This window comes from Cyclopterus lumpus, chromosome 12, assembly GCF_009769545.1.
Source record: "Cyclopterus lumpus isolate fCycLum1 chromosome 12, fCycLum1.pri, whole genome shotgun sequence".
Classification (NCBI taxonomy): domain Eukaryota; kingdom Metazoa; phylum Chordata; class Actinopteri; order Perciformes; family Cyclopteridae; genus Cyclopterus; species Cyclopterus lumpus.
This window is the reverse complement of record NC_046977.1, coordinates 7,388,649-7,460,458: the sequence shown is the minus strand read 5'-3', so window position 1 is coordinate 7,460,458 and position 71,810 is coordinate 7,388,649. Positions and strand designations below refer to the sequence as shown.

The window sequence follows — 71,810 nt, the reverse complement described above, 5'->3', positions numbered from 1 at the left end:
CTCCAACCAATGCTTTGAAACATCCCATCAGACGTGTGTTGCTCGTGAGAGGCTGAGCAGCAGCTTAAAGGGATCCGAGTAACAAATGCGGCCTCTTAAAACACAGGCGACATGTAATGCATGTCTCACAGGGCACCATAAATACTGTAATAAAATGAGGATAATGTCAATGTTTCCAAACTCCACAAAGGGAGAGAAGTGAAGAGGGGTCCAAGCACTCATGTCAGAGACGAGGTATTTTGTTATGTGACAGATGCATTCCTATTGTGTGAGCAGCAATGAATCAAATTCAGCTCCATTCATTTCTTTTGGTGCGTGATGTTGCCGTGTGTTTTAAATGACACATAAAAACCTCTTTCGTCTGCCAAAAATATGAATCTAGGGTTATTATTTTACATTACCTAATTTACCTGAGAGATGAATTCATAGTGCTGTTTATCTTTACAAAGCAAAGCACGTTATTTAATTATAGACCGTGTAGGTCACCTCTTTCGTATTGTAGTACAACAGAACAGAACCCCATGCTTTCCGATGATGATGTAATTACCTCTTAAATACCTTTTGACTCACTTTCACACGGTCATATGTCATTAAAGTTGCCTCAGCTATAGCTCAGCTCTTGCGTTTCTTGTGTATGAAATTATCCCCCACCCCCCCCCCTACACACACACACACACACACACACTCCCCCACCTGTCCTCCGCCCCGCCCCTTCCTCTGCCCTGCTCACACAAACATGCACTAAATCTGCAGGGCACCATCCCCGCTCTGCTGACTCAGGCAGGATCAAGGCGTGGGGAGTCTTCTCTTGGCATCAGGGCAGGAGTGAGGATCTGGAATGACTGGGCATCGTGCCATGTGACGTCGGTGTCGCACTTGTTTTGTAATCACATGCGTGTAAACGCATAGCAGCGAGCTTCGACACACATTCTTTTTGACACCAATGGCGTTTCCTCAACTGCGTATAAGGGAAGGGTGTGTAAAAGTGTAAAAGCAGCGTGCGTATATACCGTTTGATGATTCAGGTGAGCTTTAAAAAAAGGTTTGCAGACAACAAGTTCAAACTTGACCTCCACGAGCAACCTCGAGGGGAAAGGGTTCGGTCCATTTTGTGAACGCGCAAAGCTCCCCGCTGCATGCAGGAGTTGCAAAACCAATGCCATTGCATCATCGCGGAACAGATGTTTGTGACGATTTGCATCCAAACTCTCTCACTCTCCCTCTTGCCTCACTCTTCTTCTCTGTGTACCGTACACACTCTGCCCTCTTTTAAACTCTTTCTTCGATGTCGGCGCACCTTCTGGGACATTTACACGGCTTTCCCATTAGGTTCACTGAACGCACAGGGATGATGCATTTACTTGGACGGAGCAAGATTGGATGACACATAAACAAAGCAGCATATTACCGCAACCAGATGGGAGGGGGGGGGGGGGGGGGGGGGGGGGGGGGACGAGGATAAGAAATAATGACAAAATCATGCTGTTCTTTTGGCAGCAGACAGCGGGAAACACTTCACAGGGAATCCAGTGAAACTGAATAAGCATATTTGCTCTTCTCTCTGGAGCGTCTTCATTGCGGTGGGCCTGAAGATGAGGCTTATAAAAAGGTTTGAGTTGAAACTTGTGTATGACAAGCCATCTCTCAGTTTTAGGCTCGTCACGTCCCACTCGGCCTCTCCGTCTCATCCTCGTACAAGATACGGTTCATGAGCAGTGTGAGAAATGAGAGCAGCTTTTCGCACAGCAAATGCACGACCCAACGTTTTGTATTGAGAGGCTTCTCACAGATTTTGAGTAATTACAGGCCAGAGGGGGTACAAGCTGAACCAAAGAGCCTCACGCACACATCAGAGAACAGAATGTTTCTGCTCTTCAAAGCCTCGTGAATGTGCTGTGTGCATCCTCAAACCACAAGCTGCTAATATACTGTAATGAGAGCTCAAGTAAAATGTGAGCCAAATAATGAGACACAATAGTCAGAGTACTTCTGACTTCAAGTGTGCAGGCTTCAACTTGTTTATGTTTGATATTACTGAATACTTCTAGCTTAGGAAGAGTGAAGACAAGAAAGGGTTTACTTAAACATATGACACACAAGTTCCTCTTTTGGTTCCATCTTTCTTTTTTAATACACTAATTAGCTTTCTTTTTGAGAGAAGAGCCCTCATTTCAGTTTGTTACAGCTGATACAGCCATGAGGTGATTAGCCTAGCTTAGCATAGCCCCTCCTAATTAAACACACCTTTTTGCTTTTCCACTTGTTTCAGTGTTTGAGATGTAACACTTCTGCCCATATTCTGCTAACTTTACCTACCCTCATTTTTTTCACCCTCACTCTCTTCCCCAATCTCTCTCTCACACACACTCACACACTCGCACACACACTCATAATGTCAATGCACACACAGGTCAAGTAGACGGTTGGAAATCTAAGCTATTGATGGTTACCTTGGGAAATGCCAGCGTTTGAGGCATTTCTTCCCACACCTGTTGCTTTGTGTCACTTTATCCCAGAACATCCTCTCTGGACACCTTATCCCGGCACTTCCCAGAGACAAGTGTTGGATGACTGGCAGGTTGATTGCCAAGCACTCCAAAATAGCAGGCAACTCATCATAAAAACAAAATATTAAGATGTATTCTTTTATGTTAGAACACTTAATAGCGTCACTATTTGCTTTCAAAATAGATTTCATGACTCGCAACAGGTTAAGTTGTTGCAGATTGCTATGCATTGGGATATTTGTCATGTAGATTTTTATTTGACTACAATTTCAATTGAACAATCTCTTTTACTCAGCTTTCCCCCACTACACACAGGTAACCAGAGCAACTAGTGGATCCAGTGACATCGGACACCCCCAAGGAGTTCTTTTCTCCGAGCCACGGGAAACACAGGACGCCATCTAGGCCTCTCACAGTCAGCACGCTATCCAGCAACACAGGCACAAAGCTCGGGTTACCATCTTACGCTCTTCTCTTTGTTCATCTCTCCATTGAGCAGAGGGGAAGATAACTGAGGCAGTTTAATGCCCTGAGGGTGGATTTACGGCTTTTTGGCACCAAAGTGGCTCGTTGGGACCGTCTCTGAAGGAAGGACTTTTAAAACCTTTTGTCGACTTTAAACATTTCGAAAACACTTTATAAAGTTAGTTAGCAGTTCATTGCTGCCTCATATCTGCTGTACTCCCACGAGGGAAACATTAAGTATATTACAAACCAGTTTGCATGCACGTACATGTTCAGTGGGTGGAGGATGTACATGGATTTCTTTTCTCGGGCCTGGGAAACAAACTTGAATCTGAATGATCCACTTTCTCAGAACATAAATGTCTGCGATAATTAAACACTTGGAGAACTTAACCAAAGAGGGGACTGATGGCAGGAGTGCATTTCATCTGTCAAAACCGGAACTGTGTTTGGCCAAATAAATAGAGGGTATCAGCTTCACCGCAAGCCCAGTAATTAAAAGAGGCTTTTTTTAGTTCCACGCCGCTTTGAATCGGCATCGGCTAGATAAGATAAGGTTACTGTACGTCTTGATTTCTATTGCATGAAGAAAAATATAGAACTCATTTGGGAAATTCTGAGAAATCAAGTTTTTCATGCATGGCCTTTCAATGTTGTGTTTCCAGTCAAAATATGTGCCTAATCAATGGTTTCCCTTTGAGAAAAAACCCAAACAATCATCACACAGCATGGATCATTAGGTAAAAACGGCACACGCCTCGAAATGCCAACCGTGATTACTTTAACAGCTATAATGGTACATACAGAACAGTGCTTTTTATTACAGTTGAAAGAAGCTCTCAATAACAGACCATAATAACTGTAGGCACCAAAAGACTGTCTGGGAGACAGTGGCTTCAGGCTGAGTTCATACAAAACAGTGATTGGCTTCCGATTAAAATATTGGCAAAATAAAAAAGGCGCCAGTATGTCCCTAAAATACAATTGGCGATCCAGTAATTACAGCACTTCATTGTTAACACCACCGCTAGTAAAAATAGCGAAGCTGGGAAAAGAAATAATGCAGTCATTTTTACGCAGAGGAGCGAAGGAGGGCAGAGCGGCGGTGGAATGAAGGTCAGGCAGCACCTGTTTAACATCAGCTACTAACAGCAGGAATATGAATCAAACCATCTGGGCACTGCTTTGCCCGTCAGATTAGTGCTCGACATGCAGCTGCAAGGCTGTGTGTTTGTGTGTGTGTGTGTGTGTGTGTGTGTGTGTGTGTGTGTGTGTGTGTGTGTGTGTGTGTGTGTCTTTCAAGTCTCGATGGGTTTTAACCTCTCATCCAAGTAAATATATTTAGATCATATTAAGTCCATAATCCGAAATGTCAAGTTCAGCATTTCGTGGAGCGGCACAGTGACAGAAAACAGTAATTCATAGAATTTACTAACCTTACTAACTTGGATATGAATTGAATATGATGTGAATTCATTTTGGAAATATATGTGGATATTGTTGGTACACCCATTTCTTATTGTTTTTTGGTCTACGTTAGAGCTTCTAACTGTCTTTCATGTCGGTCATTTGTCATAATATACATAGTTTGTAAACAGTACGCTCATATACTGTACTTATGGTAGAACGATAAGGTTTCCCGACAGGTACTAACTGGTACAACTGGTTAGTGGTAATGCGTGACTGGAAGAATTAGAGTCCGATACTTTTCAGACTGTCCATTCTCCCTGAACAGGTTGTCCTGGTTCTCCAAGTCTGGTCGAGCTATACCTCGAATACCATCAGCTTGCTAAGGGCAAGTAACCGATCTATGTAGGTATATGTGAATATCAATGCAAACTGAAATTCATTCATTTGTTATATTGGTAGTACTCGTACATTCTTGTAACCTCCCCTTCTTAAGGGGTCAGCAGACTGAGCGTGTGTTATCTTAAGGTCAATGCACGGATCTGCTTGGACGAGAGGTTAAACCCACAGAGCCCTGTGTGAAATGAAACAGATAATAATATGTCTGTGTATGTATCTCAATATATGATGAGATATGTGGAGTTCACTGCAGCCTTAAAAGAAAAAGAAAAAGATGTAATGGATTGCTGTGCATCCAGAGACAGGAACATGAAGACGGCGGGTGGAGGGGGCTTCAGAGGAAAGAAACAAATATACTAACACACAAGAGATGTAAAAGTACACACAAGCAGCCTCCAGTGGCGCGCGTGTGTCAGGCGGCCAGCTCGACTTCACCGCCGTCACGAACAATACTTCAAGTTTGTTGTTCTGTCACCAGATCTACTGTATGCTATTTTAGCTAATCCCTTCTCAGATTAGCACCCCGGGCATCCCGTATGTAACACCTGTTGTTTACCTCCATGTCATCGGGACACAAACAGCCTTGAATCTCGATGCGGCACATGGTGGGTAACATCTTCAGTCCCCCCCCCTCCCCTCCTGTCCATTTCCAACCAACAGCTGTGGAGTGGAGAGCAAGCTGATGACGTCCTCAGGGGGTAATTGTGCTGCGAGGTCTACATAACGTGACACCAACCACTACCTCTATTATAAGCAGCACCACCAGCACCACATCTGCTCTATATATAGCTTAGGGGCTGCTTTCAGTTTCAGTTATCTCTCTCTCTCTCTCTCTCTCTCTCTCTCTCTCTTTCTTTGTGTCTGTGAGACTCTTTTCTCCACAGATTCCACCCTCCTGCAGCCTTTTCACCCGTCAATTTGTCAATTCGACAGCGGTGTCATAATGCAGAACCTACATTCAATTGAACGAGCTCAAGGTTTCGTGCACCATGGGAGCGAAAATTACATTAATACAATCTGAGAGAAATTTGAAAAGATGGATGGTATGAAGGTCTCTGCATTTCCCTTTTTTCCATTGAAATTCATGAGCAGGTACATTTTCTTGCAGATTAGCAGAAAAGGCCTTTCTGCTTTATTGTACACCGTGTTAATGGTAAATATATCATAAGAAGTATTTCATCTTGGAAACTTACACTGAGCAACAGCAACCTCAATTCATTAAATAGTATTAAAAACATTAATTTTGGTTTGAGCTTGCCGCATCAAGAAGGGACGCAAGTGTGTGCGAGGCCACAGTGCCATCACTCCAGCAGACATGGGTGGAGTAAAATTGCGAATTTTGAGAATGTCGGTGTGTCGGGACAAGACACCTGCACAAATTAGAAAGGATCCAAACGTTTCCTGGTCACGAGTCCGCATTAACGGACTTATGACAACCCAGAGTTCAGATCAGGAAGCAGAAGCAGAGTTGTAGTCTTACACCCTTCTCTGCACTTGCATTCGAGCAGTTACCCACCCATAACTCTATAGAGACTGTTTCTGTCCCACGGCCACATATAGTCAGGTTTTCCCTGGTCCTAGGCTTATAGGCTGCTGGGGGACGTTTTAGGATACACTGAGCTCCTCTCTCCTCTTCTCTCTCTCCTTATGGACGAATTTACGTCCATTGGACCTGGCTGTGTCCTGACCCGTTGCCCCCTGCTTACTGCATCCAGCCCCTGGCCCTGACCTGGCCTCCTTCCCAATGGCCCTACCTCCTTCTTTGTGCCTCCTGTCTGAAAGGCCTGGCCTCATTGGTCCGGCCTCTTTCGCGATGCCTCACGCCTGGTCGGCCGGTCTCCTGCCTCCGTGACCCTGCCTCCTGCCATGGCCCTGCTGATGCCCCCCCACCTCTCCTCTCTTCCTCCTTCTGGTTCATGGATTGTGGAAATCTGGATCGTGGTCCATGCCTACTAATTATTGATACATTTCTGCTATTCATTAAATGTGTTTATGTAACTCTGTAATTTTGTTCATCTGTACACATGCCATCTATTGCTTCTGTCCTACCGGCGAGAGGGATCCTCTGTTGTTCTCCTGAAGGTGTCTTTCCTTTTTTCCTGGGACAAGGATGTCGTATGTGTACAGATTGTAAAGCCCTCTGAGGCAAATTTGTAATTAGTGATTTTGGGCTATACAAAATAAACTGAATTGAATGATGGCGCTAGATGAAAAATTAGGATCGCATTTTTTACAATTTGTTCTGAGGGGGGGAGGACATGAATGTGTCATCCATCCTGTACTTTGAGATAGTTTGAGAGCCTGAATATATCGTGGACATTTCCATCCACAGAGCCACGAGCGTGGCTGAAGACATTTAAAAGTAGAATAGTATCACACAGGCTGTTTCTCTGGCATTGACCGTTGACGTTTTTCTCGACCTGACTTCAATGAAGGTATGTGCATGAAACACAGTAGGGACAACATACAGAGCGTAGGCCCCCATGTTTTAAGAGTTTTAGACTTTAGTGCGACACTGTCCTGTTGTATCTGCTGGCAACCATCTTGGCTGCTTAGTTTCCTGTCAGTGTTTCCTTTCACCGTTCCTTTTCTATTTCAGTGTGATGCTGGAGACATGCAGACAGTCTCTGGTTCCTTGCGGTTCCTCCATCAGCTCTGAATCGGAGTGGGTGGCTGACAAGCTGGTCGACTGGCATTCCCCCCCCCACACACAAGGAATGACAAAAACTTAGAAAAACAAAAGGCCCACCAAAACCCCAATTGAGTTGACCAATAAAATCTTAATTAGCTACTGGCAATAATGATAATAAAAATATAGTCTAGACATGCTGTGTTGAATAAAGAGTGGGGGTTTTATGAGAGCGTAATGCACAATTTAAAAAAACTCCATAATGTTGTCTGCAATGCCAGTGACAGCGTATATTATCTTGTTTTATGAATAATTAAAAAAAGCTTGTTTGCTGATATAAGGGGAAAGTATTCTGGCGGGTGTGAGTGAAGTCTGGGTCAGACTCGCATGCTGGAAACAGCTCAGTGTTTCATTAGCTTGCCTACTGTTGCTTTATTGTTATTGAAGTGGCTGTTAATTTAAATGAACTATAATGAAGAGCGAGTAGAGCTTGGGATCATGGGATACTCTTCAACAGTAGTCTTAGAGATTGCCTGTGTGAAAGAGGGAGTGCTTGCTTGCAGTATTTGTTTTAAAGGCACCATTTCGTTTTTTGGTTTATGAAGATGGATGATAGATAGTATGATACATACACATACAAAGTGGACTTACAAAGGGTACCTAGACAATTAATGGAGGTAGAGTAGCCCACACATGTACTCAAGTAAAAGTATTGCAAAGTGGAAGTAAAAGTCATGAAAATTACTAGAGAACAAACGTATTTACTGAAAAAATTACTATAGCGAGATACGTCAGACAATGATTTAAAAAGAAAACCTGCACACTATATTGAAAAGCAATAAGTACTATCCTAGGATATTATTGGGGACTAATATATTGTCTATTTAGTATTAGTGTTGATCACACTTGTTTCATGATTCATAACTAGCCGAGTGTATAGATCTATGGTGTGTGTGCATTGTGATGCAGCAGCTTTAAAATTCAGACTTATTGTAGTTCCTTCCCAAATCTTACATTTGATTATTTAAACCAGATGGTCTTCAGGTAAAGGAGGTGAACATATGTATGTATGTGTCGTGAAATGAAAAAAGACCATCGTCTCTTGATTAGATAACCTGCCACATATGCATAATAAAAGTATTCACCAGTAAAGAATGTTGGTCTCCACTCTCTACATCCGGCTTCATTGAGTAGTTAAATGCACACCGCTGTAACATATTCATATTATGACAGATAGCAGGTGTAATAGTTTTGGAACATGATATGCTGTGTGTATATTTAAACCTATTAGCATTAACACACAGACACACTCGCTTTCTGCACGGTTCTCTCGGGTACTGACTTCAGACCAGCGTTCCCAACCCCAGGCCGCTGCGCAGTTACCTTGTCTGTAAATATTAGCTGCTGCTAGCGCTATTTGAAAGCCATAACTTTACAGTGAGGGGTCGTTCACATGTTGTGAATAACAAACTTCCCGCTGTGGCTCCAGGTCGCTTTCAACAGAGAGTAACGTGGAGGTGTGGTCGCGATGGGACGACGGAGCGCCAGCAGACCTGGGACCAGCCAGTCTCATATACCCAGACCTTCACAGCCCAGTGTCAGTCCTGGAGGGGACGGGCCGACCACTTGCCTCTTCACGGGTCATATGAATGCATAAAACAATTAAGAAATAAAAGTAGCGAGATGAATGTATTCAAATGTAACAAAGTAAAAGTAATGATTTTATTCAGTACAATTTATTTTTTAAAGGTTACTTGAGCATACATTGTTCCGCAGGCTACACAGACATTGTTAAAACAAGTCATTCACTCTGTCAGTTACTGCATGTAATAAATGTGGCAAAATATCTAGCACTCAATTTCTTTCATGGCATACAATATAGTGCACTGTGGAGTACCCATTGATGGAAATGTGCGCTGAGTTTTTTGAGCGTGGTTCAAATGTAAAAAGAAAAAAATAAGAGTATCTATTTTTGTAGACCTCTGGTGAGGAGCTTTTCCTGCAATGTGCGGGTTCCCTTCTACTCTTTTTGATCTTTTTCTGGAATGAAATGTAATGATTGTGGCCAACTTTTAAATCTGGAAACACACTTGCTGTGTCTCGTTGAAGAGCTCCTTTGCACGGTTCTCACTGGCACATTGCGGCTGCTGTTTTATTCATTTGAACTATACTAGGTAGTTCTGGTGAGATACAGTACTGCGAACCACCGACTGAGCACCGTCATTAATGCAGAGGTGCCAGATGTCTTTCATTGTGCCGACAACAGACTCCCCTAGATTATTAAAGGAATAGTTTGACGCCACATCATGCCAGAATTCATCCGTTAGGATTTGGTGAGGTGAAACCTGTGCACTCGCAGCCCTCCACTGCATTAGAGTATTAGTGGATCACAGTGTGAGCAGTGTTGGATGACATATTCCTGGAAAACCCATGTACCTTTCGTGTCCACTAATGTTACAGTTGGATTTGACTGTTGTTGCATTAGTGATGTGTATTGATTGAATCTGCAACGGTTGATTGCAATCTCACTTTATACCTACTCTAATCTATTTTCATCCTCTGCTGGAGTGCATTGTCTGTACTTGATAACAACATTACCGCTTGGTAATAGAACTATTCTTCAACCTGCAGCACATTTATTTATCGACCTTTTTCACTGAATACTTTTTTTTAAATTTGTGCACTTTTAGTTTCGTTGCCGTTTGTAGGGGTTTCTTCTTCTTAATTGTGTTTTTCCTGATCATCAGACATTATGAAATACCAGTACAGTATATGGGGAAACGCTGATAAACTGAGCCTCTGTTTAAAGAAATACGCCCAGTAAAGCCGGGACTTAAGGCATGTTTAGCTATAATGGCAAATGGAATTAGAGCAGAGTACGTCTTTTATGTGGTAATGGGCCTATTTGTTGGAGTTGGGGCTCTGTGCCTTCATGTTACTTAAATGACTTTATTGGACTATATTTCTTTGTATAAAAAGGGAGGGTGATGCATTTTGTCGTGAAGATATAGAGTTCTTAGTTTCTCTGTTAACCTACTACACCACCATTTAAAAGGGAATTGTATATAATTGTGAATATAAACTGATGGTTTTGAGTAACATGTCTCAACAACTACTGTCATGTGCCCCTGAGCTTGGATTGTAATGACTTTGGAGAGCTCTTTACTCTCCATATAGTGCCATCATCAGGTCAAAGTGTGTCCAATCGTCTCCTATACAATACCAATAAAACCAATAACATCCCCCATCAGCCTAAGCTGCCCTTGTTTTGCTTGTTTAGTGCTTTTTACCATGCTAAACCCACTAAACTTAAATGGTGAACATGTACACCTGCTAAGCATCAGCACACTAGATTTGAAGCACATTAGCATGCTGACGTTAGCATTTAGCTCGAAGCACCGCTGTGCTGAATTACAGCCTCATTGAGCCATATAGTATGACGGTTTTGTTTATTATTAAAAAATCTGGGGAACGTTTTGTAATTTACCAACAGGTGTTTCCTGTCTGAGTTATTCACAATGTTTAAGGCAAGTGAGGTCAGTTCTATTCTCAGTGACATGGGAACATGTATGTCTCAACTCTCTGCCGACTCATGGTGCATCTAGAATCCGATTTTCCCCAACTTCATTATCCAATGTAATGAGTTCAGGGCCCCTGCGGTTAGCCTCACTTCACCTTGTTGAAAAGGTAATTTGGCAATGTAATGAGTTTTATTTAAAAGATGTCCTTAAGTGTGATACGCTTAGTCTGTGAAGACATTTCTCTCTTTAAAGAAGTTCTACCTAAAGCATGTGTCATAATGACGCACAAGGCAGCAGTTGACACATGCACACAACGTCCAAAATAAGAGTTTATAATTTCGGCTGAACAAAGAGTCTATTATGGCCGACTCAGGGGAAGAGAGAAGACGCTGACTGTTGATATTTCAGTTTGTTTAAACTTTTTACTCACAGTGAAACAACGTTAATTTTGGTTTGCGGGATGTTGGCGGTCGGGGATTGTAGAGCAGTGTGAAGAACAGATGGTGTGAGTAAAAAAAAAAAAACACACAGTTGTGACATTACAGCTTTTATTTTCCTCTCACAAAAACTCTGGGTTTTTCACACAAGTGACAGATCACTGCTCCGGTGGGACGGCAGATATTTGTTTATATTCGGTACAATATGGTATAGTATCGTAGAAGAAAACAAGCCAAAGACACCACACTTGTTTAAAATAGTGAGCGCTAGAGAAAAGGAGAGAGCCCCATTCCCAGCCATAGCGCACACATGGGAATCTGTTCCCACTAGTGTTTTAAAATAGTCACAGAGGGCTTTTCAATTACACAGGCCACGCTGTAAGGGGCACCAATCATAAAACCAGAGTGTTTACCTCCTCTCTAAATCTTACTTTGCTTTGATTAAGGGGGCAGAAGGCGGCCGGGGAATAAAGATAGAAAGGCCAGGGGGGGAGATACTGTACAGAAGCTGTAGGAAACACAATGAGAGTCGTAATCGTCAGCCATCTGTGACCTGCGGCCAGAGCATCCAGCATAGTGTTGGTAAAGGCCTGTAACACTAGAAGAATAGCCAGAGGGAGAACATGAATGGGTCGGTACAGAGGCAAAGTTAGGTCAAGCGGAGCTGAACTTCAACTCGGTCGACTCTAAAAGGGGCGGGCCTTCATCTGACATGTGAAAGTCCATCATCTCGTCACGGGGAGCACAACTAAGCCTGTGAGAGCAGTTGTGTGACGTCTTCTGTTCAGCCTGAGAAAATCAATCTCAAGTGACATCACCTGGGCGACTCAGACATTCATTTTTCACGTTACACGAACCACAGTTGGGTAAAAAAAAAGAAATATGTTACTCCGCTGGTTGAATCATAAAATAAATCCCAGAAAAACCCGGTGAATTTAAGTGAATTCACGATCTTCAGATTAAACTGATTCACTTTTGGATTCTGGTTCAATTTTAATTTAATTCAGCAACTACGCTGCCATGTTCAATTCACAAATCCAGCAACGATGTGTAATGGGCGAGGTGATAATTCCATATGATAATTTATCGTCTTTCAATAATCATGTATTGAGAAATCGAGAATTACTTTGTCAAAATGGGTAAAAACATGGAGATACTAACTCAAATTCCACAGAAAATCTGATTATTTTCCACTCAAGTTCTAAAATGAGTAATATATATATATATATATATATATATATATATATATATATATATATATATATATGAGTACTTTTCATTCGTTGTGTATTTAATTCAAATGAAAGTATACAAAAATTGTGATTTCCTATAGACTATTTCTGGAATAACTTGTAACTATTAGTGGTTATAGGGAGAGTTTTGCGCTATCACAATTTCTTCCGACAGCAAGTCAACTGTTGTTTGCCAAGAAATTGTTACATTGAGGAATACCCCGTGAATTCCTTCCATTTAGTTTCCAGCCTTCTTGCTAAGCTAAGATAACAGCCTCATAGCGCCATCGCCACGTGACATGTGAGTGAAGTTGAGCTTCTCATGCGGTGAGTGCCATCATATTTAATGTTTCACCAAGACAATGAAAAATGAAAAAGGTTTGTCAGTTGCACAACAGGATTCCCTCACCAGCATCATGGAAAATGACATTTAAATAAACCACCTCCCGCACGCACACAGACAAATGTGAAATTGTGTGCACGCTACTTAAAGTGTGTGCCTTTATAGAAACAACGTCTGCATACAAGGGCGTGGACGCGGGCATAGAAAAAGGATCTGCGCTCATATAGACAGGTTTCATTGTCGCATTGGGGCTTTGAGGAACCAGCTAAACCGGTCTGGACACAATTCCCTCTCAATAAATCGCAACTTAAAATGACATCTTTTACAGCACGGCGGGCGAGATCATGATGGGCTCCTTTTCCCTCAACTAAACAAACACTAAAAACTATGTTCATGGCATTAATATCCAGGGAGCATATTGTTTACTGCTGCCATCAAGGAGCTGGTCCTCCTTAGTGCGTAAACGCTGCAGAGTTTTTATCTGCACACATCATCAGTGCATAACATTTATTTTTATGCCTTTACTTCCTCTCTTCTGTCTGTTATTTTCTCATTTCCCCAACCAGAAAATGATCTTAATAGTCGCGTTTTTGACAGTTGAAGAAAAGCAATATAACGAATACATTGGGTGATATGAGTCATTGGGTTTAAAACAAAAACAAAAAGTATGAAAGAAAATGCTCAACATTTCCAGCCACAGTTGTCAAATACACACACCTCCATTGAAAAATAAATATAATTAAAAAATACATGTTTTTGAATTCAGGACTTCGGCATAAATCATTGATGCTCATTTAAGGGTACATTTGATTTTGTTGTTGATCTTTAATTCAGCAGGTCAACTTCAGCATAAACACCCCCGTCTGATCTTTTTCTGCTGGCTGGATGCTCAGGGGATTATGTTTTTTAACGAGCTTCTCCTCATAGGAGGTCGATCATCCCTAATCAATATTTCAACGCATATATTAACATTATCCAAATTGATTAAGAGCCTCTACATCCTTAAATGTTGTTTGTCAAAGGAAAGGTCACTTGATGTTTTTGGCTGTCCAACAGAGTTTCTTCCTGAGAAGTCTATAGGAAGACACGATGTAATATTGATCGATGGTTTAGCTTGGCTTATCACTAATGATTCATAAGTAAATGTTGACACATCTCGTCAGGGAGACAATACAGAAAACATCAGTGTGTGTGTGTGTGGGTGTGTGTGTGTGTGTGTGTATGTGTGTGTGTGTCCAATCCGAAATGAATCAAGAAAGAGTTAAACCATCATAACTGCTGCATGCAAATCAAAGATCACATCAACGAAAAACCATACATTTTATATTCAGAACTCGATGACTCATAGTTCACCCTGTCTCACCCCTGCAGCTGTGTTAATCCACGGCTCCGGTGGTGTTGGTGCAGTGTCCTGCAGGGTTTTAGGAAGTGCAGCAAGTCCTGAACCTCACAGAGTTGTTACTTTAGTTATTGGTGTTCGGGAGCCTCTTATTCAATGCACTTTTCTATGTGGAGTCATTTCACTTATCTTCCAAATCTCTGTATGTGGCTTGTTTTATTGATAATGTGAGATTCATGCCTTGTAACATGCCGGCCATCATGATTTTTCCGATGTACCAGGAATTCATTTTTGAATGCGTCGGATAATAAAAATATGCTTCTTGCGAGTTGGAGCCAAAAAATGAAGACTAAATATGCTCGCCCTTTCTTTTCCAAGTCCAGGCTGATGCAAGTTCACTGACCGAGTCCGACCGACTCCAGTTGATACAACATTTGATTCAATTTGAGAACAGAGCATTAAATTATTAATCCTGGGAGGGGTAGCATTTTTAATGAATACATAGTGGTGTGTGATCCCTGTCTAATGCTTCATAGGAGGAGGTAAGATGATGTTACAGGGTGAAACACAAGCATTAAAGAGTATTTATTATTCTATAAGAAAAATGTCGAACTGAGGAGCCGTTTAAGGTTTATCAACGCACTCCTCGGTCATTAGGCCTCTATGTCGACGAGGGATCTGTGTGGCAAAAAGGGAGAGACGGATTGTTTTGGGGTTGAATTAAAATTTGATGCATATGCAGTTTCGTGGCTAATCTGAGGCCTAACAATGCTACTATGGCCCCCTTTACAACATCATATCAGATTAAAAAAAAAGGGTTCTCGGTTCAATCGTGTCTGGAAATCCCCATCCTAAAATTTCTCAGATGTAGAAGATCAAGCCAAATGAATAAGCATATGTTAGAGAATTCCCTCCAGCTGAACAGGATTGCTGTCAATGCGAGAAAAAGCCTTCCAGTTTGTGGTGCACGGAGCCAACATGGCCAACTGAGAACACCGGCACTTATGATCGGCGCTGACTGAAGTGTCACCGGAGGAGTGACACGATCTGCACCATCTGTTGGCTGCCATGTGTGAATAAAGACGTTTCACATATTTTGATAACCAGCCATTAATCTTTTCACTTTTCTCATCCCCTTCTGCAACATAAAGCTCTTTAAATATCAGGTCAAATGTGTCATTTTACTAAAAGCATGCTGTCCATGGAGATTAGATATTGACGTTGCTGTACACGTTTGTATAGACAGGTAGGAAAAGAAAATAGAGAAACGTGCAAAAACAACGTGTGAATTTTGTTATATCATAAAGAAGAGTCATACAAAGACTGCAGGACACCCCACTATTTGATATAATTCTAGATGACCCCATTATGATATGTATTGTAGGGCAAATGGCGGCGATCACAGTGCTCAGTCCGACACTCAAACCCTCCCCCTGTCTTTCACGAACATAAACAAGCCGATGGTCTTCAGCTCATTAATAAATGTACGTCTTTGGAGTTCCTGCTTAAAAGTGTAAGTCTACCAGCTCTGAGTCAAAGCCAAGGATGCCCTATTTCTCTTCTCTCTCTCTCTCTCTCTCAGATATGCAGCCATTCATGCCCTGGGGAGCGTACTCTCCACCCAAACAGTATCTCCATGGTGACACACATACTGTATGTACACCAACCTTTAAGGTGTGTGTCTCCTGTACCCAAGAGGCCCTTGAACCGTGACAACGGTTGAACGACAACGTCAGCATACAAGGGGTTTCCCTATTCACGGCCTCCGGTTGCCCAGGCAACATTCCTCAGTCGACAAACATTGGCCCGGAGTGGAGCCGGCATACCAGAGGATCTCCCAGGAAGTCCAAAAGGCTTTCCTGGCGTGTTGTTATTGTTGTTGCTATAGTGGCCGCCAGCCAGCGAGTGTGTACAGGTGAGGGCAGGTACACCTATTCTACTGACGTCTCCCTGTTACCTTCCACTAATACTCTGGATAGAAATAGAACACATTCTTTATGTATACGGCCATAGAGACACACCTGAAAGGCGTCACGGCCGATTGTCACAAAAGATTATGTGATGTTTGTTTTGTAGATATAAATAATGTTCCAACACAGTATCCAAGTTGAATGTTTGTGAATAAACTTAATTGTGTCTCATCACGGTCATGCACAGAGATTAACTCATACTGTAAAAGAATCATCCGCAGCACAGAAATACTGTAGAAAGCTCAGGCAAGTTTTTTATTCGGACGTGGCCAGAGTGTGTGCGTGTGTGTGTGCGTGTGTGTGTGTGTGTGTGTGTGTGTGTAGAAGCGCACATGGTTTGTCATGGTCACAAGGGAGGTGAGAGGCTTGTAGTCGTTCAGTGCAAACACAAACCGGGGCCATCTGCATGCCTGGATTCCCTCCAACAGCAACACTAGCGCACACACACACACACACGCACACACACACACACACACACACACACGCACACGCACACACACTTTACATGATATCATGAATTGGGTGTCAGCAGTTGTCGCACTTCATCTTTCGACGTAAATGTATACATCTGGGGCCGAGGCAGATGTTCTGCACATTGTGATAACCTACAGGACTTTCTGGCAACTATTAATTTTTCAAAAGTCAGAGATTAACATTGTAAATGAGATAATCACGGTTTAAATTAAATAACAGCTTTTTAATGGTTTTCCATCGCACTGATTGTGAGATCGATGTGTCTCGCCTCGGGTCCCGGTCTCACTGTTGCCGGGTAGTGTTGAGAAAACAAGTGAAGCATGTTGTGATGAAACAGTGACTGATGCTGTGTAGCAGCATGCCAAAGTGAGACGCAAGAGATGTGTATTGGAAACCACCGATCCGAGGCCGAGGACCATGTAGGCCTTCCTCGAGCTCTAATAATATCAAATCTAAATAATCTAACAACATAATGAACATCTGATGAATGCAATGCCGTGTTACAATTGGTGAGCGAGCCGAACAATTGGCCGCCAAACAAAAGCTCCAGGTGGCCAACACACACACACACACACACACACACACACACGCACACACACATTCAGATATACCTAAAGTGGATGGAAACTTCACATGCTTTGGATTTCAGAAATGTCCAAATATTTTCAAGGACTCGTCTACCCACAGTGACTTGAACTTGATATCTCCTTTTACCGTCCTCTTTTTTTCTGTGTCTTCTCTCCTTCTTAATGCAAATGTTTTTGAGGAAGACATCCTTAACTAATTACGTCTTCGAGGTTGTGTTCTTGATCCGAGTTGCCGGGCTCCACCAACCAAGAGGAATGAGATCCCATGTTGTAAACACTGTACATTCAACCATCCATCAAGCGGGTCCCACTTCCCTTTGAAACCCCCCGACTTCCTTTTGAACCCGTCATTGTGGACTCAAAACAGTTGACAGCCACCATGCGTCCTCTTAGAGGGAATATATGGATTATTAATCACAGAGCATCCAAATTGTACTGAAGTCTTTTGAACTGGAGCACAGACTGGCAGATAAAGCTAATTAACGCTAAATAAACGGTTTATTTGATTTATTTCCTGTCAATCTAAGTCACTTTGTTTCCTTTATGTGAAACTGAACAGAATGTTTTTCTCGTGCTGAAAGATTTATTCATGAATTTAAAAAACTATAATTTAAGTGATAGCGATAACCTTCAAAGACAAATTAAGGTATGCACATGCATATTGTGGGTATTTCTTTCCTTATTTCTTTATTATCTTCACCAAAGTGTCTCATGATGGTGCCGAGATGATGAAAGGGGATCACATAAGTAATAACAATGCATCCTTAAGAGGACAAGTGCCTACCATCTGGATCCAAGTGATGGCCGACCTGGTGTCACAAAGTTCATGTTCCGGAGGCACAGAACACATCAGATTGCAATAAAAAGCCATCGCTTCAATCTGACCCTCAGCCACGGCTGTTTTTCCAGGTGCGTTTCAGATGAGTCACCCAGAGGTTTTGCAGGTTCTTTTCGTTTTGTGTGTGTTTGGATTTCAACAGACGCACTAAATTGCTACCAGCATGTGACACACGCCTGATCCGATGCCTCAAACAGTCTTATCAGATGCACCATGAGAGTTCTCACTGAGGGAGGACTAAACACACTTAACGTGAAGCTTATCGCACTCTCACTTCCCATCCAGCGGTTACCATGGATACCAAGATGTTTTCCTCTCACCCACCATCCTCTCAGTGGGCGTGAAAACTGCTGATGCTTTCACTTAATAATGTAGTGTTGCATGTGATCATTTTTTGAGAGTTTGGGTGAAGCCCTCAGTGCCAAACAGGCGTATTGCAGATAGTCACTGAACTGGATTTTAATTTCCCAAATGTGCAGTCGAGTAATCGAGACAAAAAGAAGCCAGGTATGTTTCATCTTTTTAGTTTTTGTTGAGTAACCCTTGTGTTAGTTAAATGTTTTATACATGTTACTAATGCTTGCCTGGTTAGGAATCCAAGTTGTGAACAAAGCAGGGTGTTCCACCGTCTTTACTCACGACTCTTTTGGAGATTTCAGTGCTCATCGTGGAGCTTTCTTCACCGCTGCCGTCCCCTCTTTCGCTCTACCGAACTCGTATCATCACATAATGTGTTCTTACTTTAATTTGTTCTTACTTTGTTAACGTCAATCAATTAACATTATTCTGCTGTCTTCATTTATCAGGATTTGCTCTGTAAAACAATGTCACTTTAATTGAATTAAATACAATAATCAATAATGTCAAACAATAATCTCAAACAGGCCAGATCGGTGACAGTCTGCTGGTTTCGTATATGTTGGCGCCATCTAGTGAGCATATCTGTGTTTATAATGCCATGTTACAAGGAAAGCAATGCATCATGAAATAAATGTCAGACTCGTGTAAAACACAGAGATATTTCCATTTGACCTCAATAGGAAAACTGGGTCAAAGCCATAAAAAGCACAGGCATCCTACAGCTACAATATTTAGAGATGACATAATGTGTGAGGCTGAGAACGTCCAGGTGGTAAACGCCAGGGCTTCTCCTGGGATATGTAACAATGCAGCTGGTAAAGCGATACCATCTGGATTAAAACATAACTGCATGAGATTTTTCGCTAGTGAAACCAGTGACTTCATGTAATATATCAAGTCACGGGAATTGTATACATACAGCTTAAAATTACAACGTGGCCTTTACCATCTGTGGGCAGTCTGTCATCGACCATCGATTCAGATGAGGAACAACTTTACAGTGTAAATTAGTTGTATGGATCAGTTACCAATAAAGTATTCGCTGCATCCCATCAGTACTTAAAGGCATGGTAGTAATAAAACTGAAGTGTGTGCAATGGTGTTAATAACCACGTTCTCAACATGTTAAAGAATTTAACTTAAATGTACCAGAGGGCTACAAATACAAATCAAGAATCATCCCTATCATGGTGACCGAGGGACTTACATATCTACGATGTACAGATGATCCCCTTTTCACATATTGCTGCACCCAACTTTCAGATCTATGACATATACCAACGTAACTAAGGAGTGACTAACTAACAAACAGTCGTCTCTCCTCCGCGGTCTGCAACGTGTCTGATGATTCAAAATATGGACAGTGGTCCAGACAGATGCCGTGGCAGCGAGAGTCTGTGAGCCATTATTGGAAATGAACGGGCCACCGGGAGACAAAAGAAAGCAAAACAATGTGTTGTTGAGATCAAAAATTTAGTAGAAAAGCAAACCAAAACAGTATTGTGGGAAGAGAGACAATGTGTGTGTGTGTGTTTAGCTCCATGTTTGAAAGCCACAAAAGAAGAAAAGATATTTCCCAGCAGCTGTTGATTTGTGTTTCTTCGTGGCAGCCTAAATCTCCTGGAGGATTTCAATCACCCAGATGTTGGTGTAGATTCATCTGCTGCTCGTCGAGCCAGAGAACACAGAGTGATACAAGGAATGACAAGCATGTTGATCACATTCATAGATTTCTGAACATCTTCAGAGCACAGGTCTGAAGGGCTTCCTCTTACCTCTCCAAGACCAAATACAAATAATAAATATGACAATGTGACGCGATTTCAAATGCAGTCTTTCTGTATGTGAGAGATCGATGGTTTTTAATATCTCTGGTTTTCCCCCTCGCCCGGTTCAGTGGGTTCGGGCAGCTATAGCATGCATCCTGCAGTAGGTGGCACTACGGCACTTGTAATAAACTCATATAATGAAACACTTCTCAACACCTACATTTACCATCAATAATAATAATAAGACAACACATTTGAATGGCAGTTTGTTGCAGCACACCTGCAATTGCGTCATTGCCGTCGATTGATTAGTAGACAGTAGACACAAAAAGCATAATCATTGATTTGAATGTATTAAAAGGTGTATTGTTTGTTTTGTTTTATTTTATGTATCATTTTCAGACAGTCCCTCAACCCTTAGCAACTGTAGCTCTCAGTCAGTCCATATTTAACGAGGCCAAACATGAAATGATAATAAATGTTTCACTGCAAAGTTCTGTGTGTTTCATATCATCAACACCATTCTGGTATGGATCTCCATGCACACCACACACACACACACACACACACACACGGAAAAGATACACCAATTACTGTGTGAACCACGGGGACAGCTGGGCAGAGCTGCACAGTCATATGTGGGTTTTGATATGTCTTTATCCATACGCGCCTCTTTATGCCTCACTGGTTGCTTGTGCAGCAGCAGCACACTGCAGAGCCCCGCTAGCTCTGTGGTCAGTTGGTCACGTCCACAAACCGTGTTATGGACTTGGCAAAGCTTTCTTCAAAAGCAAACTTCTGTAAAAGTTAAACATTCTGAATGTTCTAGAAATAAATTATTTGAGAAGCAATTTCTATGGACTCATGTTATGTTATCCGTCACAATGGTGATTCATTGAGGGTGGTACCTGGTCATTCAGGGAGAAATTACATGAGAGAGAAAAAAAAAGAACGAGCCACTTTCTGCTGTTCACGATCCTTTTTTTTTCTTTTGATTAAAACTGATGTAATTCATTTTTCAAGTGGGCTTGTTGTTACTAACAAGCAGCAGGTTGTTATGGATTGCTCATTATTGATGGACAACGCTGATAAAAGAAACTGCCTTTACACAACTCTCTCTAAGCTGTGCAGTGGATATGAAAGGCTTTAAGCTACTACTTTGACCACTGTTGAACGATTACAGTAACCAACCAATCATTTTTCATCATCAAAATGATTTATGGTGGTATGGCATGTTGGAGAAAATGAGCCGACCGTAACGATCTGCAGTCCAGATGACAGTGAGATAGATTATGTTGCTTCTATCGGGACCCCTGGCCTATCCGACCTAAAAATGGAAAAAGATATACCAATATCTGTGAGAAATGCCACTCATTATTGCATAACATGTTCGAGGGAAGTATAAATATTTAAATAATAGTGCTTTATTAAATAAAATGATATAAAGTGGTAAAAGGAGTCACGCTTTTCAGCTGACGAAAACTCTTGCTGCCAACTGCTGAAAACCACCATTTATGGAAGATATCTGAGATTTAATATGCACTGTCCATGGCAGCAAATATGCATAAGGTGAGCCCAAAGTTAAGATCTAACTGTCTGGCTGAATAATTTAGACCAGCGATTCTCAACCAGGGGTTATTGGTTCGCCAGGGTGCAGCCGCTCTATACATTTGATAAAATACACTTTTAATTTTTTTAAATGGCCACATACAGAGTCAGCTAGAATACCTTGATGCAACTAAGATTGTGTGAAAAGCAAGTAAGCTAAATATAATGGATAAACAGTGGAAATAGAAGTAATGACTAAATTACTAAAATAGATAGCCAAGATAAATTTAGCTAAATATGTTGGCCGAGAACTCGATGGACTGGCGGCCTGTCCAGGGTGTCCCCTGCCTTCGCCCTATGTCAGCTGGGATAGGCTCCAGCGCCCCTCGACCCTAATGAGGATAAGCGGTATTGAAAATGGATGGATGGATGTTGGCCGAGAAGTAAATGGTTGAAACTGTTAGCTTAAAGTACACCAAAATAATAAATGCTTTAAATTCCCAGCTAAACGTGATGCAAATAGCCGGTTGAAAATAAAAAAACTAATAATTGAGTGTTGAAACATCCACTTTCCTCCAGATGATATTCAGTTTATGATCAATTCAAACACACACATTTGTAACGTGACATTTTGTTGTTGTTGGTGAAGGTTGTTGTCTGGAGGTCAAAGAAAGGTTTGGAATCCCCAAACAATCTGTCAGCTTCAGTACACAAATGAGTGTGAGTGTGTGTGTGTGTGTGTGTGTGTGTGTGTATCATGTGTGAGCTATGGTCATTTTAAATATCTATTCCAGTAATACATCTGATTTTAAAGCCGTGTGACCTTACTCTAGCCATTTCCCAATGCTATTTGTCCGTCTGTGTGTCTCTTTCCGTCTCCTCCCTGTTCTTTTGTTTGTACAGTACGGTTAAATTAAATACAGGCAGACAACAGAAAAAACATTTCAACCAAATAATATTGAAATAATTAATATTTTGAGATTGAATTTCCTGCTGCCTCACAGGGTTTATTCAATGTCAACAAGCTTACAGAATGTCATCAATATCCAAAAGAGTGAGCCCCCTCCTCCAGTACCACCAGTACCAACAATTAAAAACAAGGCCAGCATAAAATGTCCTGCGTGTGGGATTTGAACACTCATCCAGCCCACTGGGAGGATTGCAGGATTTCTACATGCATTAATCTGAAGAAAGGTTGCTGCTACATCGCCACCATAATCCATCAGCTCCTGTAAATGAGGCTGTGGGCTGAACCCGGGGCCCAGCAGCACACACAGTAATGAGCCGGCTTGTCCCCCGCAGCGAGTGATGAATGACACGGGGCCATAACGACCCGGCTCTCCAGACTGTGATTGACAGCCCAGTGAGGACTCGGCCCTGTAATATCGGGAGCATTTTGAACACATAACGGGCGTTACGTTTCCGTACAAATCAGACACAGTGCTTGGACAGCAGTGAGAAATAGTTCAAATCAATAGTCGATTGTCTGATCGCTTTTGCTATCTGATAATGATTCAGCTGACTGTTTGGCTCAGGTTTCATTATTTAGGCGTATCATTTATCAAGTATAGGCAATCTTCTGTGTTTTCTTAAATGCTAAAACATCAGGAGCACTGCAACATTGCGAGCTAGAAACGGCAAATCAATAAATGTTTCGCTGGCTTTAAATAGCCGCGCTTCTAGAGAGCATGTGCAGTACATCGATGCCCTCGCGTGGCGCTGACCTTCATCTGACAGAATAAAACTCATCAACTCCGCTGTGTTCACATATTATTATTATAGGTTATAAAGTACAAAGAGAGACACTTGTAATTCCTGCTGTCTTCTGAGAAACGTGTGTTTGATTGGAGTGTTGCAGCTAAACTCAGCATGGAACTCTCATGGGCCTCAATTTGTGTCACACTGTATTGTTTCTACATCTGGTATTTACAAAAAAGCTAAAGACTATTGTCAATATGTGTGCACGCTATGCCTCCCACATATAGACCATAACCGTCTCCATATTCCATGAGTTTGATATCTCCAGCGGCCTTTTAGGTGGAAACATTTAGGTGCAAAAGCAGAAAATTAGACAATTCAACAAGATTTGCTGTTTGACATTTGCCACAGTTTATCACAGGTGATAATCCGACTGGGCACATACCTGTTCTGCTCAATTTGTTGCCGCTCCATTGCCCTATTTCGCCACGTTGTGCTACTTTCATGGTTCAACATTTCTCCACAAGCTAAAGGTTAGGTACACATTACACTCCACATTAAATCTAATTGTTTTGGTTTAGAATAATATATTTCAGCTAGTTTAATGTCAACCTTTTTTCCAGAAAACGCAGACGTATTGTTTTCTGTAGAAAATAATCCACGTGGTGCATCGTGACAGCGGTCACTATTTTCTCTAAAAGTCAGACCGACAACTACGAGCACACGACAACAACCGAATTTGGCAAACAGCCAATCACGTGGCAGCGTGTCAACAGGTGGCAGGTAGGCCTAATCAAAAAAAAAAGATGTGACATATTTCCTTGCCAACAGCTTTGAGCATGCGCAGCGTTGTTTTACCACGATCGGGCACTGTGTGTGTGTGTGTGTGTGTGTGTGTGTGTGTTTTAAATCTAGCCTCCTATCCAATGACCTTACGTCGTATGATCAGATAACAACAATGATCATGTTTTGTGTCATGCAATAGCCGTCTCCAGGGCAATTGGGTAATAACTTCTAAAAGAGAGACGGGGTTTTGCCGATTTGGATCCCAAAAATAAACTCAGTCTAAGTTTAGCCTACCTGTTTGTCAGTTTAGAAATTTCGCAGCTCGGCCTACTCCCCACATTTCCATGATATTTGCTGTGGATATTCATAGTGGATGGTGATTCACATAGAAAACATAGCAACAGACTGTAGAAGGGACTGGGGCTCTGAGATAATGGGCTTCTGGAGCTACAGACTGGTAGGGGAAGTGTTGCTGCCATCTGCTTTCTCAAGAAGGAGATGCCAGCTCCAGCACTGAGTTCAATGGCAACATTCAGGAAGAAATGGATTTCTTAGCGCTTTCCTGTTTCAGCCTTTTTCCTACACACCTCATAGGTTACACAGAATTGGTGTTTGCCACTTAGCGTGCAGAAAAATGGCGGCACAGACATATTTTGCTGTCAAAATGCTGGGTTGCGGTGCCCCGGTCGACCACCACTACCGTCTGGCCTGCAAAGGTGAAAAGTGTCCAAACAACGGGCTCGGGAGAGGGAAATGCTGGAGGAAATATTGTGTGGCCCACCTCATCAGAAGCAACAAATTAAAGATATTAATATACTGTATGTGTACTTTTGTATTTTGACACGTTGTTGTTGTCATGCCAATAAAGGCACATTTAATTGAGTTGAAGGGAAATTCTACATCATACAAGACGTATTAAAAGACGTATCAGTGAGCGTAAGTCATACGTTCGGTCATACAGAGTAAAGGTTTACAGCCACACCACTGACACTGTACGGTTGTTGTAAAGGACAATGAATAACCACGGGATCCCCAAAGTCACGGACCACATTCCATCCAATAGCTGTTGCGATATTCTAGCCTGGACCAAAGAAATGTAAATAAAATCTAATAAAAAAGGAAACAAATGCAGCACGTTCCTGTTTAAAATGTATGGATGAAACTGGAAGCCCCGTATATACGCTGTCCAGAATGTGAAAGCAGTGACACATCACTCAAGCGGTTCACAGTGTGAATGCATGGCTCCACATCGACCTTCAGTGCAGTGTCCTTCACTTAACCACAGTTTATGTGGAACATGAATCATAAAGAAACTTTGAAAAAGAAGGGGTGGATGTTTCCGGTTTATCTTTTGTCACATTACGAATAAGCTACAACAACATTATTCCACCACTACTGTGATTGAATTTGCATATCTGTTTGCCTTGATGGTTAGATTTATGAAACACACACCTGACAACCAAATAACCCAAAATATGCAGGACCTTTTGAGCATAGGAAGTCAGACATGGATGACCATATGGTACCACTTTCTATAAGGATTTATACATGTAACTTCATGGAGAATAAATACATTACTAACAAAGCTGATGGCAGTTCGGGGAAACTCTTTTTAGCTATAAAAAAAGACAATCTTACAACTGCCAACTTGGTTATTGAAAAAAAAAATTAATAATGACAACATGTAACTGCATCCTTGATTGTGTAAGCTAATCCTTTCTTTTTTTTATAATAAAATATATAAATTGGTTTTCATGGGTTTCATGGGGAAGTCATTAACAAAAGGCCTTTAATCATAAATGGTCCAGATTAATGAATTACTACTCATAAACCCTTTATTAAATTACTTTCGATTACATATCAAAAGGTGTGTCATTGTTCTTTAAATCCAAAATATTATAGGAAAAACTGAAGAGGAAAACAATGACTTGAATGAGTGAAATCTGATTACTGCAAACATGAGCTTTTGATTTGGGCTACAATTCAAAAGGTCCCTCGGGGGCTTGCTACACAGCTGCAGTTAACATCTTACTCACATCTCAGCAGAGTGCTCTCTTGCATAATAATTACTGTCACTAATTAGTAGACGCATCCAGCCAACTGACGACGTTAAGAGCCTGATGCACCTACATGCTGTGGGCAACCCACGTACAGAAAGAGCTACGTAATCCGCGTGCGCGTGTGTGTGTGTGTGCGCGTGTGTGTGTGCGCGTGTGTGCATCTCTTCTCTCGCATCAGCATCACCGGGTGTATAATCGCTCTTTCTCCATCAACCGAGGCGTAGGAGGCGTCTGTCCAACCTGTGGAGCGCCTGTCTGTCTGCTGGGAGGACACCGCGCACGCACACGACCGCGTTTGGGAGTCGAGTTGTAGTTCGGAGAAAATAAACCGGTTCCACTGCCCTTTGGGGGAAGCTCCGCTCTGTCATCCCGGAAGAATCACCACATTCTCGGTTTAAAGGAAGTTGGAACGAACAGGTGCGTGGACCGCTTGTATTTCTTGTTATACTATACTATGTGTGTGTGTGTGTATATATATATATATATATATATATATATATATATATATATATATATATATATATATATATATATGTATTTAAACATCCTTTATTTAAGAATAGCAGCCAAAGCATTATTACAAGCGTCGTTTCTTTAAATTGAGATGAATAGTAAATCCATTCATGGTTTTCTCGGTGGGGCTGTGACCAGTTCCCACAGGTGGGTTTTATTCCTCCGCCTCGGAGCAGCGCTGCTTGTGTAACCGCTCGAAACGGCTTGACAAACCTGTCGTGGGAGAAAAGTAGGGCGGTGGCATCGTGTGTGCGTCGATCCGGGGTGTGCCTCCTTCATTTGCGCCTTTTTTCTTGACATCCTCGCAGCTGTGTGCGCGCGTGCTAATTTGGGAGCCAACCGAGCAGCCATGGACGCGTTCAAGAAGGGTTTCTCCAAAGCCAGGGATGGGGTCGTGGCGGCGGCGGAGAAAACCAAGCAGGGAGTGACCGGAGCGGCTGAGATGACGAAGGACGGGGTCAAGTTTGTCGGTGGGTGCTGGGAATTCATTTGATTTACGAATGCGTTACATATCATTACTATTGCACAACAACACTCAGCTGAATGAATAAGTGCATGGCATTCATTTATTTTAAATTGTTTCCTTTGTTTGACTAATTAAGCTCCGCCTGTATACTTTCAGGTAACAAAACAAAGGATGGAGTCACAACAGGTAATACTTCTATATTAATTCAGGCTCTAATGCATCTGTTCCATTTCTCTTGCTGGTCTGGGGGGAAAAAATCACTAGTGTATTAATTTACACATTTCGCAGCTGCTATTTTTTACTCAATAGATCTTTGACATAAAATCAAAAGAGGGTAACCTCACTGGATCCTCAGGTGGTCAGTAAGAGAGATGTACTGTAACCCTGGAGGTGTCATATTTCACCGCCTTACTCCACACAACCTGCCTAATCCCTAAAGGGACAGGCCCTGCCATTCCTCATACATAACAAGCAGAGGAGCTGGGGGGGCAGCTATATTGTTGTAATATAGCCGCGAGTAAAGTTAGTGTTTTTGAAACTGTGCTTATCCAGAGGGTCTTAGCCACAAGGGAAGATATCTTTTTTTCTCAGTGCTACAAAGCAGCATACATTCAGATCTATGATCCGATAATGTGCTTTTAGGAGGTCCACATATTATGTGTAAATACATTCCACCATACAGTGCAGAGCATTCAGTTCCCAAACCAAAAATAAAATAAAGCTATTTATATGTGACCCAATGTCACCTGTTGCAGATGTGTGTGTGTGTTTTTTTTATGTAGTTCTATACATGCTGATAATCTTGCGTCCCCTCGAATTTAACTTGTGAACCCTTGTTAGGGCCCCGATCCCACTGGTGTAAATACATTTAGCACATGCAGACTGACCCTCAATCGAGCAGCTTTGTTCTGAATGGATATCCATCAAAAGAATATCTAAACTGATTGACCTTTTTCGTCCCTTAAATTAAGAATGACGCCTCACTGAATCAAAAGAACGTTTCCAAAACACCTTTCCAAAACAGTTCATGTTTACATAAAAGTCACGAGAAGGATCAGATGTACTTACGTGTATGCAAAATGACACATTAGACAACAATGCTTTACTCGGGCAGTAAGAGGCGGGATGAAACCAGGTGAAGTCCATGAAAGGAAAGTGCCTCCAGGTTTTTCAGGTAACCCAAAACAACAGGCGACGATCCAGTCTTTAACATTTTGTAGGGCGTTCCAACTGGAAACATTTCTCCAGGTACAGTAGCCTCGCTTTCGACATGACAACCGTCATCTGAATGTATCTTAATGTTACAATATACAGTCAAGCAATAGCACTGTTTGAAAGATGTACAACATTTCTCTACAAATACATTTATAAGAAATAAAACCTGTTCAATACATGTATGGGTTTTATGGCAAAAGAAACAAGCACTGATAAATTAACTGGTTGGATTATTGTATTAACATATGACATATTAACCTTATTGTTGGATTTGTGTTGCATTGGTTGTGCACATTCATGTTTCCAAAATGAAAAAAAACATTTAGGTTCCCACGACTTTATGGTTGTTCCTTTAGCAGATCCATCAGGTCAAACTAAGCAATGTGTTAGTATTAGTATTAAGTCAAGGCAGTATGACGTTAAGCATAGTAAAGTGTAAAGTAAAGTGTTAGTCTATTTCTATTTCCTGTCAATATCTTTCACTAATATCAACAAATCCTTTCAATCACTGTGGATTCATGTATTTTGAGAAGCGTGTCATTTTTCGACACGCTAATCCTCACAGACTGGTACTGAGTTGCTAGAGAGATGGCCCCTCCTCAAATGCCCTTCTTCTTCTTTTGGTCCCTCCAGCTGTGTCTGGAGTATCACAGGTGGGTGGAGCCATGGTTACCGGGGTTACCGCGGTGGCCCACAAAACGGTGGAGGGAGCAGGCAACATTGTCGTTGCCACCGGATTGGTCAAGAAGGATTCGGCCAAACAAGTAAGGAAGACACTTTTCATTTAAAGTTATATTTTCTTTTTCTTTTTGATAAATCGGTATTAATGTCTAAGCTATCATTTGTATTTATTCGGGTTCAAATTGTACCAAAATGATGAAGTTGTATCTATTTTTCTGTTGATTATAGCACCCTGTACAGCACTACTCTCACGTGGATGAGAATTATGGGGTCCGATTGATCTGTGATTAATGAAAGTGTTTGTGGCCTGGTCTATAATAGTTCATAATATCACTTTAATTCCAACAGCCACTAAAGCAGCTAATAGCGACAGGGTGGACATTGTTAGCGGCTGCTTTAATGATCCGAGCTTTTCTTACGTTACTGACTCTGTGTCGGGATTTAAACAGTTTCCAAGAAGTTTTTATTCGCTTATGAAAATGTTTAAAATACATATGCAGAATAGGGAAATAATGATATTTTCCTTTGGCAAAAATAATAAATTCAGTGCAACCTGTGCTATTCTGATCACACTCGCCGCATGCTCACACATACCGATACACAATTACACATCAGTGGCTGGCCTCCTCACCTCGAGTCATTTGTCATCACTTTTCATATCTACTGCCTGTCGTTGTTCTCTGAAATGAAAGCCGTTACACATTGTTAGCTTTCCAGCATTGTTTGTCTTGTCAGTCTGGCCATCGTTTGTCCAAAGGAGGCGGAGGTAAGGGGAGTTTACTGTAGCGAACAATTTACTGCTGCGACACAAGTCAAACATGAAACATGATTTCCCTTCCTCCTTTTCTTTCTTGGCCTCTGCTCTCTGTTCGTGGAGATTTTTTGATCCAGTCAGGGCCGTAGCTAACATTTTGATCAGGACACTAAGGTCACGCCTCGGGTCAATTCTTTCTGGGAATTCGGGGCTTTAGCAAAAAAATCAATCAATCAAAAAACAATGTGGAGCCCTTTTTGACAGTGAAAAATATAGATAAATTCACATCTGTGTTTTTGAGATATTTCACACATGAACGCACATGTGAAAACATTTATTTTGCATGTGATTTTCTATGTGCATTATTGCTTCGCATGTGATAAATTCACATAAAGGCACACCTGGGTTCTCAATTTTCTGTCCGCTTTCGACCACCAAAAATAAACAATCAAATGAATAAAGGATTTTGATATTTCGCCACTATGAATGTATTTATTCAAAGAAAATGTAATTCAACATTTAACTAAATAATCTGTATACAAAAAAAAAAAATACATTCTTTAAATTCTTTGCCCACTAGCAGCGCCGTGAAGCAATGTTTCCACCTGTCTTGTTACCGATGCACGCGCTCAAGGGGACGTGGTCATTTCACGACGATCCTCTGATCAACAATTGGTGGAGTGCAAAAAAAGCATGACAATTTACCAAAATTAAGTAAAGTAAAAGAATAAATAAAGTAAAGAGCGCATGTTTAAAAAAATATTTCTAAGATTGAGTTTTTCATGAGATTTCAAAAGGTTTGTCAGACCTCAAAGATACCTGCTCTGGCTTTTGGTGAGAAACACTGAATGTAAACAAAAACCTTTTGAGAAAATATCCCTTCATCACTCCATTTTCACGACGTTCCTCCTCCGATCAGCGCAGAGGAGCAGATGGCCTTCATGTTCATGCTCTGCTTTTTTTCCCCACACTGAAACAAAACACTGTTCTTCATTAATTTCTAACCATCACCGTGACGCTACCCTGTGTTTGTATCTGGATCAACACGGTGTCAGAATTGTGATGTAATTCTGAAAGGACGACTAAATGTGCCTTTAATTACCCTCCTCTCTCATAACACCGTCGTGAGTATTGCAGGAAATGATAAGCCAATCAAACATTTCCCTGGGCCAAAACTTCGTTGACATGTTTGTTGTGATGCTCGATCTCCCGCCTCTTAATTAGCCACATTTAGACACCTAGAGATAACGGCACACACACACACACACACACACATAAGTACCATACAAAACATACACGATACCAAAGAAGTCATCAAGTTATTTTTATTTTCCCCGCCAACCACCGACACCTGTACGTGCGTCTCTTTTAATGAAGCAATCAAATTATTTTTTTCCACTACAGGTGCCACATCCTTCATTGTTGACATTTGCTAGATTTGATTTGATTATCAAAAGATGCTTGTGGTATTTTCCACAAACATCCCATTGAATCCTTGCATCCTGGTTGGTTGGTTGGGGGGGCGTTATTGAGGCAGCTCGATGGCTAATATTCACCCTGAGGGATAAAACACTGATGAAGCTCCACCTGGAATGAGATCAGCCTCGTTATGAGGACGATACGCTAAACTGGCAGGCGGCTCAGACGGACAAACAGACGCACAGGCTGCTGACTGATGGAGATATGGTGGACAACCTGAGAGGAATAAACACAAAGATTAAAGAAAAAGAAAAAGATCCTGGTATTCCCAGCGAGAGATTGACATGCAGACAGCAGCAGCTTGAGCTCGTTTAGCCATCATTCCCAGGTGGCTCAGCCATTAAACGTCATTAATATTTATTTGATTAAAAAATTTATGCCAGGTTGAAAGAGCCCTGTGTGTCTGACACACACACACACACACACACACACACACACACACACACACACACACACACACACACACACACACACAGCAGAGGATGGTGGGATGCTGAGTCTGATTAATCTCCACATCTAGTTGTTTCTCCAATTCATCAGCTGCTGGTGACTCATATCAGGAGGCAGCCACAGGCAGAGAGGTATAGAAGGAGAGGAAAAAGTGAAATGAGATGGTGGAGTGGTGGGGACCTGAGGAGGAGACATGGCAGGAAATGGAAAATGGAAAACAACAACAACAACACGCCTTATTGCTCAGATCTTTTCAGCGGCATGCAATAAAAAGAGGCTGCCGCATTTCACGTCCCCCCGGGAGGCAATTTCTGCACTCAAAGAATACAGAGTGGAGGCCGGGTGTTGCTTTGATTTGGCTCACGAACATATTCAGGTTGGATTTGTCATCAAAAGCGAACAAATCTTTAACTTTTGGCCAAAGTGTGATCTGCCCACTGTTGGCAGTCCAGCTGTGTGTGTGTGTGTGTGTGTTTACATGAGCACACATGTCTCTGGCTCTGATGGGGGACCAGATGGAGGCTCGATGGGCGGTGTTAAATGCAACAGCATGGAGTAGAAGGAGCAGCAAGGGGTTTAAGGTTATATCAGCCGCCGGTGTGTCACACGCGTACGCACGTGCGCGCTTTAGCGCCCCCCGTGACCGCTCCCCATTAGGAAGGTCAGTTCAATGGCACGACGTAATCAAGGCATCCTTTCAGCCAGACAGGGGAGACGTCACACACACCCTCACCTCCCCTTCTTCATTAGCAGTTCACATCTCATCTAAAAATGACCACCAGTCATAATGACTCTTCGTAAAGGGACAAAGCAAAGGTGGGATGAATTCTGTGAGTTATTTACCTTCAAACTTGTGTCATATTATATGGCATAATGGTAGATGTAGTGCATCCAGATGTTGTTCTGATGGTCATGGCTGCAACTAATTATTGTGTTCATTTCAGATTCATTGTAATCAATTGTTTCCTCTAAAAAAAGTGCATATAAAGGCTTCCCAAATTGGTCACCATGTTTTCACATGAAACATACAGTAACTCCCATGAGATCATGAATATAGCTAATTGGATCATAGTGAGAGTAAAACGATTTCCTTTGTGTCTTTTTCCAGAGTGAAGAAGCCTCAGCAGCACAGGACATGGCAGAGTCACCAGTTGATCCCGACCCGGCTGAGATTACAGAGGTAAGACTCCACGAGCGGAGGTCTAATATGATAATATTATTATATTAATTAAAGAAGGAACAGTTTATGAATTAGAGAAGATCGACAGTTTAACCTTTGTTTTCAATTATATGAGCTGTGTTGATGTGACACTCATTTTTTACAAGGATGTTTCTTATTTTTCAACCACAGCTCTTATAATAACTCTAAATAATAACTCAGACCCTGACATGTCCCCATTGAAACACTTTGTCCTCTGAGCAACGTTTTAAAAGGATGCACAGGGGTTATAGTTTTCAGTCAGTATTAGACAGAAGTGGATTTATTGTAGAGCCTTAAATTCACGCCACTATAATCTGAATACATCTGGGGGGATTGTTGTTGTCTCATCTGCCTAAAACTAAATCAGCTGAAATATAAAAAGGGAAGCATTGGAGCATTCAGCCAAAACAAAATATCGAATGAAATCGAATCGAAATATTGTATGTTATATAGGATTTAGAGGCAGTCATGCTGAATATGTAAGTGTTTAATTATCTTCCAAAGCTGAAAAACAAATGCACATTTCTAGCTTGTTGAGGGAAAAGCCACATAAGACTCATCTCAATTGGTGTTGTTACATCACCTCACCTGGTTGTACGATCCTCCTGCTGCATGGCGACGCTTCCTTCAAGGACAGTGAACTCACCGCCCACCTGTTGTGCCTCTTCTCTCTCAGGACGACACCGATGACAACTGAGGGAGAGCCTCGCAATCAAAGACCAATGATCAACGACACAAACATTCCATGTCGCTCTGCCAAGTCCCGCTGTGCCTCGTTTTGGTCCTTTATGGAGTCTGTGCCCAACATCTATGTGTGCGTGTGTGTGTGTGTGTGTGTTTCTGTTTGTGTTGTTACGTATGTCTGTACAGCAGTATGTGGGTAAATGTTGTCGAGAAAGAGAGATATTGTGCGAGTGTGTGCGTGTATGTGTGTGCCTTTTACACATCAGTCCTGAAAGTGAGTAATTACAGTGAGTAAACGTCTCAATGTCTGTGTGTGTGTGTGTGTGTGTGTGTGTGTGTGTGTGTGTCTTCTACACATCAGTCCTGAAAGTGAGTAATTACAGTGAGTAAACGTCTCAATGTGTGTGTGTGTGTGTGTGTGTGTGTGTGTGTGTGTGTGTGGTTGTGTATATGTATGTTGTATTCACCTGTGTGGCTAATTGATCCAACATTGAAATATAACACTTCAAGCACCTAAGTGTCTCTATATTAATGAAGAATTTACAGTGATCCGTTTGAAATGGAAGCGTATCGATATTCTCTATTTTGGTCTGTGTACTGTCACTGTATTTTGCGGTGGACTACAAAGTGCTGAGCTATATTCGTGGATTCATATTGTATTTTTTAATTTATCGCTGCTGTGACAAATACATCTCATACTGAATGGACTTTTGGAAAACCAAGAGCATGTATAACTACTCAGCTTAACGGCTGCACAAATGAATTTAGTTGGAGTTAAGTGTTAAATAAAAATAAGTAAGAAAATGTGCGTTTGTTGCTGTATAGTTTTGTTCATTCTGGGGTACAACAGGGGAACAAGTAACAGGTCGCTGCTTTAAGGGTTTCAACCGTGTTTGGCATCAAAGGGCTCACGATTTGATATACTGGTATTTTCATATGTCTTTTGCCATTTTGGTTGGTTTACCTGCTCCACCGGGAGAGTTTCAACAACTACGGATATATAAAACAACAAACGCATAAAAGCTCACTTTACCTCTCGCATGTTGAATTGCTGTTGATTTGGTCATAACATAGTTTTGTGTGCTTTTAAGCATAGCTATATAGAATCTTCCATTTCCAGAAGTGTAGAAGAAGAGCAACAGCAGAACAAGCGTAAACCCGTTTGCTCTCGCACGCCCCCTTCAGTGAGGCAGAGGTACTGTCCGCCTCCCCTCTGTGCTTTTTCACTGCGGTTTTGTCAATCAGCAAGACTAAATACTGTATGTTCTACACATATGTGGCATACACTACATGTTCTATGGAAAGAAAGGACGTATAATAAAAAGTGTCTACAAATATTACAGTGGTGACAAACCAAGCGAAAGGCACACGCTCAACCCAGTTTGGGAGGGATTGCGCAATCTGAGGTGAGGCACAGCTCGCGTGTCACCTCTCTGTTTGAACAGGACGTGCTCAAATTCAGCGATTTTTTTTAAATTATTGTAAAATGCTTGCAATGATTGGAGCTGCCAATAATCAATTAAAAGGCAGTAATAATCGGGCCTGCAGCCACTGAACCAGCCAGTGTGTTATTACACAATAGAACATGTTGGTCTTGATTGTGTGCTGTCAGCAGCAGAGAGAAAGAGGAGACAGATGTGCACTCAAAAAGGTCCGTCCTGGCAAACCACTCCTCAGGCGCTGTTCCCTCCGAGAGAAAGTTCATCTTCATTACCACCACCAAGACAGATGTCCCACATGCGCCGCGATACACGTCCATCTGCGACTGCCAGACATCTTTTCAACAGCGCTACTTTGAGAGCATGCAAGGAAAAAAAAGAAATAATGTTGAGAGCCACATTTCCTCCAGATGTAAACGTGACTTTTTGTGAAGCACTCCCAGGAACAGGGTGAGTCATTTCATTCTCTACTTTTCACTTGCATTTCTTTACTAATGAATCCTGCAGAGAGGCGTTCGCTTGTCCTCGTCGTCGCTCGTTATTGTCCACACCTGTCAGCTGCCGTTTCCTGGAACATCCCTGCCGACTCCCAAGGTTGGCCGACGGCTGCCTGTTGTTCTCGCTCATGCAGAGACGGGACGTTTGTTTTGTGCTTTCATTTCATGGCTCTGATAGTCTTGGTGTCCACGCATCGCTTCCTTTTGCTTGTTCAGACATTTACTCCTCTGCAATACAACAACACTAATATGGCATTGCACCTATACGCACATGGATCCCTTTAATACCCCCTGTTTACTCAGCACATCATGTATGTTTACATTAATGAGCTTTGTCTTGAGAGGAAAATTGCAGCCATGCACGCTTTGATCTCCTTAAATTTGGGCTGAATGTTCTCCGGAAGACGTTCCAAGTGCAAAAAACCCGAGAGAGAGAGAGCAACAGCTGGGAAAAGATGGGAGCATTTTATTTCCTAGAAAAAAAAGCATGCAACATTTTTCATCTTCTGCTTCGGTTTAATTCTCATTTGTTTTTAAAAACAGCGAAGTAAAAACTAGAAAACTGGATTCACTCCCTCTAAAAGACGCCCACTGAACAATCCATAAGTTTTATGTAATATAACTGACTGTTCACGTCATGAGGTTTGCATTACCAATCCTCTCTCTATCAAAATTTGCTTTGAATAACTCTGCACTTTTCTGACCTTAACTGGAAAAACGTGGATGGAAAACAGAGAACAGGAAGATACTGTCATTCATTTATTTTTTCTCTATTCAAGCACATCATCGTGATGGATTCTGGTGGTTAAAAAAAAAAAACGAGAATGCAAACCAAGTATTCACTGCTGTGTTGACTGACACTTCCAACAACAGTATCCGATATTCGCATCAACCGCCTACATCATAATATTTGACGACTTGGGTGTGCATTTCTGACAGCTATTTGTCAAACACTATTTAAAAAAAAAAGAAGCGTGCTGTGACAAGGGAGTTGAATTTGTCCCATCTCGCGATTAAAAAATAAATCCCCAAAAGCGGCTCATAGTTCCACAGATTTCAACCTTGAACCGGCTGTTATCCACATCTGGATGGAAGATGTCCATTTGACAGGAAACAAGATGATGGAAAGATACGACGGAGAGTGAGATTCTTCGGCATTTCACTTCTTCTTCCTCCTCTTCAGGGCCTTCCACTCTCCCTCCTGAGTGGCCAAGCTGCCAAAGAGCTCCCTCACCTTCCTCTTTCGCTCTGAATCTCTGAAACACAGAACATGCCACCAGTTAAAAGGCTTTCTCACAGAAACATGTGTGGTTCTCTCCCACGTGGACACTCCGTGTTATCCGTACCTGTTCATGACCTCGCTGAGCTTCTCTCTGGCCAGGAAACGCGTGTCCTTCCTGATCTCCCTCAGCGCGCCCTTGAACTCCTTCTTGTACTTGTGCTTCAAGCGCTCCTTCTCTCTCTCCTCTCTGGTGCTGCCACGTTTCTTCCCGTAGTCCAAACTGACAAATATAAAAATAGATTGTCAGCAAATGTGCACGCGTTCTCTCCGTTTCCAGGTGAGGAAAGTCATTTTAGTAGACTTTTGTGCACATTGGATTTCATCTTACACTTCAACAATCTTGGGTGTGAGCAGCTTCAGCGGAATCGGCTTCTTCCGCTCTAAAACCAGCCGGCAGCGAGTCACGGGAGCGCCGCCGATGCTCTCCAGGATCTCACTGTGAAGCTCCTGCAACAAAACCCACAACCATCACCATTAGGGACACACTTTGAGAGAGAGAAAGAGAGACCTCGCTGTGTATCAAAACTCTCTCTGGCGCCAACCTGTAAAAGCTCTGGTAACGTTTGGGCTGAGAGGTGTTTGGACAGCAGCGTTGTGATTGGCTGAAAGATGCACGCGAAGGACGTGAGGTCTTTGTAGAGCAGACAGCATCGCTTCACCAGGTCCAGGCAGGTAGAGAGACACATCAACCTGCAGAGAGAGAGAGATCTCACGTTCATGGTTTGACATTGGTCTCGTGGTCCACCTGGCCTCAAAAGAACCAGATCTTACCATGTGTATGGAGGTATATGTGGGGATACATTTAGGAGCCATGCTGCTACTGTATCTAGAGGAACTGTTTACTCTCTGCACTTCTAGACACACTTTCTCTTCCCTGCCCAGATGCTGGACTCGTGTGGTCTGTGTCACCGAGGCCTGAAGGGAGGCAGACTGGTGTGAGGAGCAGGAGTCGCATGCAGCGCTGTGTGTTCAGAACCGTGTGGACCAGACGTCCAGACGGAGGTGTTTAAAGATGACGACGAGTCATTAAGAATTTAAATAACGTTCAACAGCTGCTGGTTTTTAAAAGAAGAAATACAAAAAAAAACAACGCTTCGTAATTTTGTATTTGAAATCCTTGTAACTGATCTTAGGGACATAACATATTAGATTGTTTGTTCTTTGTCACTTCCAGGTATATTTCATTTTCTTTGACAAATAGTCAACAAATGTAATCAAAATTCTCCAACATAACTGTTTGCTGTTTATGGCATATTACGAGTATTCATTTTAGTGGAGTACAAATAAAAATGTATATTCTCACCACCCGTGCACAATCATGGGCCACTGAAGCCTGTTTACAAGCCTCGCTTTGTGCCCACACACCAGCTGCTGTGTGAAACCACACTGGCGGCGCATCAGAATCACAAGAGTGGATGCATCAGCTCATCGTAGGTTTCATATTTGTACATAAACCAAGATTCTCCATAAAATATTGTGAAGCAACTTGAACTTGTGATGGTTTGTGTGCTTCCATTGTCTTTTTTTGAGCTTGTGTTTTTTTTCACGTCTATAAAAAGATAATCAGTCTAACTTCTTCTTCTTTCTCCTCTTTATGTCTCACTATTTGTTGGTCGTCAGATTTTTGGTCCAAACTGAACGCGAGAAGCTGGAAGAAGACAAAACGTTTTCTCACACTTCCTCTCCCTCGCTCCCTCTCAGCTGGGCTTTGTGTTCTCTCTGGTTATTTATTACGTGGTGGCGTTACTCTCAAATCTGAATGGCCAACTAAGGCATTCTGAGATCTGTTGTTTCTGAATGCCGTGTCTCTGGGGGTCAGCCGTGTATGCAGAGAGGTTTACAAAACAATGTGTGGGGAGGGCTTCGGCATTCATTTAAAAAACATTTTTAGAACGGTGAACACAAACATGGACAAAAAAAGAACAAATTATTCTTGTCAACCAAAGCTTTCTGATTTTTTTTCTCAAAACATTACTCACACGGTCCTATTACATTAAAAGTATTTCTTCCCGTTCATCATTCCTCCTGTGCATTTCCTAATGGAAAATGTGTTACCCTATCCGTTAGTGTAAGTTAGCATCGTTTAATAGTAATCATGAAAAGATATGCAGATGTGCTTCATATTGACAAAGAACATTATTTTATAACTGTTCAATGTCAGTTAGATTACATAGTTTATTCAGTATATTACCTGAAGAGTAACACTGACATGTGGTGGTTTTATGGGGGTAAATGTGCTAATGAACATATTCATTAATGAAGTGCACAAATGTGCATTTATTTAGACCGTTGCACAAAGCCAGGTCAGCTGTTTCCAGTCATGCCTTTTGCTCTCTTTGCTTTAGCGTCATATTAAAATGGGCAGACATGAGTGGTATCAATGCATCTTATCCAACTCTCAGCAAGAAAAGCAAATAAGCACATTTCCAAAATGTATTCCTTTAAATAAAAAATACGTCTTCTATGGAAAAATGTTGGAATGAAAAATGTATTCAGTGTTCACAATAATACAGCTCCAGTACGTCTGATGTGAAGAGAGAGACTCAATGTTACCGGAATGACTCAGACATCCCTCATAAGCAAAGCTACTTGACTTGAGCCGTTAACTAAGCATTAAAAAGGAGGCTGGTGGTGGGATGTAAGATTAAGGAGTATAAGATTTTAGGGGTTTGACTAGCTAATTTCCCTCCAGGTGTGCTCCCTTCCCCTCATACCTGTGGTGATCTCTGTCCAGGTCACTCCTGAGTTCCAGGTGTTGGGTGACAGACAGCGGAAGGCTTTTCTTGCTCCAGCTCTTGCAGGACTCAGAGTCTGACAGCACCAGCAGATCACTGCACTTCCCCGATGGCCTAAAGGGCGGCACCACCGTGTAGCCTGCAACACAATGTCAAAGTCGTACAAAACCCCGTACAAATGCCGGCACCGTGAAACGTGTCGTTCAAGACGAGCGTGCGGCTACCGATAGACGTCTTGTCCCGCACAGCCAGGTGCAGCGTTCCAGACAGGAAGTTGATGAGCTCTGGCAGGAAGCGCTTTGAAAACGTGACGTACTCCACTCCCAGACAGCACAGCACTAAACCCGACGTCACGTCCTGTAACGATCTCACTGGACACTAAGGACGTACAAAGCAGAAATAAAACATTTTTAATTTTTAAAAACACAGGTGCGTTCATGGCATCAGTGCTGAAAATCCATATGTTCAGCCACATTGTTTTGGTGGTATTTAGATGGGAGATTTTAGCTGCAGTCGTGGAAATAAAAATAATTGTATAACCTGGAAAACCTCCAATGAATAATTGAACATGTTTGAGGAAAATATAGATTTAAAAAAAAAAAAAAGAAGCCTTTTCCTATCCAAGAAGATCCACACAAAGAAAGATGCCTAATGAGAAGAGAACGGCTGGATTCAAACAGAATGAGAAATGGTGAAATCCCATGAGAGGCAGGAAGGCAAGAACAGTCGGTAAACAACCTGATGCCGGCGTGTACCTTGGTGAGCGCCTGGCTGATGTAAAGCAGTGCCGGAGTTGTAACCGGGTGTCTGAAATCGGAGGTAGGAAACAGCAGGGCTGTCACCTTCAGGTAGATGAGCTGAAAACACAAAAACACAAAAACACACTGTAGCCGTTTGTCATCGACAGAGGAACAAATACTGTCGGTTGATACCAAGAAGAAGTCATTTTACCATCGCCATATGTTTTTCAGTTTAAAAAAAAGTGATTTAATCTGTGCTTTTATTTACGGTTATTGTTCTCCTTAAAAGACACTAGAATCTAACAATAAAAGATCAATCGGTATTTGTAGAAAATGAATAAATACAACATTATCGAACCCTTTTGTTCTCCAAACCTACACCCTTGACCAAGAGGACAAAACGTTTTCAGCTGATGCTAGAAGGGCAGTCAAGTTCAAAAACCTCTCAACTCTCTGTGCACCCTGGTGAACACGTGCACGGTGTCAAAGCAGATAATCCATACCATGTCCAGCGTTGGGAAAGCAATGTGCCCTTTGACCTCAAGCACCTCCTCCGAGCTGTGACCAGCGTCTCCGAAGATGCTCTGCATGGTCTTACAGGCTGCTTCTGGAAACATCTGACACATCGAGTACAACTCTCTACAGAGAGGAGAAGAAACAGAGCAGGAATGATCAGGTACATTTTGTTTTGAGGACTTAATATTTAAAATCGGGAGTTAAAACGAGAGAAAGAAACTCACGGTATGAGTTTATCTGTGGTGGCGAGTTCAGGTGGACTCCTGGTGGCCAGTTCTCCGATGTACTCCAACAAGAAGCCAAATAGTTTCTGAGACAAACAGAGATTACATTGTACGTTCACATGGCAACGAGCGCAGCCTTAAAACTGGCTACAGAGACAAAAGCGCCACAGTTATTTACAGAGATATGGAGCCTGCTCGATATTTTACCTGCAGTCTGAGCTTATTGCCGACAGCCAAACTAGCATGGTTGCTTTTCTGAGTCCTGGCCACGATGAGGCGCTGGTTGTCAGGGGTGTGGCCGTGGAGCAGATCTTTCAGGTCGTCGTAGGTCTCTGGGGCTAAGAGAAGAAGACACCCATAATAAAAGTAAAACGGATTATTAAAATGAAAACAATGGTGATGATGTCTCCATTTGTGATGGACAAAAGTAATATAGTTGTTGTACATGTGTTCCTGTGTGTCGTTACCAGTAAATGTGTATGGGAGCTCTGCTTTAGCCGCTTCCTGCTGGGCCTTCATCTCCTCTTTGCTCAGACTCGGTTTGGCACTGGTCTCTTCTCTCTCCTCATCCTCGCTTTCTTGCTCGGACTCCAGGTCCGAGTGACCATCTTCTTCTTCACTGCTTCCCTCCTGCTCGTCTTCCTCTTCCTCCTCCTCCTCCTCATCATCTCCATCTTCTTCTCCTTCCACCTCTGCCTCTGATTCCTCCTCCTCTCCACTCTGTCCCTCTTTTTCATCGTCCTCTTCATCATTATCTTTCTCAGACTCCTCTTCAACGTTCCATTTTCCATCCTGGACTCACAAAAGAAATATTAATTTAACACATTCTGTATCAACATATAAATTGACAAAAAAAGAAGAAGAAGCGAAGAACCTTTCAGTTCTTTAACAAACAAACTGGTTGTAGCTCACCTGATAAGACAGGGTCTTCTTGTCATCCTTATCCAGGATGAAGCCATCATGGATGTCATCAGCAGAGATGTGGATTTGACTCTGTGAGCTCTCCCCGCCTTCATCTCCCATCATCCTCCTCAGACGGTCAGACTAGGAAGAAAACACAGCACCATGGATGTACCATCAGAGAGCATTCAAACATGCAATGATGACTAGAAGCTGTTTGCCTTAAAAATATTCAACCTTGAACAGCGACCATACCTCTAGTTGATGCAGCTTCTCCCTCTCCTCCCGGGCGAGCTCCTCTGGGGTTTTCAGCTTCTCCGAGGGCTGAGCCTTCATCTCGAAGCCCAGCTCTCTGACCATCATGTCATACTGTTCCAGCTGCAATGCACAGAGGAAGCAGATAGAAAGAGAGAGAGAGAGAGAAAGAGAGAGGGAGAACAAATAAATGTCAGGCTCTGCAACTGATGAATGAAAGCACACCGTGGAGGAACAACATTCTGCTGATTGCTGTGGCGCTACCTTGGGCTTCTCCTCCTCGACGTGATCACATCTGGGCGTCTTTTTCACCATCAGAGTCTGGATGCTCTTCCACTCCAGATCCAGCTTCTCAGTCAGCTCCTGCGCCTCCTCTTTCCGCACCTGTCGTTCCCGCTGAAAAAGTACAACAACAAAACTCAGAAGTTGATCACAGGAAAATCTTTAAAAACAGGTCACTTTTATTTTTGTTATATTGCCAGCGAGCAGCAATAAGCTGAAGTTACTGTAAATGGTAGAGAATATTTAAAGCAGCAGGATGGTCTATGTGGTACTAACTAAAATTGTTACTGGCTCACCTTCTCCTGCTTGGATTTCTGGATGAGCTCTTCAATGAGCTCCTGTCGGGACTTGGCTCTGTGGTGACCTTCCCCATCCTGCTGATCCCCGGATGTTTTCTTTCGGAGGAGACCGCCTCCTCCAAAGTGGGACGCGGTCAGCTCAGCTAGACGAGAAAGAGAAATAGTGTCATTATTTCGAAATCAAATAAACATGTGACTGATTTAACGTTCTGTTCCTTTGGTGTTTTGGACACCAGCACAACTCACCTGATAAAAGCCCTTTCTCTTCCGGTTCATCATCATCATCGCTATTCACAATGTCATTGAATTTCTCCATCTCAGCCAGCGACTGGCCGTAATGTGTCAGCTCCTCCTCCTCGTTCAAGTTGTACAAATCCTTCTTATCATGGCCACGCTGAATAATAAAGAAAGGTTTGGCTGAGAGTTTCAAATACATAGTGAGATTTGTTGTAAGATATTTTAAAGTAACACATGATTCATTCAGAAGGCCGAAGCTACATAAGTAAGTCAAAGTAGGGAAAAGTGGGCCCTTAGATTTATGTTGTTTATGTTTATTTTATTTAAAAGGTGACCTGCATGGTAGGACCCGCTGTGTCCTGTACAAAACCATAACAACATCACTGACCTGTCTCTCCATTGAGAACCTCTTCAGGATTTTGTCTTCTGGGGCCATCTTGGTGTCGTACTCCCCAAAGCGCCGGTCAACGAATTTGCCGCATTTACCCTTCAGTTTGTATTCCTTCAGGAGGGTTTCCTTTCTCTACGGATCGAAAAATCAAGAATTGCTTACGGTGACCACAAGAGTTATGTCAAGGTTGCACTGATCATGGATATATACATACATGTAAAATCATAAATTAAGTAAGTAAGTAAGTAATATTTAATATGTTTAATTAAAGAAGTGTAAGGACACTCTTTGTAAACCCTCACTTGAACTCTTAGTTCTGTTCATCGTACTCTCGGTCCTCACAAAGCTCTCCTGCAGAAAATCCCTCTCAGCATGATACTGAGCACCAGACTTCACAGCAGTTAGTGTTATATAGATGATGAGCTGTGACCCGTGGTTGCAGGATACAGTGCTACAGTAGAAGAGTTCATCTTTTGTACTCAGACGGAAGAATCTTCATTGTTTTAAGCAGAGTCTCCCACATTTGTGTCACACTGATTTTTTTTATTTGCAGCTGTAGTTCTGGGTGTTTGGTCAAAGAACCGTGCGACATTTTCACAAACATCCTAAGGATGTAAGTATCTTATGAATGGCTGAGATTACGTGCCAATCTTGAGTTTAGGACTCCTACATTTAAGTCTAACAGTAATTCACAAAGCATTTTAGACCTGAAAATCAAGCAGCTACTGCTGGTAATGCACAAAAAATACAAGACAGTTGAGTTCATAAGGATCCAATTGGCCCATCAAGAACATCATGCAATCCTTGGAGATGATAGAATAGATCTCATCTGTCCAAATGACTCATTAAGTGTACATGAAATAATCATCAACTGCAATAAATGCATTAACATTTCAAGTTCATTTCATAGCATTATCTGGATTAATCCATACATGTGGTGCTATATGTAGAATTATTAGGCTACATCATCAGAAGATGAAGATTTTAGGGTCAACTGGAATATGTTTGAGTTTCAACATGCAGGTGGTGTTTGTTTGTTTGTTTTGACAAATTAATATTTTACTTTGCTTTATTCTTTTAGTTAAATTGATAAAGTATATGTATGGGATTAAATGTGCTCCTGTGTATTGATGAAATCTTTATTTCATATTTACTAACACAACCCAATTTCCTGGGACTCAATCACTCAACAACATCCCTAGATTGTCAAAAACAGTCCTTTTGATTAAAAATCTAAAATTGGGAATTTATTGGACAAGTTTGTACTGAACAGCAGCTATTGTTTAAAATGTCCATTACAACCCTTTTATATTACTTTATAAGAATAAGTTATACATGCACTGACTCACTATTAAGCCATTTCATAATTTTAGAGCTTGAAGGAATTGCTCTGGCTTTATTATTGCTCACAGGGAGAGAAGTTGCTGAAGACCGAGTGGGAAAGCAACCAACATGATTCCCTCTTACTCACCTTATTGATGGCTTTGGATCGAGACACACCAGGAAGACCCACATCGTGCTTGGTTTTCCTCCCCAAAATCTCAAATTTCTTCCTGTTGATTTTCACCTCAAAGGGATTGTTTTTGATTTCAGTAGAGGTCTTGGTTTTGCGGACCTTGTCGGCGAGGCTCCTCTTCTTGGGTACCTTCCCCATCTGTAACACAGTGACGTCAGAGGACTGATTGAGACAACATCACTAAAAAAAACTCTTTCATATAGTCTTTTGAAACTCTTTCATATAGCTACTACACAAATGTAATTGACACTGAATAACGTTAATGGTTGGATATCTGCTATGACGTTAATAGTTGAATATCTGTTGCTATAACGTTAATAGTTGAATATCTGTTGCTATAACGTTAATAGTTGAATATCTGCAGCTATAACGTTAACGGTTGAATGTTTATGCTATAACATTAATAGTTGAATATATGTTGCTATAATGTTAATAGTTAAATATATGTTGCTATAACGTTAACGGTTGAATGTTTATGCTATAACATTAATAGTTGAATATATGTTGCTATAACATTAATAGTTGAATATCTGTTGCTATAACGTTAATAGTTGAATATCTGTTGTTAATAGTTGAATATCTGTTGCTATAACGTTAATAGTTGAATATCTGCGGCTATAACGTTAATAGTTGAATATCTGTTGCTATAATGTTAATAGTTAAATATATGTTGCTATAACGTTAACGGTTGAATGTTTATGCTATAACATTAATAGTTGAATATATGTTGCTATAACGTTAACGGTTGAATGTTTATGCTATAACATTAATAGTTGAATATATGTTGCTATAACGTTAACGGTTGAATGTTTATGCTATAACATTAATAGTTGAATATATGTTGCTATAACGTTAACGGTTGAATGTTTGTTGCTATAATGTTAATAGTTAAATATATGTTGCTATAACGTTAACGGTTGAATGTTTATGCTATAACATTAATAGTTGAATATCTGCTGCTATAACGTTAATAGTTGAATATCTGTTGCTATAACGTTAATAGTTGAATATCTGCAGCTATAACGTTAACGGTTGAATGTTTATGCTATAACATTAATAGTTGAATATATGTTGCTATAATGTTAATAGTTAAATATATGTTGCTATAACGTTAACGGTTGAATGTTTATGCTATAACATTAATAGTTGAATATATGTTGCTATAACATTAATAGTTGAATATCTGTTGCTATAACGTTAATAGTTGAATATCTGTTGTTAATAGTTGAATATCTGTTGCTATAACGTTAATAGTTGAATATCTGCGGCTATAACGTTAATAGTTGAATATCGTTGCTATAATGTTTATATTAAATATATGTTGCTATAACGTTAATGGTTGAATGTTTATGCTATAACATTAATAGTTGAATATATGTTGCTATAACGTTAACGGTTGAATGTTTATGCTATAACATTAATAGTTGAATATATGTTGCTATAACGTTAACGGTTGAATGTTTATGCTATAACATTAATAGTTGAATATATGTTGCTATAACGTTAATGGTTGAATGTTTATGCTATAACATTAATAGTTGAATATATGTTGCTATAACGTTAATGGTTGAATGTTTATGCTATAACATTAATAGTTGAATATATGTTGCTATAACGTTAATGGTTGAATGTTTATGCTATAACATTAATAGTTGAAATATGTTGCTATAACGTTAACGGTTGAATGTTTATGCTATAACATTAATAGTTGAATATATGTTGCTATAACGTTAACGGTTGAATGTTTGTTGCTATAATGTTAATAGTTAAATATATGTTGCTATAACGTTAACGGTTGAATGTTTATGCTATAACATTAATAGTTGAATATCTGCTGCTATAACGTTAATAGTTGAATATCTGTTGCTATAACGTTAATAGTTGAATATCTGTTGCTATAACGTTAATGCGACGTTACAAACGCCCCTCGTGCATCAGTTGTTTCAGAAGAGCAAAGGCGTTAATGTTACATGTAGAACAAAACGACCAACAAACAAGTGGAGCCACTTTATAGCCAGCTAGTTAGCTTCCCTGCGAGCCGACTGCGGATCGTAAACAAGTCGCCATTATCACGCACAGACAGAGTTTACCTTTGGGCCGCGTTGAGGAGTCGAGTTATTAAACCCAACCGGAAGAAACCATGGGCCGCTATGGCTTTGTCAACTCTGGATTTAAGAAATACAACTCTATTTGGTCTTTTTTCTACCATCCACGTTGTTTCACTTGGTTAGTTTTTTTCCAGCGTGCACAAGTCGGAGGTGAAAGTTCAAAACAAAGAAGAAAACAAGAGCAACTTCCGGTCTGGGATTCCCTACAGCGCCCCTAGCGTTTAAAATACATTCATCCTTTAAAGAAAAAAAGGGCACGGTTTACACTGAAAATAAATAATGTGATAAAGAGTAGTTTACAACAATCACAAGCACAAATACACGAGAATGACTTATTGTAATGTATTATCCCATTAATAACATGGAAACAACCATGATTGTGTTACAGTATCTGCAGAAACTATAAATATATTTTGCAGTCGTGCTGAGATGGTCACGGTCCACAGATAATTAATCCTCCTGACGTTGGTGAACCCACTTTGGTTCAAAATGATATCTCTCACAACTATTAGATTAATTGCCATGTAATTTACATCAGATACCAAGTTCCCTGAATTAAACATTCTAACTGACTTTTCCGACCAGGTGAATGGTTTTACTTACTGTACCTATATGGTTATTCATGGTTATTAGACAACATGACTGGTGATCCTCGTTCTCAATTAAAATAACTTTGTTTAATCTATCTTTTGTGAACTTTGGTAACAAGTTATATGGGCCCCAGAGGTGTAGTAATAACCTTGATATACAGTATTTGTCAAATCTTTGTATTCTTTGATTAGAAAATACATAATGTCACCACTCAAGGCCTTTAAAGATTACTCAAATGGTAATCAAAAGTCTGAAAAGGAAAAATATGCCAAACACAAAAAGTTTATTTAATTACATTTCAAAGATTATTTACAGTTTAGCAAAATGTAGATGGCCGTGAGTGAAAATCTCATTTTAGAACTGTTGTCAGCCGAAATCCTATTTATTATTATTACAAATGTTGAGGGAGCTGCACTCCACTGATCATACAATATACAATAACTAGGCTAACTTATCCCAAAGTACTTGTATAGACTTATCTATGATTGAGCTCTGAGGAGATGGCTTACAGTCTCTTTCTATACTGCATATTCTACTTAAATAACTGCAACCACACAATATGGACTTTCAGGGTAAGTGTTTTTCTTTTATTCATGGCTGTAAAAGAGGCAGGACCATGAGAAAACAGAGGTGGAAGGGATACATCTGTAGATGATGCAGAGACACATTTCAATCGGAAGATTAGACAGAGAAACCGACTAAGGACTTAAGTTACTGAAGCTAAAAAAAATTTAAAAAATACATTTCAAATGAAAAGGGGTATTTGCGATCCTTTAAATGGACAGTACACACAGTAAGCACTCTTCACATGCATTCTCAGCGTATATGCATTTATCATTTAGCGTCTCAGATACGCTGAAGCTTCACGTTAGTTTTGCCTTCTGGTTGCCCACAAGTTAGATAATCTGAAGACCTTTTTACCAAAAGCACGATGAATAAACACAAGTTGGCGACGCATGGAGACGGCCTTTGTAGAACGCCCTGCAACCGTAACACTCTATTGATTACACATCAGCAAAATACTAAATAAAAAGGGTTCCTCAGTGTACTTTGTGTCTTTACTGCGACTGGAAACACACAAGTATCCATTGACAGTCTACCCGCTAAGAACAGTTTTACTCAGGGAAGTCCAGGTTGATCATGAGGCTCCGGCACAGTGACGTGTGTGTTATGCAACAGCTGTGTCTATGTTTATGATAAGCGTGAGTGGTAGGAGTTCCCAGTGATTATAAAAAAGAAGGAGGATCATGCTCCACACGTGTGTGTTATGCAACAGCTGTGTCTATGTTTATGATAAGCGTGAGTGGTAGGAGTTCCCAGTGATTTATAAAAAAAGGAGGATGTCCACAGTGCTCTCTCACAGCAAGCAATCATGGCTCAATCTACTTGGTCAGAAAAAAAAGCTAAATGATATAACCAAGAATGAAATCTCACACAGTTCGTAGTATTTATGTCAGTTTCTAACTATTAAAAGAGGTGGAGAGATATCAAGTGGCAAAAACAAGGTCAGGCTCAAATAATTAGAAACATAAAAAGGGAATATGTTTTTACATTGTATAAGTCCTACTAATCACTTAAAGCCAATAGCAAATATGTTATCAAACCTAGGAATATAAAAAAAAAAAAAAAAATTAATAAAAGCACAATGCTTGCTCAACATCAGCAGGTCCAAACATAATCATCATCTGCAGGTTTGCAGCAGCTACTCTGGTTTTGTGACTTATTCAACCCGACTTCCACATCACAGGAGAACCTAAAGCTCGACACAACACAAATGGAAGTTAAGGCTGCGTTAAATGCTTGTGGGTCGAAGATCTAGAGTTTAAATTAAAAAAATTTAAAAAGTAAACCAACACCCAGATGAGATTTAGCTTGTGGATGATTTAATGAAAAATATTGGTTCATGTAGACATTAATATGGACTTTGTATGAATGCATTTCCATAAATAATAAACTGAAAGTATCCCAACTGTAGTTCTACCGGCCTGCTAACATGTAAATACATAGATGCACAGCTTCAGTGGTAAAATTAGAACTATTTAATTTGTAGTTGTAGCTTCTCTTTCTGCATTCGTAGCTTTTAAAAGACACTTACATATTTTTGATACAATCCCAATACATTCTAGTGGTTACAACAGTTTAGTAATACAACCCTAAAACCTCACATTAAGTGTGCGGGCCTGTGGTAATAGACATGCATCAAAGGCCAGATGGAGTGGAGAAGACAGGATGTATGCATCACTCACTCACAGCTAAAAAGCCCCTAATAATTAAAAACCTTTATGCAATCCATCATTTTTACACTGTATACAAAATTGGCACACACTAACGAGGAAAAATAGGTTAATAAGCCAGCGACAAATTATATCAAAACAACAACAAAAAAGCATAACTGTGTGTTACTGTGGCTTGCTCGAAGGGTGCGATGGTAGCAGACAAAAAGCGAAAATTAAACGGAGGCAGAGGACTGCCTCGAGGACCGATCCCGACGTTCTCCAATCTAGGACTCTGTCTTTTTTTTGTTTTTCTTAAGGAAGGAAGGTGTGCGGAACTTCTTTTTCTTTTTGGAGGGCGATTTGCTGGGAGACTCGTCTCCCTCCTGGTCGCCAGCCTCAGCGGGCTCCTCCCCCTCAGCCGCGTCGGCGCTGGCAGGGACAGAAGCGGATTCCTCGGCAGGAAGTGCCGGGGCATCGGAGGGGTCATCAGGTGTCAAGTCTGGAAGGGTCTGTCTCAGGGTGGCGGCGTCGCTCTCATCATAGGTCTGTTCCGGCAAGGACTCTGGTGGGAGGAGGAAGGAGAGAGTTATTGATCTCGGAGGACGGACTGATGGATCTGCGCCGCGGAGGAGACGGCAAAGTGATCACTGGACACGTTGGTAAATCCACAGGATTTTCTACCAACCTTTGTACCCTTTATTTTGCTTAAAGACAGTAACTAACTATTCAAGACGGCAACATTCCCACTATATCCAAACACAGCGTAACCTTTCTCAGATCAAGAGAGAAGCATCTCTCCTGGACTCACCATCTTTACTTATAACTTTAAGAATAAGCAACTTAACTTTACTCTCCTTGCATCAGGATTTAATCTTTCTCTGAGACATCTTTTATTTTCTTTATTTTGACAAGCTGGTACTCAGCATTTGGCTGAAAACACGCTCCATTTTGCCCCCCGATTCAGTCTGAAATCATGCATCCATCACCAGATAGTTATGATAGGAGTATTTTCAAAAGGACGACGCTGGCTTTCCTATCAAAAAGAGTCAAGAAGCAACAAGTGCGGTTTCTATGTGAGCTTCAGTCGACCATCAGCAGCCTAACAGCATCCAAACCACCGTCTCATGTTCGAGTACAAGCTCACAGCGCTGAAACAACCACGTCTTTGTTAATCTGTAATATTGCTCACATGCTACAGAGACCAGCGAGAAAAAAAAACAACCTTTAAGACCTGAGAAAACACTCATTTTACATCTCGTGTCCATCAGAATAGAGACGGGTCCAACACAGACTCATAAAAAAAGAAAAGAAAAACAAACCCCACCGCACAGCCAGAGCACCGGACCTCAACCATATTTCAAGCTAAACAGTGAGTTGCAACAGCAGCAAGTTTGCTTGGAAAGCCACACCCAAATAAAGCATTGATACCTGTACCTGGTAAAGGACTCTTCTGGAAGACAAACAAACAACACGTTTTCAAAACATCACCGGATTTCTTTTTCCATACATTTAAAAGAAAAAGAAAAAGGAAAAACAGTGCCATATAACGTTGATAAATTGTGCATATGTGCAAGAGAGGTTGGTTATTTTGACAGTGAATAATAGGCAGGAAGAAAAGAGGTTATCCAACATAAAAAGGTTTTGCGAGTGGTGAGGTTTACTTCAAGAACATCCTCCACTTTTGTTTAGACTTTATCATTAGGGTAAAATAAATTAAATAAAAAGTCTTTAAGGATCACACCTGAAATAAAGATTGCACGAAATCTAACAATTTCTTGTTATTTCTTGCAGTGGTTACTTTTTTCACTTAACAGAATCTGGAAACAGTGAATTGTGTCCAATTACAAGAGAAGGAGGGGCTCTGAAATAACCCCCATCAAACCCAGGAAAGAGATTCAGAGGAGTTCAGAGAACAGAGTTAAAACGTGTTAGTTCAGATCACAACACAGCTCTACTAGTGAAGCCATGCAAAAAGAAAAAAGGGAAACGATCAAACGGGTAAGGATGGGTGATGGGTAATTAGGAGGTGGAACAGTACGTACTTACTATGGCAACAGGTACTCTTTTGTATTTCCATCTCCTGATTGTAATCGCAGCCACAAAGAAGAAAAAGCACAAGTAGAAACAAATGTCTATGCAGATCAAATCACAGGCACAGTGTTAAATAAAAAAAAATAAAAAAATAGAAAAGAAAAATACCAGAGGACAATCTTAAAAAGAATGGTTGGGAACCATTCTTAGTAGACCCCAAAAAGATGGAGAATGGAAGTGAAGGGGTAAAGGAGATACTGAACGTATAGAAATATGTTATACAACATTTCAGGTATTAGATTACACCTGTGATCAAAGCTACTCATCCTCCCTCATGCAGACAGTAGCTCATAACATATGACTGGAATAATGCCAATTATTGTTTAAATGAAGATTTTAAACTTCAATTTATTTCTCTTATAGGTGTAATCCAATAGTAATAAAGACCAAGAGGGAGAAAAATAGACAAAAAGAGAAAATAGACAGACGTCAGTCATCGTCTTTCCAAACGATTTCCTGACATTACGTCTGGAGAATGAATTATAGTAATTTGCCCTCTCTCAAAAAGGATAAACCTGGTTAAATAATCAAAACCTCTTGGCCTGTTATTACAGAAAACACAGCATAGCACCTGTAGTAGTAGTAGTATTAAAGACCACAACACAAACAGACCCCAAGACAGACAGGCAAGTGGACTGGCAGGAGCCTCTGCATCTCCTCTGTAGACCCTAGAGAATCCCCAAAACCCAAAGAGGACTGGAGGAACCCATGCCGAACCACGCAGAACTGGGCCGCAGCGGTTATGCCAAGTGTGCCAGGCCAACCTACCTTCCTCTGCTCTGACGGGGGTGCTGGGAGGCGTGGTGGTTGGTTTCTGGCTTTGGGGCTCTTCTTCCTCCTCCTCCTCCTCCTCAGGCTCTACAAGCGGCTCCAAGTCTACATGAAGATCAGCAGAGATGAAACAGTAAGAAACCATTTAAATAAACAAGATATACTGTACCAAAATGAGCAGTTAAGTTATTTTTATGCAATATCATTTTGATTGGACATATTTGCAAGTCGTCAAACACTAGGAAAAGAGAGGACAACACAGGGAAGCAAACCGGGGAGGAAGCCTTAATCAGGAGAACACTGCAAAGGCTTTCAAAGAAATCAACCTTAAGATATCCTGAAGAGCTAAACAAACCCTTAGATTGAGTGGAAATCAGTCAGAGGCACAGACGGGACAGTGGACATCAACAGAGATATATATCCAGGACAGGTTAAGAGGAAGAGTCCACACAATGGGATGCTCTGATTGGATGACAGAGCTCAGACACACAGCTTCCTCAAAAAAAAAAGTTAACACTAAAAGCACTTTTAGACTTGCGGAGAGAGCGCCCTTAAAAGTGAGGGGATGGTTTCAAATCTCAGAAAGAGCTTGCTTTAACTCCTCACATCGTCACTACTCAGCTCCTCGTCCAATCAAACTGCAGAAAGGTTTCTGATCTGCCAGAACTCTGATGCCTTGTCCAAAAGGCATCAGAGAGAGGGGATGGGGGGGGGGGGGGGGGGGGGGGGATAATCAAGCAAAGCCTTCGAAGATTGAACTGTGGGTAGGGAGGATGCTTGTGCAGGATAAAAACAATGGCAGCAGACTCCAAACACCCAGAAAAAAAAGGAGAGGACACAGCAGGCTGGGAATCCCACGCTCCCGGTGCAGCGGTGTGTATTGAGACGGACCAGGGCTGAGCAGGGGAGGAGGGAAGCGGAAGGCCGGAATTTAGGCCCAACTCTGGTGTACCTGGAGCCTGATCTGCCTCTACCACTGATGGCTCCTTGCTGAGGGCTCTCAGCACGGCGCAGTGGAACTCCTTGTGCGGGGAATCTAGAGCGGAAAAAACCTCTTCTGCGGTCGAAAAAACGTCATCTGCAGAGTCTGCGCCGCTCTGGGCTCTCCCACCGGAGAGGAGGAGGGAAGACGAGCCCTGCTCAGAGGCCGGTGCGGCTCTCTCTAAGCTGGGTGTGGAGACAGAGGCTCGACCCCCCACTCGTGGCTCAGGACAGGGTACGCTGGAGGCTGATCCCTCCTTACTACCATCTCGTCCCTGCACTGTGAAGTCATGTGCATGTGTGTGTGAGAGAGTGTGTGTGTGTGTGTGGAGAGAGATAAAGTCACCAATCTGAAATTCAGATTTTTTTTTTTGCATGATTCTGCAGGAAAGTAAATATTATTTTATTCAAATTGTATCATGAGCATGTTTAAAGTAGCTGCACATAACTTGAAAACATATAGCATAACATCAGACGAAGTGAACATCAGAGTGTAACACCTCAGCTGTACTTTTTCCTGTATCTATACTTCCTGTGAAGATTGATCTCTGACTTTTCTCGATGGAGAGAGAAGTTAAGGTTGGTGGATTACAGAAGGAGGGTGCTGCGATTTATATTAATTTATAATCTTCTACAGAATCGCATGGTAGAAGGGGTGTGGAAAGTATGTTTGTTCTTTTCCACTGGTCAGCTTTACCTTCAGGCCCTCTCTGTTTCTGCTCCACCTCCTTGCGGTACTCCTCCATATCCTGGTCGGTGAGTTTGTTGAAGGGGTTGGGACCCTGCTTGCTGACGATGACCCTAGGCTGGTACTCCTTTTCGATGATGGCCTTGGACGCGGTCACTAGCTCCCCCTTCAGGACACACAGAGGGAAGGCAGAGAGAGGCGAGAGGTCAACAGTTACTGCAGGTGACACATGAAGGATTTTTTACAGTGAAAACTAGCTGCAGTGTCAAATGAATGCAGAAATGTATTATGAGACACTGTACACACATAACTAGTGTGCAGCATGAGCACATGTATCAGCCATAGGTGAATAAATGTATGTCTTCAGAGCACAAGCTAGAGCTCAATTTCAAAATTCAAAAAGCACAGAAACGTTATGAAGTCAAGTGATAAAGATTACTTCTATATATTAGTGATAAGCAATTGTTTCAGGTTTCATGTCATACAATACACAGCGACATAAAAGCCAAGCAGAGATTTGAGGAAGAGTTCAAGCAGACTCCATCACAAATCACCAGGCACGCAAGAAATAGTCACAATTAAATCAACAGTAATGGAGTAAAATCTCTCCTGCAGACGGACTCATGACAGCAAGATACGCATCAAATCTATCAAGGATTGCATCCTGCTCAACAAAAAAAAAATACATACATGAGTTTACCCGTATCAAAAGATCTCATAAACAACTCATAAATGTAGGAAAGACTAGGTCGCATGACCACAAAAAAAGGTGTGAAAATGGCCTTGTTCTAGCACTGACTTCATCAATACAGGCCCAGATATCAAGTGTGTATCTGCAGGCCCATGTCGGATGAGGTGAAGTACAGGTGAATGGTATTGGTGACTGGAGTAAGTACCTTTCTAATTGATTTAGCAGGACTATAGGACCCCTCGGACACATCAAGGCCATCAATAGTGTCTGTGCAGTCAGACAGAGGGGCGTCCTGCAATAGTAAAACCCAGTGAGGGGGGAGGGGGGGAGCACAACCCAGCTCTTAAACACCAGCACATTCAAGTCAGCGGTCTGTCAGGCAGGCGTGAATGTGTGCAGACTTTCAGAAGCGTACCGCCTTTCACACACAAAGGTGGAAAGAGTACTACGATATCTCACTCAAGTGCAAATGCCATGATCCAAGTAATCCTCCATCCAGGTGAGGCCACTACTTTGGGTAACATGGTCACTTTAAAAAATAAAAAAAAAAGGGCCAATTTGTCAACCTGACCTCAACCAATTCATTGGGAATACACACTTAGAAATCTCCCAAATGTAAAGTTTGGAGAGATTACCTTTCAGAAAAGAGCTCCAAGTGATAACAACATTGAACTGGCGTTAATAATTAGCTTTGTGTATGATTAGTTACTTTCCACCTCTGCATACACTCATACCAAACACACACACACACATATTGGACATGCATACAAAGAGAGAAGGTTCTGGAAAGTGATGTGGGGCGGTGGAAAGCAGAGCAGTGATGGAACAAATAGCTAAGATCATGCATGGTGAAGGCAAACGGTCCACAGGGGGGTGCTGCGCAGTATGCGGTTCATACGGTCACAACAGAACAACAAGCACTCCTTCGGCCCTTTTAAACATATTGACAGCTCCGTTTTATTTTGCTTTATTCTGTCCTGCTCCTCGAGATGTTTGGATTCAATGTCCAGGAAGCGTTGGAAGCAAAAACACGGAGCCAAGAGCAAACCATGCAAACTGCACTCAAAGAGGAAAAATAAGCAATTTTCCATTTTTACTTTTCAAAAAAAAAAAGATGTGCAGGCACAGAAATAAAAGGGTGCATCAGACTGTAGTGGGGATCTTGGAGACCAGTCCAAATAAACAAAAAAGAAATTTCAAAAGAGATGAAGGAGAGAAAAATAAAACTATGCATGGACACAACCTGAGCTGGCAGGTTTGGGGAGCAGAGCGGAGTTACCTCTCCCAAAACACTACTCACCTGCCAGATTGACAATCTCTGTGGTCGAGGGATAATGTGACAGTTACAAAGTCACTCCATGCTCTGGGACATGTTTTGTGCTCCGAAATTAGCGGTAAAGTTACTGATCGGACAGCTTCATGCACATTATGGTTGAAGGGGGAACTCCTGACCTGGACAGTGTGCGTGTGCGTGTGTGTTACATATATATATTTTAACTAAAACTGTCACGTATTTATTTAAACTCCAGGTCAGGATGGCTGCAGCAGCGAGGTTTTCATGTGCAGAACTTATCGACTGACCTGGTTGAAGTTACGGTCCACGACGGTGCCGGCACACAGAACCTGTGACTGGGGTCCTGCTGTCTTTATGTCCTGCAGGTTCTGCTCCCGGATCTACAAACAACAACATTTTAAGTCACACATAACAATAAACATACAGTGCATCGTGAATACCAAACAGGGTCTTTTATTTCACACAAGTAAAAAGGCTGTAAAAAAGGAGGATAATGCGATACCTTGTTCCTCATTTCCAGGACATCTTTTGGGTTGGTGTTCATTGGGATGAACTGATTGGCTGTGGCAGCCGGGCGGAGTCCGTCTTCCTTTGTCCACTGTAAACACCACATTAAAGTGTTAAACGTCACCAAAACCGGATATCCTGAACGACTTGAAAACCCAAGCACAAAAACAGATCGAGACAAAACACTATGCAGGCAACACAACACAAGAATCATGCTGAACTGAAATGAACAAAGTCGGATGGCTGTAAAAAGGTTTGAATGTAATAAGTGAACCAATGATGATGTGATTAATCCGTACTAAATTTAGTGGGGGACATCAATACCTCTCCAACACTTACTCATCAACCTGTGACGTGGGCTCAAACAGACTGGAGCAGGGACTAAACTGTCTAAATGCAGAACATTGGGGCTGTCCTCATTCAGGATCGATAGCATTTTTAGTGTGGGAATTTTACAGAGAACCTGTTGCGTAGAGCTGAAATGTCATAAAGACGATTGCCTTTGTCAAGAAATGAGAACATTTCAATATTTCAATCTGTTTCAGTGCTTATAGATTAAGCATACAGTAGTGTGTCACTCACATTGGCGGTATTCTGTAATCAACCTTTTAACGTTCGTCAATGCTAAAACACAAGAGCGTACTGGAAGTAATGTGATCACGAGGAGTGGTGTTTTGTTTTTTAAGTTGCTAAGAAGTAAAGCTTGTTTAAAAAACACAGACGAAACACTGAGTTTTAAAATCCTTCAACTGGTTCTCGGGCGGGGTTATTTGGACCAGGACTCGTGGAAAGACCTCACGCGTGACGTCAATTTAAGATGCCTGAAGAATCGAGGCACATTTATACTACTGAGAACCAGTCGTCATCATCATTGATGTACCATTAGTAAACAAAACAGAAAGAGCACATTGAAGATCAACTGAGAACAATCACAGAATGAGAGAAAAAAGAAGAGGTAAAAGGGGTGAGGAAGGGAGAAGTGAAGGGTTCAGGGTGGGTGACAGATGATGGAGGCTGGCTTACGAAGCGAGAGTGGCAGTGAGGGGTGAGCTGGCATCACCAAAGTCATTTCCCAGGCTGATACACAACAACAAGGACGACAGAGATAAGAGAGAAACACACCCGAGGACACTCGCCCACAATGCCACAAACTAACCCGAGAGTGCATCTTTCCTGCAGAGGATGGAACCTTTTATTTTCTTGACGAATAGAGAAATAAAAAAAATAATCTCTTCTACTTTGTTTTTCTTAACCTGGTAATGCTCAGCATGATTGGAGGGCAAACGAAAAGAAAAGTCTTTACCCATTTTTGGCACCAAACTGAATGAGCAAATCAAATCTTCAGCTTTTCATGCAACATATTGGTTTTAACCTTTTTAAAACTAGGCATGTTATTCGCGGTGGAAAGCGTGAGCTCATGACTTCATTCCTGTGCCGATTTTAAGCTCGGCTGGTTCGCTGCCAAACCAGCCGCTAGATGAGGGAGGGCTTCTGGATGGAAGTAGCTGGGTTGGGTTGGCTGGGTATGAGATGAACAGGTAAACGTGATATACTCACTGAGAAAGAGTCTCACAACACAACATGTCCTACTTTCCCAACAGGAGATAATTGATTTAAAAGTCAGGTCAACTGCGAGGCTCTGCTCTTTATTCTAAACAATTCCACTCATGCAGGTCTTGAGGTGCTCAAAAACAGTTTCAAAATAAAACTGAAACCAGAAGAAATAAGTAGAGGAAACAGAAGTACAACTGGGTGCAGTTGAAGGTGTTAGAGGAAAATCAAAAAATTAGAAAAGCAGGCTGCATAACTCTTTTGCGAAGGAAATTTAGTTTTAACACCTTTGTATTTTCTTTATCAAATGTTTAGAATGTATTTAAAATGTATTTACCAATTCTCAGTTAGAAACATGCCACCTCCCTCTTTTATGCTGGCAATTTAAATCTTAAAAATACACTTTGCAAGCAGCCCAAAAAGCAAACTCACAAGGTATCTGATATGGCCTCAAATCGCACCGTTATTTCGTACATTTTCTTGAATCATGTTTGAGCAACAAATTAAATAAAAAAAGCGCTGCTGCGGGGCGGTGAGCAAACATGTGGTCAGCGGTGACATCCCCGTGTCTCGCCACATTCACCTGCCCACTTGAGGACTCATGCCACCCCCCTGCTACTCGCTCCTCTGGGAATAACATCAAAACCAACAATGCATTTCACTCCTACACATGCAGTGGGGCATGCGTTGGGCGGCTGGCCCGGCATCCTGAAGTATCGGGAGACCAGAAGGGAAACGGCGCAGAGGGAGGACAAATACTCACAGCTAGGCTACGAAGTAATTAGCAGAGCAGAGGAAACTGGATTCGAAAAGTTGGTTAATAGGACATCTGAAATTGCAGTGGCTAAAGTGAGCCTAAAAGGGCTGGACAGTAGCGTGAATATACCAGACTTCCAATAGTTATATAGAAAGGCTCAATAAAATAATTATCGGCAAACAGCAGTTTTAGCTTTGTCCTATACTTTTACTCCCGACAGTCCCCAGAACCTCAGGATGCCGACCACCTGCCCACATCCACCAACAAGGTAGCTGTAAAATCTTTACTATGAACAATAAGGTAGGCACAGACCAAGCAGTTGGTTATACAGCTTGGCACGCAGACACCAGACGAGAGAGACTGCAGCAAGGGTTTGACGTGATCGTGTGTTATGTTCGTCCACACCTTAGGCTTCGACTTGGGGCTGCTGCCGTCGGGCCCGTCCTCGCAGGGCTCGTCGGGCCGACCGCCGGCATTGAGCCAGCGGGTCTTGTCGCGCTGGCCGCGCTGGAAGCTCTGTTTCAGCGGGGAGCGAGCGCCTGAGTCGCTGTCCTCCCCGTATGAGTAACCACCGTGGCCGGGGGCAGCAATCTCCACGTCACTGTACTTTTTAGCTTTGTCTCGCAATGCCGGGCAGCGGTAAGGGTAGCCCGTCCTGTAGCCCTGGGGTACAGGAAGACAGACAGCATGAGGGGGGGGGGGGGGGGGGCTGCACATGTTTAATACACTATCCAACCATCAATGCTGAAAGCAAGATGCAACGATGACCGTTTAAAAAGACGACTTTTGACACCACAGCCAGGTGATTAAAAAGTTTAAGAACTCCCATTTCCCCTACAGATGTTTAAGTTGCCCTCTTTTCTTTGTACTTACCAAGTTGTCGAGCATTCTCATGAAAGCCTCAAACTCCTGCTCCCCGACTTGCCACTTCAGCTGTGTAGAGGACCCGTCGCTTGCTGGCTCCGGGACCCGCGAGCGTGCCTTGTATTTCGTTGGGTCCAGCAGCACCAGATTATCTGGCCCTCCAGCGCTGGCCAGCGTTCTCACCTGAAAGAAATTGGGAGGGATACCGACAGAGCAAGAATACAGAAGGGGAAAAAAAAAGATAAAAAACGTGGACATGAGGACACACACGGACATCGACATGAGAAAAGATGAACATGTATAAAGAAATGTAGAGAAACAAGAGACAAAGACAATTGTTATGAAAAATGCAGACAGACATATGGTGGCAAATATAACAACCCAAATGGAAATAAACCACAATGATTGTAATTAGAAAATACTTAAGATTCTTTGATGTAAATAGCATGTCCTACCTGGATCTCACAGGCGGTGACCAGATTGTGCATGTAATAGAAAGCTTCCTCCACTGTTGCGCCTACGGAGACCAAGCCATGGTTCCTTAGGATGAGCACCTGAAAGACGAGAACATTTTTTTAATAAAAAGCACACCCTCATTTCTTCTACGAGTTTCAGAAGTTCTAAATTAAGAATCTAGCAGTTTTTATAATTACACTTAAATTTCAAATTGACATTTTCACAACCGCGGAAGTACCATTTATCTCGTTTTCATTTTCACATTGAGACACGCCGTTTCGTTACCTTGCTAGTCGGCCCAAGGTCCCGCTTGATGATGACATTTTCCTCCTCTTCCACCAATATGCCGTGGTAGTCGTGGTAGGTCACCTCACCCAGAGACAGTGCCTCAGGTGAGATGGGCAACAGGCCGCATTTCATAGCCGACACCTGCAACCAAACAGAGCACACAACGCTATAAGACCATTGAGTCCAGGTCTGCGCTCATGGTGGGGTATAATTACTTTGGAGACACTGTCGCTTACCGCAGCACCCGCAGCTGTGTGTATGTGTACGACACACTTGACATCGGGCCGCGCGGCGTAGATGGCACTGTGGAGATTGAAACCGGCCAGGTTGACCCCGAGATTGGTGCTTCCCCGGTCAACTATCTCTCCTTGAAGGTTTACCTTCACCTGGAGAGCAGGGCAGACGACAAGGGGTTAACCAGTTGAATTACTTTATCTGTGAATCTGTATTTTAAGTAAACTGATCTTCACAGAAATCCCCGTTAGAAAAAGAAAGACACTCAGTTCTTGTAGAAATCGGCACATATTCTCACCAGACTGGAAGCAGTGACTTCGCTGTACAGGAGCCCAAAAGGGATGATTAGGAAGCGCTCCTCGTCTGAGTTCACCCTGACCTGAAGGACCAGAAGTCAAGTCTCATTAGCTTACAGTGTTATTGTTAATTTCATTGACAAACACCAAAGCACGCCCTCTTCGAAACATCTAAATCAGATCGTCGAGCCACCTAGTATTGTACTTGTATTTACAAGTACAATATATGTGTATATCACACGGATTGTTGTCAGTTAATAAGGCTCAACATGAACATATCTTTACTTCACTGCTGGGTGACAACGCCAGTCAAAGAAAGAAGCCCATCTTACTGTGAGGTGGTTGAAGATGAGCTCAGACCAGCCAAACAAGTCAGCGAGCCGATAAAAGGCAGCCAGCTTGCAGCGATGCTGCTTCTCGCCCTTGTCGTAGGAAATGGAGTCTGAGCCACGCAGATCATTCACTGGAGTCACCATGCCCAAACCTGAGAGGAAGAGACGGGGTCAGACAGAACGACACGGTTATATGAAAGGTTCAAACATAACAGTGGGGATAAAGAGACCATGTGGTTAAAATAAAGAAAAGAAAACACTCACATACAGATAATAACAATTAAAATAGAGTCTACCTATTGGACTCTTTGTCCAAAAATAAATGTACTTTGGCATACGCTGTCATACAGTCATAGCCGGGCTGAGGTCAAAAAGTTTCACACACACACACACACACACACACACACACACACTCCTTCTTCTCTTCTCTGCTTACTCATGTTGAGCGACGCCATGCCTCCCTGCGGTGCAGCGGGATACATGGAAGGCATGCTGGTGTTCATGAAGTCTGCAATCTGCTGCAGAGCCAGCAGGCTAGTGGGCGTCTTCCCCTTCTGCAGCTGATCCTGGATCATCGTCTCCAGCTCATCGCAGAATGCCTGCCGGTCATCAACGAAGACACGAGAACAGACAGAAACACAGGAAAATGTGAGGCAAGACAAACACTATGCGTACAAGCTTTTAACAACTCGACCTGGATATCCGGTGGCTACACCGGAGCCCCAGAAATATGACCCCTTGCCCCCCAGTAATGTCATGCAATACGTCCTTGCTTCTTGAAGGTTATAACGTTCATATTGTGGACTCAACCGTATGATCCATTCTGGGGATGCAGTTTGAGGAGCTGTTTTGCTATATTGATGATAGGCATTTCTTTTATTTTGTCCATCCATTTTATATCAATGAGGGTAAGCTAAATAACAGAAGAAACCCTCTTGTGTAATATAATACAGTTCCACAGGACTGTTGTATTAGACTGCATGAATTACAGCCAGGGGAAACTACTAAATAGGCAACAGAGTGTATATCAACAGTACATGCAACTGAGACGGAGACAAAAACACTGACCCGAGATCAACAAAGTAAAATCCTCATTTTAAAAACACCACTCAGGGCTTTTTTCAGGACTTGAACACATCAGTGCTTTACACGCATACAACAGGCCTTCAAACAGTGCTGTTCTCTGTCCGGAGTATTCAGCAGCTGACAGGCTGTTGATGGGGAATAAACTGGATCCATCATGTGATGCTGAGGAAAAAAGCTGCTGCCTATACATGAAAAGAGCCTCTTCACGATTTTAACACGCACAGTATGTTGTAGGTTAATCTAATGAATGTAGAGTATGTCACTGAATGTGACTATATTTGCCGCGTCCGTCCCACTGACCGGGCTCTGTAGGATCATGGAGACCCTCTTCCTCTGTTCCATCATGTTGAAGTCCTGCCGCAGGTCGGGTGCCATGTTTCTCTCCCTCTGGTACTCCGGGCTGCTCTCATCCACCCGGTCGAAGTACCGCTCCTTGTGGGGGGCTGTGGTGGGAGGGGGGGCCGTCACCACGCCGGCACCTGAGTCGCCGTTCATCCTGGGCTGACCTCCTGTAAGGGAGAGATAAGAGACAACTTTATTAACTGTTCTTTTTTAAGTACAGATAACACACATTCCACACTCCTGACAGAGTGATGGATGAAGGTTTCCTGAACACATTTTACTGTGAAAAGCACCGTCGATAGACACCATAGCAATCAAAACCTAATGTCTGTTTTGTATATTATGCTGTCACGGATGTACAATATATTATCTGCGCTTGTGTAGTGGGTTTTAGCATTTGATTGATATATTTTAGCATGATGTATGTTTAAGTCTCGGTGTGTGCTGGTTGGCCCGGTATCAGTGTAAAAACCTGTTGTGTTTTATATGATGCCACATAGCATATCAATTAAGATTAAAACATTACCTACTATAAAACCACCCACTGTCTGCATTAAACTCGTTAGGTATAATTAGAAATTGTTGTTTATTTAATGTGTAGTTAATAAAAACATTTTTTTAAATCAATAAAGACACTGACCAGAAGGCTAATCACACAGAGCACACGCTTCCCTACTTCCTGTCACGACCATGTGACCACTTCTCCTGCAGAGATGGGGTTTCATTGATTTCCATAACGCATTTCCTGGAATCACAACAGCACTCAACTGTCGAGGCCGGGCAACGGAAACTAAAACTGGAAGAGTCTCTCACCGTTGAGCTTGATGAATATAAAATAATAATAATTCTACAAATATGATGTGTACATAACTATTACTGTATGCGTGGGGATCATTTAGCTCATCATTATTATCGCATTTCCTCTTCAACTGACAACAGGAAGGGATAAGGAGAGGCAAAGAGAAAGGCCATGTCCATCCAGCTGGGTGCCTGTGTGTTAAATAGTCTCGGCCTGTCTGTCACAGCACAGACTATCAAGCCCCGAATCTGAAGGACGCAGGCGGGCTTACAAGAACAGGGAAGTGTGTGTGTGTGTGTGTGTGTGTGTGTGTGTGTGTGTGTGTGTGTGTGTGTGTGTGTGTGTGTGTGTGTGTGTGTGTGTGTGTGTGTGTGTGCATGGGCGAATGTGGGGTGGCTCTGGCAGAAACTGATGCAGCCCATTAAAATCGGCATCAATACAAATGTTCAGCCAAAACTACCATGACAACTGCAGGCCGAACCCGAAGCATCCACTATCACGCAGAGAGCTGGCAGAGCCCCTCTCGCTCTTTCATCAGTGTCCTGAGATTTTCCACAACACTTTTTTCCACAACTCTCAGGTCACCGGCTCCAATCAAGGAGTTTGTGCTCTCAAGCCGTTTGGCTAATTATAGGCCAACAATGTTTTTTGTCCACTCTCCCCTCGTTCACTCATTAAATGAACGGTGTCGTTTCTGCTTTTTATCTAACATTTGTTGATACCTTCAAAAGAAATATAATACATAGAAAAAGAAAGTCCACACCAACTGATGAATTCCACTAGAGTAAAATGGTTGAGGTGGTAGTTGCTGCTACTTTGCAAAGTTTGGCCAGGATGTTATATCATTGAAATCATTAAACTGCAGGTAACAGCGAGGGAGGAGACATTTAGCTTCAGGCAAAGTGTGGTCATCTTAATAGTCATGAGCTAACTGGATTTGTCAATATTTTAATTAAATACCACTTTCAGTAATCCAAATCCTCTTAAGAGTCTCCCATGTCTCCTCTCAGCTGTTTTCCTTAAAATCATAACTACCGTCTTAACACGCAATTACAAAAGAAAGAATATGAGAAGCTGCATGCTCTTTCAGCAAACATTCAGGGAGGAGCAACTCTTGTTCCGTCTCACTCGTGTGATTGGGTCATCAGAAAATCACAGAAGAATAGGGACAGCGGCAATTATCTCTGGTGCCAAAAACACTCAATAGGAAGAAATAACGAGTTCCTGGCCAGTTAATAGTTATACGTCACCATGCACTGCAAAAATACAGAAATTATAAAAGTCACACGGAGGAAATGGATACGTTTATACTGATAGATACAGGCGCCGTTGGTCTGTACCAATATGATACGACAGTATCTGCAGCCCTTCCGAGACTGGCACCCGTCAGCCTGGTTTACACCGAGATGGTCTTAATGCTTCTAGACGGCTGTTTGATCTCATCCACTTCCCCTCCCCGACTTGTTTATGCTGCGTTGGCTGTCTGATGTTCTTGTCTTGTTTACTGCGAGCGTCAACGATAGGAATCGAACATGTGTGCTGACAAAAGGGTCAATTGGAGGGGGGGTGGGGAGGATTTAACATTCTTGCTGCGTCATTTTTGTTTAGAGAGAAGATACTTGTGAATAAACCCATTCACAATGACCCGTCTCTACGTACTGCAGGAACTGCGTAGTAGGATAATTTTGCTTGTCTCGAGGCTGCCATCGGTCCAGCACTGCAGTGCACGAGAGCACAAAATCTTGCAGAGCAGGATGAATGGAGCATATGTATTACTAAAACTGGATTACAAACTAGAAAGTTGTTTATTTCTGTAGCAACAGCAATGTCTGTTGATGCAGGAGGCTCTCTCTTTCTCCATCCATCCGTGCACAATGTTCATCCCACAACCACCCCCGCCTCGTCAGAGCCCCTACTTCTCATCTCTCCTCAGAGATGTAGGTGCAGGGGAACGGCTAGCCTCTACTCCGGTTAAGAGTGCAATCACTATGGAAACCAAATGCATTGCCATGGAAACACGGGACAGCCTTTAAAGATCGCTGTTACGCAAGAACAGCTGTAGGCCAACATCCCGTTGCAAAGAGACCATCAGTGTCACAATGTACACATCTTCAAACTATTCTGGCACTCCTTTTACATTAGATTAGACACTGAATTAATAGTAGCATTTGATTTAGAATAGGATGAGGTCGAGTTAGGAATCATATACTATACATACACTAATCGATAAGTAAAAAACAAAAACAATTTCTTAACATTGTGCAAGAAGACCATGTGACAGGAAATGATACCAAAGAGAGGGACACCCCGATGACCCTCAGTGCTGCATGCCAGTATCAGAAAATGACAATTAACAAGTTTTGATTATTCACACCCAGGGCATGTGCTCAAACTGCCAATCAGTTTTGGCTATAAATTGAAATGTCAAACAGAGTAACCAATTAGACCAGGAACATCTTGTGATGCAACTCATGCTGCAAATGCTGGGGAATTTATAGCACCCCCCGGACAGTAAGTGTCTGTCCCGACTAGCACTCCGGGCCTTGCATGTTTAGACCACTAAATAGGAGCATAAGAGCTGATACAAAAGCAGCAAAAGAATAATATATGGTATGTATAAAAAATAAAAAAAAGCTATCTAAACAAAGATGGGTGTTGGGTGAGCATGTAAAGACATGGTTGCATATTGCAATTACAGACAAAGCAAACCATACATAGCCTTTCTTCTATCTTTGACATGGAGTAGCGCAACATTACAGTGTTTGAGCTCTTGCCTTTTGGATGCTGCTACACAGTGTTTGCTAGGAGGACGTTAACACCCAACCCTAACCCTGTGTACCGGGGGCCTCTGGCACACAGAACATAGAACAGTCGCACACGAAAAGCTGCTCTGTCCTCCTCCATTTTCACTGGATGTGTAACAATCCTGGACCGGTTTTCTCGTCTCTAAGCAACAGGAAAATGTGATGACGAATTAACCGTCACAATCATACAGTACAATGTATGCCATCTGCATTTGTATGAAAAATTATTGGGGACATTTTGATTCGTCGTTGGAACAAACGTGAGCAAAGGAAATGGAGAGCGATAGCTCCCTCAGTACTAACAGTATGGCAAAATGTCGACACATTTATCCATGTGGCTTTAAGTTACGTTAAGAAATGGTGTGTCATCATACTGCTGAAACAGAGGTAACAAAACTCTTTTCTAATGCAAAAAGATCTGCATGATCTTAAACCCATAACGTACCATAACGATGTGCACTCGAAAAGGAAAAGGAAACAGGATGCTGAGCATCTCCACTGCTATGAGCCGATGATGGGAAGGGTAAACGAGGCAGATGCATGATGTGGGGAGAAGCACCAGGCTATCTGCTGTCCCCAGGTGGCTAGCGTTAAGAGCACTCAGTGTCGTGTACATATTTCAATTTAATCGTAATTCTCTTTTCAGAGATGGAAGTTTGCACTGAAACGTCTTTTTGGCATGACCAAGCTCCCTGAAAAGAAAGATGGTAATCTTAAAACATTTTTTTATTTTTTTAAATCCATTTAGTTTGTTCCAGAAATATGCCAATCAAGCACTTGGGAGTGAAAAGATAATTATGGTGTGAAAGAAAATGGCAAATTATTTGCTGGTCTTTCTCGTGTATGTGTGTGTGTGTGTGTGCGTGTATGTGTAGTTGGTGTTTCATGGAAGCAGTTTTGAGACATTTGAGAGAGGCATTCGCTCGGACAAGGCTCCTTATATCTCTGAGCCAGATGCCTGTCATTACTGGGGACGAAGAATCCACTAGCAACTGCTTGTGTGTGTGTGTGTGTGTGTGTGTGTGTGTGTGTGTGTGGCAGACTGACTACTACTCCTTGCAGGAATGCATTCAGTATCCTTTTAGCACTGCCCCTTGCATGGTCTTGTGTATCAAAGTATTTGACATAGACAGAGAAGCCATCGCTTTATGGTCAACAGGATCCAACAGCAAACTAAATTACAGAGTTTAACAACAATACATGTGCATATTTCTCTGCAGGGAAGAAGGTATTTTAGCAATATTACTTTAGTACGTGATAACTTGCTGTAAGTTATATTTCTCGTCATAAATATCTTCCCACACTGCATGCAATAGAAATGACATTGTTCTATCAGCTCCAAAGTATAATATCTACTGTATACGTGTGATCTTACAAAGTTAAAAAGAGCACCAAACGGCATAGTTAGTGACTAGCTGGTGAACTTAGTGGAGCACTGAGCAACTAAAGAGACATAGTTCCCTTTGCTTTGGGAAATAATCTCACCCTTTCCCAGCTGTCCAAACACGTTCCACCCTAAAATTAAATTAATGGTCATCACATCGATTAGAGCCAAGTAATAAATTGTATCCGAGTGGCAAGTAAATAGCGACGCAAACCGGAGGCTTTTTTTCTTTTTGGTAAATGTACTGCATGTGAGCTTCACCATCACTGGGACCATCTTCATAAGTCAGATATTATCTGCTGCATACTACTAATGCCAGGCCAAACGCTGTGCTGTGTGAGGAGTGTGAGGACGGGGACTCAGGGTTTATCTGGCTGTCACATGTCACATGGGACAGAGTGGAAGAGATTGCTCTGAGTAACAACAGGCCCCTCCCCGTACAGTCTCCTTAGTCTCACTCTCCGGCCTGTAGAGCGTACTACTTCTACAAGCGTACTAACTTCTACGAGCGTACTACTTCCCTGGCCTGTATGGCGTACTCTTCTCTAGCTTGTTGCGTACTCTCTAGCCCACTGATTCTTAACCATGGGGCCGGGACACAAACAACTTTCAGTTTTGCACCCTTCAATTTAAGACGCTAGAGATATGACTGTTATCCATGAGATGCTCGGTTATAATATAGCTTGCCACCACTTGGTATTGCGTCAGTCAGTTATTTTACAAGCTCCAATAAGCAGAAGAAGACACTCGGCCAGCGGCTAGCCTGTAGCAAAAGTTATGGAGAAGTATAAATGTCTCTGTGGCGATCACATTGCGTCATGTTTTTTCTTGTTCAACTGTAAGTGGATTTGATTGAGTTATTGAATACTGTAGCGTGTACTCTCCAGGTCAATAAGCTGTGAATCTATGTTTGGTTCAAATATTTACACTAGCAGGCTAGGCTGGAGAGTACAGGCTACAGACTGGACTCTCCAGCCTGTAGCGTGTACTCTCCAGTCTGTAGCCCGTAGCGTGTGTACTCTCCAGTCTGTAGCCCGTAGCGTGTGTACTCTCCAGTCTGTAGCCCGTAGCGCGTGTACTCTCCAGTCTGTAGCCCGTAGCGTGTGTACTCTCCAGTCTGTAGCCCGTAGCGTGTACTCTCCAGTCTGTAGCCCGTAGCGTGTGTACTCTCCAGTCTGTAGCCCGTAGCGCGTGTACTCTCCAGTCTGTAGCCCGTAGCGCGTGTACTCTCCAGTCTGTAGCCCGTAGCGTGTGTACTCTCCAGTCTGTAGCCCGTAGCGTGTGTACTCTCCAGTCTGTAGCCCGTAGCGTGTGTACTCTCCAGTCTGTAGCGTGTGTACTCTCCCGTCTGTAGCCCGTAGCGTGCTAGTGTAAATATTTGAACCAATCAGATTCACAGCCTATAGCTTATTGACATGGGCATTAGTGACCTATGTGGTATGAATGATAGTTCAGGTCTGACTGTTTTTGCATCTTTAACTTAAAGAAGAAGAAAAAAGGTCCCCTGCTAAGTGATCACATATGGGGAGGAAGGAAGGAAAGAGTGAAATAGAGAGGATGGACTTGAAATCAGGAACACATTTGCAGCTGCACTGCAGTCAAGGGTGTGGGCGTGTGGGAGTGGGAGTAAAACAAACACTCTGTATCTAGAGAGCGTGTATGTGTGTGTGTGCGTGTATATCAGTGCAGTTTGTGGCAACATGGAGCCAGGCTGACAGGGCTATGCTCCCTCCTTTGGGAGTTTCACTCATACTAACGGAATTACCAAATCCAGGGAGTTACCATCCCCAAACACTCCGACCTTTTAACTTGGTATATAGTTTGGTCTTGCTAATCCTTATCCAGTATGAGGGGGAAGGGATTTATCAGTTGACTTTAGAAAGAAGCCAGTCACAGCAACAGCGTAGTGGTTAAGTTCTCTGGTTTGGGGATAAAACGGTAAACAAGGCACATTAAACCTTCACAAACTCTCAGGTTATTATCACCTTTCATTCCTCCTACACACTCTTACTAGAGCCGGACAATTAGGGCTGCAACTAACACTTATTTTCATCACTTGTGAATCTTTGGGTTATTTCTATAATTACCTTGTAAGTGACATTGTTTTGCAGACAAACACTTGAAGATACTTCAATTTAGTATCATATAAAAATCAAAATGCATCTTGATTAAGATAAAGTGTTTGTCAGTTAATTAAATAGTCAATCAGGTCACCATAAATATTATGATAGGCTTTAGCTTGATTGCACTACTAATATACAGTGTATTATCATATGCACTCTTTGACTGTATATTTGGAGTAAAGAGTATGGTCCAACTTGTACCTCTATCTCTAGTTATAACGGAATTTCTGTTTTAACTAATAAGTGACATGACCTGGCCACTGTGAAAACATAATTTCCTTTTGGGATTAATAACGTACCTTTATGTCTGGCATGATGTTTAAGATCGTACTGTGAAGAGGGCAGTGACTAGCTTACAATTATGAAAATGAAAGTGCATATCGTGCGTTATTATGATGCAGGACATGGTGCCATCTTCACAACAGGAAACTACTCCATCAACACACAACGGAATAAAAGCCGCTTCAAAACACGCCCCAGATGGGAAACGGGCACTAGATCACACGACGAACCGTATCGACCGTATCACTTATTAAATAGTGACCGGGGTGAAAGGTGAATGGCAAAATAATGCAACAGCAGGCCTGCTCGGGCCAACGAGACACACACACACACACACACCGGGGGCACAGAGTGCTGCTGTTGTTCAGCACAGGAAAACCGTCTGAGCAGCAAGCGAAGTCATTAAAAATATGAATATAAAACTGAAAACGCAGTCATGCCTCGTTTTCACAGCAGGAAACCCCGCGCAGTGGCTGCGTCTCTGCAGACCGCACCTAGCAAAGCAACATATTAGCAAAAACAGTGAGCGAGCTCGCCGCACCGAAACACGGCGAGACCGGGGGAGCGAGCGTTAAAAACCGCACACACGGGAGGGGGGGGGTCATTGTGTCGGACGAACCGCTAAAAAGAGAAAACAAACAAAAAGTATCAATTATTTCCGAGCTTACCCTCTCTTTTGATGAGGTGATGAAATATGAAAAGCTGTGCTCGGTGAAAGCAGGACGGCGGGTATCGCTGCCTTTATCCCCTACCCTGGTGATCTCACGGTGGGTTTATCTCTCTGCGCTCGTCGTCCCCGCATCGCTCCGCCCACCCCTCCGTCGTTCCTCTTTGGGTGCGGCAAACGGCTTCAATCTGCGGGCTCGCTATTGGTCACCTGGAGGCACGCGACCGCACCGGGGATTTTGATTGGAGCGCGAACTGTTTGGTCCCGCAGAGAGGAGCTTTAGGTAAAACATCCATGTTTTTATATTTTACGTGCTGGTGCTAAAGTCATGAGCAATGGGCGGTGGGAGATGTTTTGATCCGGTAATGGTCTCACAGATAAATGAACATAAATGGCATTCTCTTGCGTTAATGTATGTCAATGGCAAATGTTTCAATAACTGTTGAAGCATCAAAGAGGTAGGCCTACACTCATTCAATAAA

At 42.1% G+C, this 71,810-nt stretch overlaps 3 protein-coding genes across 14 annotated transcripts; 1 reads left to right on the top strand and 2 right to left on the bottom strand.

The window, feature by feature from the left end:
• The first annotated feature begins 26,473 nt into the window (after positions 1-26,473).
• LOC117740056 (alpha-synuclein-like) lies at positions 26,474-34,606 on the top strand. The gene is made up of 6 exons (XM_034546195.1): positions 26,474-26,786; positions 27,191-27,352; positions 27,505-27,534; positions 29,197-29,327; positions 33,036-33,107; positions 33,805-34,606. The coding sequence occupies exons 2-6, from the start codon at positions 27,232-27,234 to the stop codon at positions 33,823-33,825; spliced, it is 375 nt and encodes a 124-aa protein (XP_034402086.1). The 5' UTR covers positions 26,474-26,786; positions 27,191-27,231; the 3' UTR covers positions 33,826-34,606.
• A 1,586-nt stretch (positions 34,607-36,192) lies between these two features.
• On the bottom strand, positions 36,193-47,398 carry nop14 (NOP14 nucleolar protein homolog (yeast)). Its single transcript, XM_034547334.1, has 19 exons — positions 47,216-47,398; positions 45,081-45,263; positions 43,607-43,741; positions 43,228-43,375; positions 42,979-43,124; positions 42,665-42,796; positions 42,401-42,523; positions 42,158-42,289; positions 41,713-42,037; positions 41,453-41,583; positions 41,246-41,331; positions 41,009-41,144; positions 40,521-40,622; positions 39,990-40,143; positions 39,745-39,904; positions 37,573-37,720; positions 37,359-37,477; positions 37,095-37,250; positions 36,193-37,004 (listed from the first exon to the last, which is right to left on the bottom strand). Exons 2-19 carry the CDS (start codon positions 45,261-45,263, stop codon positions 36,908-36,910), a joined length of 2,613 nt encoding a protein of 870 aa, XP_034403225.1. The 5' UTR covers positions 47,216-47,398; the 3' UTR covers positions 36,193-36,907.
• A 2,287-nt stretch (positions 47,399-49,685) lies between these two features.
• On the bottom strand, positions 49,686-71,497 carry add1 (adducin 1 (alpha)). Of its 12 annotated transcripts, XM_034546238.1 has the most exons (18): positions 71,330-71,466; positions 63,228-63,436; positions 62,278-62,440; positions 61,842-61,993; positions 61,512-61,592; positions 61,216-61,365; positions 60,977-61,120; positions 60,691-60,789; positions 60,245-60,418; positions 59,684-60,034; positions 57,059-57,154; positions 56,844-56,936; positions 54,581-54,737; positions 53,855-54,163; positions 52,900-53,007; positions 52,087-52,120; positions 51,475-51,490; positions 50,557-50,602 (listed from the first exon to the last, which is right to left on the bottom strand). In XM_034546238.1, coding segments are annotated over exons 2-17 (2,307 nt in total). In that variant the 5' UTR covers positions 63,423-63,436; positions 71,330-71,466; the 3' UTR covers positions 50,557-50,602; positions 51,475-51,489. The 12 variants fall into 12 exon arrangements, with proteins under 12 accessions (XP_034402134.1, XP_034402135.1, XP_034402125.1 ...); XM_034546235.1 differs by lacking the exon at positions 52,087-52,120 and having other exon boundaries at positions 50,462-50,602; XM_034546237.1 differs by lacking the exon at positions 51,475-51,490 and having other exon boundaries at positions 50,489-50,602.
• Positions 71,498-71,810: the final 313 nt, after the last annotated feature.

What these genes read in the sequence shown, in the direction of transcription:
- add1 (XM_034546233.1), bottom strand. Translation starts at nt 63,422, where the DNA reads ATGAACGGCGACTCAGGTGCCGGCGTGGTGACGGCCCCCCCTCCCACC. An exon ending in ACCTTGGGCCGACTAGCAAG is followed by an intron (nt 60,790 to 60,976) that starts GTAACGAAACGG and finishes CTCGTCTTTCAG; the next exon opens with GTGCTCATCCTAAGGAACCA. An exon ending in GAAACAGAGAGGGCCTGAAG is followed by an intron (nt 54,164 to 54,580) that starts GTAAAGCTGACC and finishes ATGACTTCACAG; the next exon opens with TGCAGGGACGAGATGGTAGT.
- nop14 (XM_034547334.1), bottom strand. Translation starts at nt 45,263, where the DNA reads ATGGGGAAGGTACCCAAGAAGAGGAGCCTCGCCGACAAGGTCCGCAAA. An exon ending in CTTTCCCAACGCTGGACATG is followed by an intron (nt 40,623 to 41,008) that starts GTATGGATTATC and finishes TTGTGTTTTCAG; the next exon opens with CTCATCTACCTGAAGGTGAC. An exon ending in ACACCCAAGATTGTTGAAGT is followed by an intron (nt 37,251 to 37,358) that starts GTAAGATGAAAT and finishes TATATTTGTCAG; the next exon opens with TTTGGACTACGGGAAGAAAC.
- LOC117740056 (XM_034546195.1), top strand. Translation starts at nt 27,232, where the DNA reads ATGGACGCGTTCAAGAAGGGTTTCTCCAAAGCCAGGGATGGGGTCGTG. An exon ending in AGAAGGATTCGGCCAAACAA is followed by an intron (nt 29,328 to 33,035) that starts GTAAGGAAGACA and finishes GTCTTTTTCCAG; the next exon opens with AGTGAAGAAGCCTCAGCAGC. An exon ending in ACCCGGCTGAGATTACAGAG is followed by an intron (nt 33,108 to 33,804) that starts GTAAGACTCCAC and finishes CTTCTCTCTCAG; the next exon opens with GACGACACCGATGACAACTG.